This window comes from Myotis daubentonii, chromosome 12 (genome assembly GCF_963259705.1).
Source record: "Myotis daubentonii chromosome 12, mMyoDau2.1, whole genome shotgun sequence".
Taxonomy (NCBI): Eukaryota; Metazoa; Chordata; class Mammalia; order Chiroptera; family Vespertilionidae; genus Myotis; species Myotis daubentonii.
The window spans coordinates 39,761,214-39,833,302 of NC_081851.1; the positions used below are offsets into that span (position 1 = coordinate 39,761,214).

The 72,089-nt window shown below is 40.7% G+C and overlaps 2 protein-coding genes across 5 annotated transcripts; both read left to right on the forward strand.

The window, feature by feature from the left end:
- Positions 1 to 3,928: 3,928 nt before the first annotated feature.
- Positions 3,929 to 5,224, forward strand: LOC132213688 (ATP-dependent RNA helicase DDX39A-like). Its single transcript, XM_059660654.1, has one exon. The coding sequence runs from the start codon at positions 3,929 to 3,931 to the stop codon at positions 5,222 to 5,224; it is 1,296 nt and encodes a 431-aa protein (XP_059516637.1).
- An 873-nt stretch (positions 5,225 to 6,097) lies between these two features.
- Positions 6,098 to 24,692, forward strand: C1D (C1D nuclear receptor corepressor). 4 transcript variants are annotated; one of them, XM_059659602.1, is made up of 5 exons: positions 6,098 to 6,188; positions 19,621 to 19,767; positions 20,480 to 20,546; positions 20,850 to 20,905; positions 23,394 to 24,692. In XM_059659602.1, exons 2-5 carry the CDS (start codon positions 19,630 to 19,632, stop codon positions 23,556 to 23,558), a joined length of 426 nt encoding a protein of 141 aa, XP_059515585.1. In that variant the 5' UTR covers positions 6,098 to 6,188; positions 19,621 to 19,629; the 3' UTR covers positions 23,559 to 24,692. The 4 variants fall into 4 exon arrangements, with proteins under 4 accessions (XP_059515585.1, XP_059515587.1, XP_059515586.1 ...); XM_059659604.1 differs by having other exon boundaries at positions 6,129 to 6,188; positions 19,624 to 19,767; XM_059659603.1 differs by lacking the exon at positions 6,098 to 6,188 and adding an exon at positions 6,216 to 6,386.
- The last annotated feature ends 47,397 nt before the right edge of the window (positions 24,693 to 72,089 follow it).

Here is a 72,089-nt window from a genome sequence, read left to right on the forward strand (position 1 = left end):
ATAAAAAGGTGAGTAAGTTTGATGTCTGTATCATCACTGGAACTGTGTGTAATATACAGAGTGCTCCTTTGAGCTACGAGTTAAATACATGAATAAAGCAAGACTAGTTTTGATGCAGTGTGGAACCCACAGATGAAGCACCGCCAGATGCTAATTATTCTCTGCCTGCCTCTTGTTGCACAAATGTATACTTTCAAACAGATACGCAGCACTGTAGTGAAAACAGATTTTCATTCATTTCAGGCGTATTCCATTTCACCAATATCACTTTTATCATGTTAAGAGATGAGCACCGATGGATAGGTAAATTATATATTGGGGGTAAGGCACCTTTCCATTATTTATCGGTTCAATAAATAACTCTCTTAATATCTAGGAGCATTAACATTTTCCAAGAAGCCAAGTTCACTCTTTTCTTCAAAATTTTTTACTGAACTGTGGCAGTTGGCTAGTGTCACAAAATTGCTGTGTGGCACACAACACTGCACATTTAGTTCTCAGGTGCCTGAAGGCTTCGGCTAGGCTGGCCAACATGTGATCTTGCCTGGGCTTACTCACGTGCCTGGGGATTAGGCTTTGAGGCAGCTGGTTTAGGCTGGGCTGGCCGGGTGACTGGGCTTTGCTCTGGGTGACCCTCCTCCTCCTCCCGGGACAGTGGGCTAGCTGGACCCATCCTCACTGTGACGGCAGAAGCTCAACAGAGCAAGCCCAGACTGTCAAGCCTCCTCCTGCATCACATCCATTCTTATCCCATCGGCTAAAACAAATCAGATGGCCACACTCAGAATCATGGGCTTGGAAGGTGTACTCTGCTTCCTGTCGGGAGGAACAGCAGAGTCACACGGCAAAAGGCACAGGCACAGAGAGGCCTGGAGACTCGTGGATGTGTTTGTTGAAACTCTTTAGCCTCGCGGGCTGGGCTGGTGTGGCTGAGCGGTTGAGCATCAAGCCAGGAACCAAGAGGTTGCCGGTTCCATTGCCAGCCTGGTCAGGGCACGTGTCTGGGTTCTGAAGATCCCCAATAGGGGCCATGCGAGAGGCAGTGGGCCGAGAGAGGATGTTCCTCTCTGTCCCATGTTTCTATCCCTCTAGCCCTCTCCCTTCCTCTCTCTCTAAAAATCAATAAAAACATATTCAAAGAAAAAACAACCCCCAAACGATTTTTTTTTATTTATTTATTTTTTCTTTTCCTTCCTCTTTCTAGTTCTTTAAATATTTTTTTTAATTAAATCTTTATTGTTCAGATTATTACATTTGTTCCTCTTTTTTTTTCCCCCCCATAACTCCCCTCCTCCCAGTTCCCGCCCCACCCTCCGCCCTCACTCCCCACCCACTGTCCTCATCCATAGGTGCACGATTTTTGTCCAGTCTCTTCCCACATCTCCCACCCCCCTTTCCCCCCCAAGAATAGTCAGTCCATTCCCTTTCGATGTCCCTGATTCTATTATAATCACCAGTTCATTCTGTTCATCAGATTATTTGTTCAATTGATTCTTAGATTCACTTGTTGATAGATGCATGTTTGTTGTTCATAATTTGTATCTTTACCTTTTTCTTCTTCTTCCTCTTCTTAAAGGATACCTTTCAGCATTTCATGTAATACTGGTTTGGTGGTGATGAACTCCTTTAGCTTTTCCTTATCTGTGAAGCTCTTTATCTGACCTTCAGTTCTGAATGATAGCTTTGCTGGATAAAGTCATCTTGGTTGTAGGTTCTTGGTATTCATCACTTTGAATATTTCTTGCCATTCCCTTCTGGCCTGCAAAGTTTCTGTTGAGAAATCAGCTGACAGTCGTATGGGTATTCCCTTGTAGGTAACTGAGTTTCTTTCTCTTGCTGCTTTTAGGATTTTCTCTTTGTCTTTTGCTCTTGGCATTTTAATTATGATGTGTCTTGGTGTAGTCCTCTTTGGATTCCTTTTGTTTGGGATTCTCTGCGCTTCCTGGACCTGTGAGTCTATTTCTTTCACCAGGTGGGGAAGTTTTCTGTCATTATTTCTTCAGATAGGTTTTCAATATCTTGCTCTCTCTCATCTTCTGGCACCCCTATAATTCTGATGTTGGTACGCTTGAAGCTGCCTGTCCCAGAGGCTCCTTACACTATCTTGGCATTTTCGGATTCTTTTTTCATTTTGCTTTTCTGGTTGGGTGTTTTTTGCTTCTTCCCATTTCAAATCTTTGACTTGGTTCTTGCGCTCCTCTGATCTGCTGTTGGGAGTCTGTATAGTATTCTTTATTTCAGTCAGTGTATGCTTAATTTCTAGTTGGTTCTTTATCATAACATCGAGGGTCTCATTAGATTTCTTGTAGATCTCATTAAGTTTATCGGCAGCTTCTAGACAGTTCTTGAGAGACCTTAAAAGTGTGGTTCTGAACTCTATATCTTCCATTGACAGTTTTGTCCTGTTTCTTTGTCTCCGCATTTTTTTATGCTTTCTTGGTGCACCCCTAGTGGTCTTTGTGCACAGTCTTGTTGTAGTTAAGCCTTGATTGTTACCGGGGGTGATTTGACCTCAGGCTAACTGGCTATGAGAGTCAGCTGTGTCTGCAGTGGGAGAGCTTCTGTGCTGGATCTCTAGGGCGTTGCTAATCTAGCCTTTGCCTGAGGCTATCTGGCAAATGGCTCTGCCCAGGACTTGGGTGGGGCGGGTCCCCAGGGATCTACAGGGGGCCTGGCCTTTTAAGGATTACATATAGGAGCAGTCTCAAAGCCTTAAAATGCAAATTGTAACACCCAATTTCTATCGTTAGATTTAGAAAAATAATTAATAGTTTGGGAATCATAATTTTACAGATTCTACAGGAAAGATTCAGTGCACTGAACTGACTCATGTACGTCCATTCCTTTGATGAAGACTCATCTCTGAGTCTCAGACCAACGTCTCTTCCCTTTCCACCTTGAGCATTAGCCCAGAAAACTCAGGTGAATCTTGGGAATGGCGGGAAGCAGTTTTAAAGTCACAGCACAGAGCTACCTGCAGTTCATAGGAGGGGTTTATTCTGAGTAATAAATAAATGTATTTATTTTAATTACGCCTATAAACATTGATCTTTCGGGGGTGGGAGATTCTTATGTGGCAAGGTTTGAGGGGATATGACAGGATTTAATTTCTTAAGTAACCATTGCTTCATCACAATTATTTTTTTTCCAAATGGCTAATTCTAGGAAAGTTTTCAAATTCTATCTTTATTCAATTCTTTATTTTTTTTTTATTTTTATTTTTTTATTGCTCAACTTATTACAAAGGGTATGACATATGTGTCCTTTTCCATTTACTTTTGGCAAGAGTGGAAGAGAGAGGAAAATACAGAGAGAGACATCGATTTGTGAGAGACACATGGATTGGTTGCCTTCTGCAGGAGAGGTGGTGACCATGTCTGGGCCTGCAACCAAGGTACACGCCCTTGACCGGAATTAAACTCGGGACGCTTTGGTCTGAAGGCTGATCCTCTATCCACTGAGCCAAACTGGCTAGAGCCCATTTTTCGAACAGATGTAAATCATTTCGTACAATATAGCACAGTGAAGTGAAGATGAGTGCTATGGTCTGAATGCTTGTGACTCCTCCCCCCGCCCCACCCCCAAATTGATAAATTGAAATCCTATTGGCCCAGCTAATGGGATTAGGAGCTGGAGCTTTGGGATTGGCTTAGGTTTCGGGGGTGGAGCCCTCACGATGAGATTTGTGTCCTTATAAAGGAGGCCTGAGCGAGCTGCCTGCCACACTCCCCAAGTGAGAATACAAGAGGTCAGAAGTCTGCAATTGGAAGAGGGCAGTTGGCTGGTGTCACAAAATTGCTGCGTGGCACACGACACTGCACTGTTTGTTTCTCAGGTGCCTGAGGGCTTCGGCTAGGAGGCAGGAAGCGAGCGCTCTAGCCCGTGTGGACTCTCGGAGCGCGCGCGCGGAGGCGAACGGGGAGCCAGTATGATGGCGGAACAGGATGTGGAGAACGAGCTTCTGGATTACGAGGAAGATGAAGAGCCCCAGGCTCCTACAGAGAGCACCCCGGGACCCCGCAAGAAAGATGTCAAGGGGGCCTACGTTTCCATCCACAGCTCTGGCTTCCGGGACTTCCTGCTGAAGCCTGAGCTTCTGAGGGCCATCGGGGACTGTGGCTTTGAGCATCCATCTGAGGTTCAGCACCAGTGTATTCCCCAAGCCATCCTGGGCATGGATGTCCTGTGCCAGGCCCAGTCCGGAATGGGCAAGACTGCAGTCTTCGTGCTGGCCACCCTACAGCAGATCGAGCCCGTCAATGGACAGGTGGCCGTCCTGGTCATGTGCCACACGCGGGAGCTGGCCTTTCAGATCAGGAAGGAGTATGAGCGCTTCTCCAAGTACATGCCCGGTGTCAAGGTGTCCGTGTTCTTCGGGGGTCTCTCCATCAAGAAGGACCAGGAGGTGCTGAAGAAGAGCTGTCCCCACGTCGTGGTGGGCACTCCAGGCCGCCTCTTGGCACTCGTGCGCAACAGCAGCCTCAACCTGAGACACGTGAAGCACTTCGTGCTGGACGAGTGCGACAAGATGCTGGAGCAGCTGGACATGCGGCGGGATGTACAGGACATCTTTCGCCTGACGCCACGCGAGAAGCAGTGCATGATGTTCAGCGCCACGCTGAGCAAGGACATCCGGCCCGTCTGCCGGAAGTTCATGCACGATCCCCTGGAGCTGACGGTGGACGACGACACCAAGCTCACGCTGCATGGGCTGCAGCAGTACTACGTCAAGCTCAAAGAGAGAGAAAAGAACCGGAAACTCGTCGACCTCCTGGACGTGCTGGAATTTAACCAGGTGGTGATCTTCGTGAGGTCCGTGCAGCGCTGCATGGCCCTGGCCCAGCTACTCGTGCAGCAGAACTTCCCGGCCATCGCCATCCACAGGGCCATGGCGCAGGAGGAGCGCCTAGCACGCTATCAGCACTTCAAGGACTTTCGGCTGCGGATCCTGGTGGCCACCGATCTGTTTGGCCGAGGGATGGACATTGAGAGAGTCAACGTCGTCTTCAATTATGACACGCCTGGGGACTCGGACACCTACCTCCACCGGGTGGCCCGAGCCGGTCGCTTTGGCACCAAAGGCCTGGCTATCACTTTTCTCTCTCATCACAATGATGCCAAAATCCTCAATGAGGTTCAGGGTCGGTTTGAAGTCAATGTGGCGGAGCTTCCTGAAGAAATGGACATGTCCACATACATCCATGTCAGCTCACCGCACACCTGACATCCCGGACCCACCCTGCTTCCCACGTGCTGCTTCAACGCCTCTTTCTAGGCGATAGTGGGGCTTTTTTTTTTTTTCCTGTTCAAACAATGTACTTTTCTGTAACAATAAATTTGTATTTTGGAAAAAAAAATAAAAATATTGGCTTTATTTTGATTCTTCACCCCATTTTTCAAGTTAATCATATATTCATATATATATATTAGATTTTTATTGATTTCAGAGAAGGGAGAGAGAGAGAGTGATAGAGAGAGAGAGAGAGACATCAATTATGAGAGATTGTCATTTATGAGCTGCCTCCTGCATGCCCCGTATGCGGATTGAGTCTGTTACCCAAGCATGTGCCCTTTTCCGGAATGAACTTGGGACCCTTCTCTCCACAGGCTGATGCTCTATCCACTGAGCCAAAGCAGCTCATCCCATATATACATTTTTAATGACCACCAAGACAGGTCTTCAGATCCAATGGGAAAGAAAACAGGCTCATTTTTTCCTGTATTTTACAAAAGTACCTCCTAGCAATGTATTGGAAAAATAAAGAACTTGTCCTTCACTATGGATTATTTGGGAAGCTGCTTTTTCGAGACTCATTTTGTGGGATCAATGGGAGAGTCGTAGGAATCCGGGCCCTGGAATGAGGTCCAGTGAAAAGCAAAAAAAAAATGAACAAAGGTTTGGGAAGGGACATTTTTTTCTAGCTCAATACGCTCAATTTCTATTAGAGCTTTTAGCCGAAGACAAATCTAGAAAAAGGTGCCCAGCACCTCACCCCAGATTCCTTCCACAATGTTGGCCAGCAGCCCTGTTGCACCCAGCCTTAGGGTGCAGGAGGCAAGGAGCCGGGGGCGGAGCAAGCAGCGTGAGGTCATCGCCGAGCGACGCTGGCGCCGCAGGCAGCGCCGGCGCCGCGTGACGTCACCGCAGCCCGACCGCTTTCCGGAAGACGGCGTGGCCGGCCGGTGAGGTACTCTTGCAAGCTGGGGTCGCGTTTTTCTCGTGCTCGACTGCAGCCCAGCTCTCTTGTCCTGTGTTTCCCCCGCCGCTGGCAGCGAGGAACGAGGCCGGGCCGCGCAGCCCCCCGCGAGGGCGAGCTCGCCCCACTGAGCGTGGCGCACCTGTGGTTGCGGGACCCCCGCGTCGCCAGTCCCGGGGCTGCTGGCAGGTCCGGGCCTATCTGGCTCCCTTTCGCCTCTTTCGGTCCAGCCTTTCGCCTTTTATATGCTCCTTAGCTCCGCCTCCCACAGATTGGAAGGAGGAGAATGTAAGGACACAGGACTGGACCGTTAATTTTCGGCCGCCTTCAGCCCTAGTTGCAGGAAGGAAAGCTGAAGGGAGAGCTGGAGGGGAGGGAGTAGCTTTCCCCAGAGGATGGGCTCCTTTCCCCCTTCAGCTGAAATCGGCCCCGGGAGTGGATACTCTCAAGGAAATAGTTGTGCTTCGTGGCCCAGGAACGTGCAGTGTGATTGAGACTTCTCTTCGCTGTGCGAGAGACCCTCAGTGTCGCCCTGTTTGTTGGCTGATGGGCAGCTGGGTTTGACGAAGGTGCAGCTCCCAGTGAGGTGTCTGCTGCCCGCGGTTGAGGCTGGGTCTGAAAAATCATTAGCCCCTGTGGAAATTCAGAGAGCCGTCTGTGATCGTTTGTAACGATAGATCGCATTGTTTTGTTGAGAGATAAAATAATGGCAGTGCGGAAAATGGTTTTTCAAAATAAAACAATTCTCAGTCAAGCCCTAACCGGTTTGGCTCAGTGGATAGAGCATCGGCCTGCGGACTGAAGGGTCCCAGGTTCGATTCCGGTCAAGGGCATGTACCTTAGTTGCGGGCACATCCCCAGTGGAGGGTGTGCAGGAGGCAGCTGATCGATGTTTCTCTCTCATCGATGTTTCTAGCTCTCTACCCCTCTCCCTTCCTCTCTGTAAAAAAAACAAAAACAACAAAAAAAACCCCCACAAAAACAATTCTCAGTCAAAAGATGTTACGGCTGATTTTAAATAGCCGTGTTGTATTACAGTTGAGGAGTGATGGTTTCTCATGACCTTTTACATGGCTCCTTTAAAAAAAAATATATCTTTATTGATTTCAGAGAGGAAGGGAGAGGGAGAAAGAGAGAGAGAAGTATGAATGGGAGAGGGAAACATGGATGGGTTGCTTTCTGCTTGCAGCCGAACCAGGGATGGAGCCTGCACCGGGGCCTGCGCCCTGATCGGGAATCAGACAGGGGACCTGTCAGTGCAGCGGAGGAGGCTCACCCCACTGAGCCACACGGCCAGGGCATGATTACGTTAGAGATGAGGAAAATGTCATAAGCAAACTTCATGGTTTTAGAAGGCAATTTTGCAGCTTTATAATTTTGAAAACACTTCACATTAAACATTAGAATTAAACACTATAAGTAACTTCTTTGTAATCTGACATGATTATTCATATCCGTCTCCAGCAACCTCTTTCTACTGTACTTCTTACTCTGTTATCAGGCTTTGTGGTAAATTTTTTAGAGGTTAACATATTTAAAAAAGACGAAGCCTATTTTTTTCGCAGTAAAATCTTGTCAGGAGAATTACAGGTAACACTAACATGGACTGACTGCCAAAGATAGCAATGTTTATTGAGAGATTGTTTGTATATACATTGCACTATTATTTTCTAAGATAATTCAGTGCAACAAAGCCATTACGGTAATAGAATTCTGGTGCAAAGTCTGCAGAAATCTCTCTAGTTCCAAAAAATTTTAGATACTGGCTTTGGTCTCTCACTTAGTTCATAATTATGTGTACCTCTACTTGCCATAGGGATGGAAGCAGACCCAGAATGTACATTATATTTTTTTCCTTTTGATCCATGTGGTGACTTGCTAATATTTAGAAGTCCAAATTCAAATATGATATTAAGATTCTCCAAAATTTGCTTCCAGTTTACTTACATTGGTTTTAGTCAGTTAACAAAGTGTTACTAAATACCTAAGGTGTGGCAAGACATGTTAGTCCTGAGGGAGAGGCCAGCACTTTGCATTAAAAGCCTCTCCTCAGCCCAGTCAGCATGGCTCAGTTAGGCGAGACTACTTTGGGAGATATGGAAACCTTTATAGAGGAGCATGCATTTGATTGGGTTTCAAAGGATTAATAGGTTTTATTAAGCCCAGAAGATCGGGGAGGGGTTATTCCAAACAGAGGAAAAACCCTCACTTCTCCCCCTTCAAGACCTCCCAGTCAGCTGTTTGAAAGGTTCTTTTGTACTTCCTTAGCTTTCTTCTGTGCTAGATTCCAATTCCTCATTCTGGGCAACCAAACTTCTTGTAGGCCAATTGAATATTGCTAAAGAAATTCACAGAAGACAGAAGTTAATACTATTTAACCTTAACTGAGTCATCTCAGTTGCCTGACTTTACCTGGATCCTCTCAGTTTCCTGATAATTCCTTTATTTACCCCTGTTCTTTTCTATCTGTGAAGAAGACTGATAGCAAAAAATTGATTCATTTGAAATACGGTATTGGAAGAGAGGTCTACAAATACCGTGGATCATTAGACAAGCTGATTCTAGAGCAAATTAAGCCTGAAACATCGCTGGAGCCAAAAATGACAAAATTGAAACTGTCCTACTTTGGACACATCTTGAGAAGGCAAGATTCTTTGGAAAAGACAGTAATGTTGGAAAAATAGGAGGTAGCAGGAAAAGAGGAAGATCAAACATGAGATGGATTGGCTCCATAAAAGAAGCCATAGGCATGAGTCTATAGGAGCTGAGAAGGGCAGTTGAGGACAGGACATTGTGGACATCACCCATTCATAGGGTCCCCAGGAGTTGAGCATTGAGAAGACTTACATGCATATTCAAATATCTCAAAGATAAATATATATTATTCTTCAATTTTTGTTCACTTTAATATATCTCCGGACTCTGAGCTCTACTTCATACTTTTTCAATGCTGCAGAGTTTCTTATTGAATGAATAGATCATAATTTATTCAACTAGTTCTTGTTAATGGGTACATAGGTTGTTCCCTGCTTTGAAGTATTTTAAAAAGTGTTGCAGTGGATGTGCTTGTGTGAAAATATATATTTTGAGAAGTAAAATTGTTGGGGTCAAAGAATTTGTACATATATAGTTCTGAAGCATAGTGCCAAATTGCCTCAAAAAAACGCTCAGTGTACACTCCAATTAATAGTGAACGAGTGGCTGTTTCTCCTTACCGTTGCCCATACTAGGTATTATCAATCTTAAATTTTTGCTTGTTTGACATGAAAAATAGCATCTTGTTTTGTTGATTTATGCTTCTTTAATTAGGAGTAAGATTGAGTAACTTCATGCTCATTAGTCATCTGGATTCCTTTACTTGTGAACTGCAGGTTTTCTTTGTTCATTTTTCTTTTGGGTTGTAGGTGTATATATGTGTGTGTGTGTGTGTGTGTGTGTGTGTGTGTGTGTGTGTGTGTTAAATTGATTTGTAGAGGCTTCTTTTATCTCTCTATGCTGCAAATATTTTTCCCTAGTTTTTCATTTGACTAAACTTTTTTGGTCTGTTTATTTATTTTCTAATGCATATATTTTTTGTAAGATGTAAGATACTAGGATTTCTTTTAAGAGGAAATTTGTGACATTCATAAAATAATTATAGACACCCTGAAATGTCAGCTTTTGTTGGGAATGTTGGCAACACTAACCTCATTTGAAGCCACAGGCTCTGTCTTGTTTTAATGAGTTTTATTTAGCAACTGTCACAGATCTGGTAGCACTCAGTAACCCACCTTCAATTATATTTGGAATTGAGATGAGATGTGATAGAGCTGCTTAGTATTCTAGAGCAGCGGTTGCCAATCTTCCGAACCTCACGGACCACTGGTTGGCGACCTCTGTTCTAGATTATACTTCAGATTTAGGTTTCCCCCAATTTCTGAACTGAATTGTATTCTAAGTTAATTTATGAGTTAGCTATCTAATTTCGCTATAGATATAATGTACATAGGTTTGTTATTCTTGCTTTCAAAGTGTAATTACTCCATGAAGACTAGCTTTTTTTTTTTTTTTTAAAGCAAATTCAAGACGTTATGCTATTTTACCGAGGGATATATATATGTATATATGTGTGTGTGTATATATATATATATATATATATATATATATATATATATATGGAGAGGGAGAGAGAGAAACATCAATGATGAGACGGAATCATTGATTGGCTGCTTCCTGCATGCCCCACACTGGGGATCGAGCCCACAACCTGGGCATGTGCCCCGACTGGGAATTGAACCATGACCTCCTGGTTAATAGGTCGACGCTCAACCACTGAGCACCACCGGCTGGGCAGCCCAGGGACATTTTTCTGACATAACTATAATGCTATTTTCATAGATGACAAAATTATCAGTAATTTCTTGGTGTCATCTAATGCCCAATCTATGTTCATATTTCTTTCTCTCAAAAATATCTTTTTACACTTGGTTTATTTGAATCAAGATCCAAACAAGATCTATACATTCCATTTGGTTGTTATATCTCCTAAGTTTCTTTTATCTCTTCGTTATCTACCACTGTTCCCTTTTCTTTCTTTATTTTTTTCTTCTTCATGCCATTTATTTGTTATAGAAACCAGGTCAGTTATTCTAAAGTGCATTTCTCATTTCAGATTTGTCTTTTTGCTTTCTGGTGGTAACTTATTTTTCTGTCCTCCATATTTCCTGTAAATGGAAGTTAGCTCTAAAGGCTCAATTAAATTCAGATTCAACTCTTTTGGGGAGTTGGAAATGAAACATAGACGATGTCGTGTACATCATATTCACATCAGGAGGTTCATAATATGTTTGTCAAACTTTTAGTAAAGTGAGGACAGATCTCTGTGTTCAGGGAGTGTTAGTCTCACCCCTCCGTTGTAAATTTCCTCATCATCCTTTTATTTGTTGGTGATCATTGCCTGAATCTATCATTTCATTAGGGGTTGCAAAATGGTATTTTGAAAAAAAAGAGAAAAGTTGTCATTTCTTTCACATTTGTTAGCCGGAATTTGAAATCTAGTTTTATTACCCGGGAGCCTGACAATCAAGAATAACAAAGGTGCTGTGGGAAAATGCTGTCAGAATAGCACCTTGAGATGCCAGGAGTATACCTTTCTTTGCTGTAGTTCTGGTGGTTTAAGGAGTGTGGTGATCTTCTTGCTGTGTTAGCGTGGCTGGGCTGCTGTCCCCAGATATTCAGTAAAACACCAATCTAGGTATTTGTAGATGTGATTAAAATCCACAGTCAGTTGACTTTACATTAGGGAAGATTGTTCTAGATCAGCGGTTCTCAACCTGTGGTCGTGACCCTTTCACAGGGGCCGCCTAAGACCATCGGAAAGCACATATATAATTACATATTGTTTTTGTGATTAATCACTATGCTTTAATTATGTTCAATTTGTAACAATGAAAATACATCCTGCATATCAGATATTTACATTACGATTCATAACAGTAGCAAAATTACAGTTATGAAGTAGCAACGAAAATAATTTTATGGTTGGGGGTCAGACCACAACATGAGGAACTGTATTAAATGGTTGCGGCATTAGGAAGGTTGAGAACCACTGTTCTAGATCATTAAACTGAATCTCTGAAAGGCTTTCAAAGCAGAGCTGAGACTTCCCTGACAGAAGAGAAATTCCCACCTGTGGACAGCAGCTCCAGCTTGTGGCTGAGAGTTCCAGCATGCCCTTCCTTGGAGCCTGTCCTGCAGATTTTGACTTTCTTAGCCAGCCCCCACAGTTACATAAAACTGTTTCTTGTAATTGATCTTTTCATATACTCATGTCAGCTACTCTCCTGACACTTGTTCTCTGATAAAATGGGGTGGTAAGAGTCAGAGGATCTGCTTAGGGTTACCATATAATGAATTGCCCCGACTGGGACCTTTGAGAGAGAGATGAGCATGTGGCAGGCTGGACTGACCTCCCTGAAATAGAGAGTCAAGGGAAAGGGAGGTGGATGACTTCAGTTCTGTGTGTGATGCTGTGCGCCCCTCCTTTTCTCCTGTGGGTGCTATGGCTTCCATAACCAGTGACAGGAGGGAAGGAGCAGCAGCATTCCAGTACTCAGGAACTATCTATATAAGATGTTAGAAGAAATCATTTGAATTTGGGGGAAAATTATAATAGTAAAAGAATTTTTTTTTTTTAGACTGTCTTGCCCCCACTTTTTAAATTTTTTTGGTTAAGTAAAAGGTAAGTGGTTCCGTTCAGATTTAATGAGGGTAATTATTCTTACTTACTACCTTGCTTTCAGTGTTCACCCTAGCCCATTTTAACAATAAATAACTACTTGTTTATTGGGGCTTAGGGACAGGGAATAATTGCAGGAAAAAAAATCTCCATTATGATTCTAAAGAGGGAAAATATTTTCTAATAGAAAAATTGGGTGAAAAATGTACATTTAAATAAAGGCTTTTAAAAATATACTTGCAGTATTTGTTAAAAGCCAAAATACTTTATTAGAATATGCCTTTATTTAAATGTAATGATTATTTTTATTACAAATTTAACATGCTTTTTGAGGTAACAAAACTTAAACAATGAAGAATGAAAAGTTAAAAGAATGAGCTTTCCTTGATCCTACTCCCTAATCCCTGCCCTTTCTCTGAGAGAATTGTCTTTTTTTTTTATGTCTCCTTCAAATCTTTTCCTACATACTAGTAACTACAGATACAGGTTTTGAAAAACAAATGGCACATATATTATGTGTTATATACTATAGAGTGTTCTATGACATTTTTTTCACCATTTCTCATTATGTGTTACTACTTAGCGATTTACTTCTTCTTTTTTTTTTTTTTTTTTTTTTTTACTGTGAACAATAATATTTTTAGTCATTTTTGTTTACAACTGAAGCAATGAGAATTCAAAATTAACATCCTTGCCTGTGATATTCTTCAAGATATCAGAAAAAGTTTCAACCTTGTGCTTCACGTTGTTTTGCTGGGCTTTATCCAAATGAACTTGCTTAATTATAATATTCTCTTGGATGGATGTGCTACAATTTAGTTAGCTGTTTCTGTATTGGTGAATAGATTATTTCCAGGATTTTGTTATAGGTTATTTATTGAACACATGTTTATTGACTGTCAGGCTGTGCTAGTGAACAAAACCCCCAAAATTCTGTTCTCATGTAATTACCATTCTTTAAGATGGACAGACAATAAATGAATTAAATATGTCAGATGTTAATTGAGGAGATAGGAAGTGTAGGGCCCAAGGGGTGGGGTGTAGTGGGCGGGGCATGCATTTTAAAGAGGGTGTTCAAGAAAGGCTTACCAGTAGGTGACATTTGAGTAAAGATCTGGCAGGTAAAGTAATAAGCTCTGAAGCTGTTGGTAGGGGAGGAGAGGAGGAAGCGAACATTCTAGGAACGGGAGAGGAAGTACAAAGGCCCTGAGGTAGGGCCAGGCCTGCTGTGATGGGGAAGAGCAGTGATACTGTCCTGGCTGGAGTGGAATGAGCAAGGGCTAGAGTGGGAGAAGCTGAGGTCACAGAAGGCTGCAGAGAGGGTAGATTGTGTTGGGCTTTTTAGAGCCTTGTAAGGACTTTGTCTTTTACTCTGAGTAAGTTGGTAAGCCGTTGGAAGTTTCCAAGCAGAGGTATGACATAGATTTGGAATGACCACTCTGCTTTTTCTTGATAATAAACTACCGGGTTGCAAATAAGGAAGCCATTTAAGAGGTTATTGCAGCAATCTAGACAAGGCATAATGATAGCTTAGACTGGCTTGGACCAGGTTGGTAGCAGTAGAGGTGGGAGGATGAGGTTAGATTCTGAATATGCTTTAAAGGTAGGGTGAGAGAGGAAAGAGTCCACGACTTCTCTAAAATTTAGGGCTGGACAGTTGAAAAGGTGGAGTTACCCTGAAATGAGGCAGGGAAGACTATAGTAGGCAAGATTAGGAATTTGGCTTTGGGTGCATAATACTTAAGAATCTATTAAAATATCCAACCAGAGATATTGAGTAAGCAGTTGGAAATGTAGATTTAGAATTCAATAGGGAGATCAGGGCTGGAGATACAAACCTAGGAGTCATCAGTTTATTAATGCAATTTAATTAAGGACAGTCCTTGGGACACTTCAAGGTTAAGAGGCTGGTATGAGAAGGATACTGCAAAGGACACCAAAAAGGAGCCAGTGAGGGAGGAGGGAAACCAAGAAAATGGGATGCCCTTGGAAACCAAATGAAGGGAGTCAATGAAGTCAAATGATGAGCACTGAGACTTGACCATTGAACTTAACAGTGTGGCTGTGTGGGTGATCTTGATGAGCAATTTTGAGTGAGAAGTAAAGGGCCTGTTTGTAGTAGATTCAAGGAAGAATGGAAGGAGCGGAATTAGACTGTTAATATAAGCAGCTCTTTTGAGGAGCCCTGAAAGGGAGATAGAAAGTGGAGCCTTAGCTGGAGTAGGATATGAAGTCAAGATGTTTTGTTCCTTGTATGAGATGGAGAAATAAAATGTTTTAAGATTTATGGTTAATGATCCGGCAGAGGGAAAAACTCATGCAAAAGAAAGTGGGGAAATTCTGAGAAGAGTTTGAAGAGTCTATTTTGCTAAATTTGTATGCATGTATATAAGGATTTCTGTAGATTCTTAAAAGGATTTCCTGAATCAAAATTCAGTGTGCCAAAGTTGTGGGTTGGATCCCAGTCAGGGCACCCACAGGAGTCAACTAATGAATGCATCGATAGGTGGAGCAACATGTTTCTTTCTCTTTTCCTTTCTCTGAAATCAATACAAAAAGTGTTTTTAAAAAAGAGTATGTGCATTTAAAAAATCTGTGCCAATTTATATTTTACTTTCAGTATATACCCTTGTTAACATTGACCTTCGATAATCTTTAAAATTATTACCAATCTGATAGGTGATAAGATATCTTCATTATTTTAATTTGTTTTAATGCTTTGTAGGAACTCAATGTAATCTAATTAATTCTTTGTTATATTTTGACAGATATTTTCTCCCAGGTTGTTTCTTTTAATATTGCCTATGCTGTACTTTTACCATAAAGATTTTTTTTTTCTTTTTAGTGTTTATGTAGTTAAACCCATCATCCTTTTCCTTTTTTATTTTTTTTTAAATGCAAATCATTTACTCTTTTTAAAAAAATATATATTTTATTGATTTTTTACAGAGAGGAAGGGAGAGAGATAGAGAGTTAGAAACATTGATGAGAGAGAAACATCGATCAGCTGCCTCCTGCACATCTCCTACTGGGGATGTTCCCGCAACCCAGGTACATGCCCTTGACCGGAATTGAACCCAGGACCTTTCAGTCCACAGGCCAACGCTCTATCCACTGAGCCAAACCGGTTTTGGCCTTTTCCTTTTTTAAAACATATTTTTATTGATTTCAGAGAGGAAGAGAGAGGGAGAGAGATAGAAACATCAATGATGAGAGAGAATCATTGATTGGCTACCTCCTGCACACCCCACACTGGGGATTGAACCCCACAACCCAGGCATGTGCCCTTGATCGAAATCGAACCCGGGACCCTTCAGTCCATAGGCTGACGCTCTATCCACTGAGCAAAACCAGCCAGGGCATCCTTTTCCTTTTATAGCATTTGGGTTTCATTTGGATTACATATATATTTTATATAATCTTGTAATGTGTTTATTCATTTACCTTTTAGATTCATGTGGAATTTATTTTTGTGTATGTTATGAAAAAGGTGTGTAAGTTTTCCATCCTTTTTCTACATTCTAACCAGTTAAATACTAGAAGAATTAACTATTTCTTTCTTTTTTTTTTTTTTTATGAGCATTTTTTTTTTTTTATTGCTTAAAGTATTACAAAGGGTATTACATATGTATCCATTTTATCCCCCCGCCCTAGACAGTCCCCTAGCCTCCCCTATCACCCAGTGTCTTATGTCCATTGGTTATGCTTATATGCATGCATACAAGTCCTTTAGTTGATCTCTTACCCCCCTACCTCCTGCCCCCCAACCATCCCCGGCCTTCCCGCTGCAGTTTGACAATCTGTTTGAGGCAGCTCTGCCTCTGTATCTATTATTGTTAAAAAGTTTATAATGGTCTCTATTGTCCATGAATGAGTGAGATCATGTGGTATTTTTCCTTTATTGACTGGCTTATTTCACTTAGCATAATGCTCTCCAGTTCCATCCATGAAGTTGCAAATGGTAAGAGTTCCTTCCTTTTTACAGCAGCATAGTATTCCATCGTGTAGATGTACCACAGTTTTCTAATCCATTCATCTACTGATGGGCACTTAGGCTGTTTCCAGATCTTAGCTATGGTGAATTGTGCTGCTATGAACATAGGGGTGCATATATCCTTTCTGATTGGTGTTTCTGGTTTCTTGGGATATATTCCTAGAAGTGGGATCACAGGGTCAAATGGGAGTTCCATTTTCAGTTTTTTAAGGAAACTCCATACTGTCTTCCATAGTGGCTGCACCAGTCTGCATTCCCACCAGCAGTGCACAAGTGTTCCTTTTTCTCCACAACCTCTCCAGCACTTGTCGTTTGTTGATTTGTTGATGATAGCCAGTCTGACAGGTGTGAGATGGTACCTCATTGCTGTTTTGATTTGCATCTCTCGGATGATTAGTGACTTTGAGCATGTTTTCATATGTCTCTTGGCTTTCTGAATGTCCTCTTTTGAAAGGTGTCTATTTAGGTCCTTTGCCCATTTTTTGATTGGATTGTTTATCTTCCTTTTGTTAAGTTGTATGAGTTCCCTATAAATTTTGGAGATTAGGCCCTTATCAGATATGTCATTGGCAAATATGTTTTCCCACACAGTGGGTTTTCTCGTTGTTTTGTTGATGGTTTCTTTTGCTGTGCAGAAGCTTTTTATTTTGATGTAGTCCCATTTGTTCATTTTTTCTTTAGTTTCAAGTGCCCTAGGAGCTGTATCAGTGAAGAAATTGCTTCGGCATATGTCTGAAATTTTCTTGCCTTTGGATTCTTCTAGAATTTTTATGGTATCCTGTCGTACATTTAAGTCCTTTATCCATTTTGGTTTATTTTTGTATATGGTGTAAGTTGGTGGTCTAGTTTCATTTTCTTGCATATATCTGTCCAATTTTCCCAACACCATTTATTGAAGAGACTATCTTGGCTCCATTGTATGTTCTTGCCTCCTTTGTCAAATATTAATTGAGCATATTGGTTCGGGCCGATTTCTGGGCTCTCTAAGGAATTAACTATTTCTTGAAGGTTTGGTAGAACTTACCTGTAATATCTTGTAGGCTTGTATCCTTTTGGAGGGCAGATCTTTGACTTTCTATAAATTTTTCCTTTAAGGCTCATGATCTGTTTGTTTATATCCTTCTTTTAGGTTAGTTTTGGCAATTGATTTTTTCCCCTATTATCTCATTCTTTTTATTCATATTTTCAAATTTATTGGTTTAAGATTTTACATGAAGAGAAGAAACACTGAGTCTTCTCTCTATTTGCAGTGTATCCCTTGTACTTATATCTTTATTTGGACAGTAGGTGCTGGAGCCATACTTTGGCAGTGCTAGAGACTGGGGTAGCAGCTTTCAGCCCTTGTGGCCCAGCTCTTACTGCCCTTCGTCTTGGGGTTATTCCTAGATTCTCCCATTTGGTTTCTAAGGGATTGTAGGCTCCTTTTTTTCCGTTTCCTATCAGTCTGATCCCATTTGCTCTTTAGCTTCAAAAATTTATACTGTTGGATTTGCTGATGGGCATGTGCCTCTTGGTTTCCAGCATTACTGTCAACTTATTTTTGTTTCTTCTATCATTTTGGAGGGATTTTTTTGGAGGGATGAGAGGCAAGTATGTGTTTTCAGTTAGCCTTTTGAAATAGGAAGTCACAAGTTTTTCCCCAGTGGTTTTCTTTTATCATAGTTCTTTGTTTATTTTTATTTTATATATTTTATTTTGTTAATTCTCACCCGAGGATATTTTTCCATTGATTTTTAGGGAGAGTGGAGGAGACAGGGAAAGACAGAGAGCAACAGCAATGTGAGAGAAACACACCGAATGGTTGCCTCCTGCACAAACCAGGACCTAGGCTGGGGAGGAGCCTGCAGCCAAGGTACTTGGCCCTTGACCGGAATCAAACCCGGGACATTTTGGTCTGTAGGCTGATGCTCTACCCACTGAGCCAAACCGTCTAAGGCAGTTCTTTGTTGAATTGCTGGTTGCACAGTAGTTAGTAACTTTATAGCATAAGAAGTGATAGTCAGTTCGACTTTACTTTTTTTTAAATGAATGCAGATACCTCAGTAGAATATATACTTGTTGAATAGAAATGTTGATATATTATGACTAAATATTCAAATAGCACTTTTTAAACTTAAATGACATAGTCATAACATTTAGAGCTATAAGGATCTTTTACAGATCATTAGACCATTTTATGGATGAGGTATTTGAGGCCTAGAGAGATTCAGTAATTTATCTAAGGTGACAAAGTTAGTGATCAAGCAAGATGGAAAGCCCCAGTCTTTTTACTTCAGTTCTGCTCTGCTATGTGCTATTTTACCACATTCTTGCTGTTCTCTTTAGCTATGTAATGAATGAGGTATTTTCAGCTAATAAAAAATTGTTTTAAAACATAAGAGGTATATATGGCTTAGAACTGCTTCTGAAATTTGGTCTTAGATACTATATGAAATACATTGATGTGTATTTTTCATTTTCTCACAGATATTAAATATTATGATATAAATGTGAATTTTAAAAGAATGTGCTGTCAAGGCATGCTCTAGCCTAAATGAAAACCATACAGTTTATTTCTCCCAAGTTTCCTCTTTTCTGCTTTATGTGATTTATGGGCTCTTTGACTTTCTTCTTAATATTTTAAAGAAGCTTAAGGAATATATACATATATATATAGGCTTGAAACTGGTTTTAGTGATAAATAATCTAAGATATTTCAGACTTAGCATTTCTCACTTTTTAGTTTAATATACCATGCTGCTAGATCAAATCCTAGGTTTGGAAGGACTAAAATATATATTTTTGGAAAAGAAAAGATTATTTTTTTTCAGCAAGCATTAGGGGATATACTTATCACACTTTCATTGCTTTGCTTGGTCTTTAACTTCAATAGAAAGTTTTTTAAATGTAGGATTTTGATGATTGATATTCTATGTTTGGTAGTCATGTCTTTAGTTCTTGAAAAGCATTCAGAGTTTGATGTGTAGCATTAGTGACTTGGGTGGGTCCGTCTCCTCCTCTCCACTCCATCCCCCTTCCCAAGCAACTTAAGAAGAGGGGAAGTTCGTAGTTGCTCTATAATTATATTCTAAGATTTGTTTAATTATCTTCAGGTTTTAACTCCTAGCACTTTCACTTTTGAAGTACATGGTATGACCTATTGATTTTTTTTTAACCTAAAGAACAATCTTTGTCTCTATTGTGAATTCTAAGAATTTACTTTTTTTTTTCAGTAGGTCATAATGGCAGAAGAAGAAATTAATGAAGACTATCCAGCAGAAATCCATGAGTATTTATCAGCATTTGAGAATTCCATTGGTGCTGTAGATGACATGCTGAAGACCATGATGTCTGTTTCTAGAAATGAGTTGTTGCAGAAGGTACTTTAAAAATGTAATTCAGAAAACAGTGTTATGCTAAGAAATAGATTAATGATATATGCATGCTCCTCCCCCCCTTTATTTCAACTTTATAAGTGTTTGTATGTTTTTAGGGGATAAAAACAAAACTCCAACCTTAGGAAATACATCTTAACTATATTTTTATTTTGACTTGGTTTTGGAAACAAAAAGGAACACTCACAGCATTCTTTTCTATAGACTCTATCTTTGACCTTTTAAGTATTACAATGATGTTATCAGGGTTTCTGGAAACCCTATAGGACAAAAAGAGTAAATTGACTTTGACAGTCTAAAACAGATCTCATTATGTTTCTTCTGTCTTTGGTATTGCCTAAGCATTTTAGCCTGCTTCTTATACATAAATGCTTCATGTACTATGTTTATATTGATAAATTACTTTTGACATACAAAGCCCAGATCGTAACTCCTGAAATTAAAATAATTCAAAAGAATTTTTCTTGGATTATACACATTCCTTGTCTAACTAAAGATGATACTCTGAATTGAAAATTTGGGGGCAAAAATCACTGGTTAACAAACCTTTTTCTTTTTGCAAACTATTTCCAGATCATTTGGTTATTGGATTATAAAACGTGAAAAAAACATTTCTTTGAAACATTGTGCTCGGTTGAAATCTAAAATATATGATGGTTCTCAAAGTTTGAATTTATTTTCTCTCTCTTTCTAATAGTTGGACCCACTTGAACAAGCAAAAGTGGATTTAGTTTCTGCTTACACATTAAATTCAATGTTTTGGGGTATGTATATTTGGAGTTAATTACAAAACAAATTATTTATTGAGTCAAGGGTGATTTATTTTTTAAATGCTAGCACTTTATATGTAGTTATGCTTTATGACAATTTTAATAGTCAGATACAGTATTTATTTATTTTAAATAAAAATGCCATATGCTTGTGAGCCACACACATATTTATTATTACATAGAGGTTGAATAATTTAAGATTTAGTTAGTCATTTGTGTGACATTTCTTTATTTCTTTAATTAATGCTCTTCATTAATATATACACCATTTTATTTCATGAAATCTTTCTCTTGTAGTTTATTTGGCAACTCAGGGAGTTAATCCTAAGGAACACCCAGTAAAGCAGGAATTGGTAAGATTGCAGTGGATTTCTTTTTACTTTACATGGCTGTTCGTTGTAGTATTCCTGAAGTTAAACTCACAGTACCTTTATCCACTAATTGCAGAGAATAAAATTATTCAGAGTTGAAATTATGAAAGTTAGTCCAGATTTCAGCATGTCTTTAGTTTTTCCTTTTCTTACCTTTGTCAGAGAATTGGTGCTTCATATATATTATATAAATCTCTGGATGAGAAAAACATGTTATGATTCTAGTAATTATTTATAACTTCATATTATTTTTCCTATAAATTCTTGAAACCTTGTTCATCTCTACAACTGCCTTTTATTTTTTTAAACTCTTACACAATTCTTAAAAGTATATTCTAGTTGATTTACTAGCAAAGACGGGAAAGTTTCTCCCCCACCTTTTCAATTCTTCCATTAATTCATTTTCTCAGCAGTAAAGAATCCAGTTCAGCAACAAAGCTAAAAGCTTTTTTGGCACCAGTTGTATGTGTACTGTCCAGTAATTCTGCATTAGTGACATATTTACAACCTGTAATAAATCTTCTAGGTTTGTCGTTGTATTCCATTTAGATGTATAAGTACTGTATATAAGGTCTGGTATCGTAGAGGTTTTGCTGACTTCAAAAATTAAATCATTCAATTTAAAAGAGAAAAATCAGAAATCAAACTTATGGTTACCTTCTTAACTTCGTTTTATGAATAAGAATATTAATTTAATCTTTGTTTATAAAATATAAGGTAAATATAAATGTGAATACACTTGACACTATATGATTGTCCTAAAGTCTTATGGTAGTTGATATATATGTTACATACCACTTAATAAAGCATAGACAGCAGTAAAGTACATGGTCATTTACTTTTAAAAAATGAATGAACCAGATCTGTTGTCTTCATTTTGTTAATGTGTGGACTAAGATATTTTCTTCTTTTAAAGTTCTTGAGGGAAAATAAATATATTTTTAAATACAGAAATTGTGAAAAAAATACTTAAAGCAAAATATAAAGCAATATGATACACAGATCTTGATCTGAGCAGTGATACTGACTTTAAATCCTAAGAAGTATGCATTTTACCATCTGTTTTCAACCGTCTAATATGGACTGCACCTTTATAAAATTTCTCTTTTTCTTTTAACACAAAGTTATTTGGAGTATTTTAATACTTGGTTCTGTCATTGGAAAAAGATAAAATCATCTGTCTTCTTTCTCTCTCAGAACCCACTTTTTGGAGGAGTACATTCATATTCTGGACAGGGCTGACAAATAAAAAATATATAAACCTTTTTTCCTTCCGTGGCCTTGTGACAGACATCACTAATTGATCATAGAGTTAGTATATGGGAGTTATGTCATGAATGGAAAAGGCATTAAAACTGATGAATTTATTCATTCAACAAATATTTGAGTGCCTGGGAGGAGCCACGTATTATTTTCGAGTGAGGTGATTCCTCAGCGAATAAAGCTCATGAATATCCTTACCCTGTGGCAGATGTCAGCCTATGGAGTGGAAAGAGACAAACAACATAATAAATTAACAAACAAATATTAAATATATATTAATACATGGTGTGTTAGGGGAAATATAATATATATTATGGGAAGAAATTAAAATAGGACCAGGCTGGACTTTTGCTTTTATTCTGAGAGAAATAGGGGCCATGAGAGGGTTTTGAGCAGAGCTGTCAGTCTTTTTTAATAAAAAAAAATTCCATGGTTCTACATTTTTCTGTGTCAGAAAAACAAAACTCCAACCTTTATGTCACTGTTTTGATTATTTTCATGAAACTTGCTTTTAAGTAGTGATTAATCATTACCTCTATTTTATGACTCTCGTACCTTCATTTCTCCATTTGAACTATAGAGTAGTCCTTCATTCTGATTAATGATCTCAGAACATTTTAATGCTAACAACATATTGTGTTTCTCACCTTGTTAAGTCTGATTAGAACTATTCTAGTATATGTCATTAGAAAATATGTGCTTATCAATCAAAACTATGAAATTGAATAAAAGATTGTATATTTTCATTCTTCTTATTTTAATTGTGACACTCCAAGGTAACATTAAAAAAAAGAAATCAATCCTGCCATACCTATTTTCTGCTTGGAAAATTTTTAGGAGAGTTTAGTTTGTATGTTAGAAGTATATGAGGTTTCTATTTTAGATTATAGACTTCAGGTAAATAAGAGCTAATATTTGGATTTAGGTTAATGCTATCTAAGAATGTATAACTACATATAAACACTTAAGTATTTACCTCTGGAGTGATGTCAGTATAGTTTCTCCTCTTTTGAAATGACCTTGTGATGCCTATATTCCCCTAGACTATGAACTGCAGGAGAGCACGGGTATGTTTATCCTGTTCACGCGCACTTGCTAGCTCCACCTCATAGGCAGTAAATACATGTCTATTGAATTTAACTGAGGTATAGCATAAAAAAGTACTGGTGGTGAATCTTTCACCTTTCTCTCTCTCTTTATCTTTAAGGAAAGGATCAGAGTGTACATGAACAGAGTCAAGGAAATAACGGACAAGAAGGCGGCTGCCAGGCTGGACAAAGGGGCAGCTTCAAGATTCGTGAAAAATGCCCTCTGGGAACCAAAACCTAAAAATGCATCCAAAGTTGCCAGTAAAGGAAAAAGTAAAAAATAACCTTTTGGTTTTGATGTACACATGTTCAAAAAGTACATCATTTTTATTGTTTAACACAAAATAGATGGTGATTATGTGGCAATGCACGGTTTAAATGTATTCCTTATTGAATTCATATATAAAATTTACATTTGAATTTGTAATGCTAAATACATTTCCCCCCAGAAAGATGAAGTTATCTTTATTGATTTTCGTATAGTGTACTGTGAGGTTTTTAACATTGTGGTGTATTTTATATTTATAGTTTACCATCTCTCTTGACAGGACTCTTGTTTCCTTATATAGGTCAACCTTTCAAGTACTATTTTATAAGCAACTATGAAATTTAAGTTAAATGTTCTTTGTAAACATTTGTCTATTTTAAATGAATAATGACTTTATGAAGTATGCTTTCTGAAGTCTGAAGTTATAAATACATCTGTTTTCACTATATACAAGAAAAAGTGAAATGACTTAAATGTGTTTTTTTTATGTGTAGTTACTTCATCATGTTTTCATGATTTTGGGAATTGTTTCTTTTGATATTTGAAGTGTGAATTTAAGACTTTAAGGTTATACTTTAACTTTTGGCACTCTGCCTATATGTCCCATTTGAAGTAAAATATATTCTCATTAATTGTGGATAGGAAATGAAGTTGTAATTGATGGCTGAATTTGGGCATAATGGCTACATCCTATCAATAAAGGCTGTAAGTGTTGTATAGCTGACCTATTTATTCTTTTTTGCGTAAACTTGCCCTTGAAAGTGGGAAGTTAGATTTTAGAAATCATTAGGAATAGAAAGATTCATGAGTTTTTTCCCTGATGTGTAGTGCCCACAGTTCTATCAGTCTCACTTTTCATGTTTGATTACATGTTTTTGAGGTCATGTCAAATACATGCAAGCATTTTGGAACAACTTTCTATGTTAACTTCCACTTAAGCAGAGGAGAAAGCTAAAATGATATTTTATTGTGTTTATATTCTGATATATTTTCTTGAAATATTTGTTACAGATAATTCTAACATTAAAATTATTTTTATGGCTAAGCCTTATGAATTTTAATTATATTCCCTTAATGTTTTCAGTCTTTGAATTCACATCATGTGTAGGAATGCCAAGTACAATAAAGTACTTTAACTTTTGAAAAAGAAGTTAAAATTTTCTGTGTGATTAATTTTCCATAACTAACCTTGAATAAATGGATTTCTTGATTTATGGTAGCAGATATTGGAAATGGTCTTAAAAACTAATGGATTTTGTAAAGCATGTTGAACTCTTTCTGTGACATGAAGAGGAAGTCTCTGATAGATACTGAGAGTCTTCTGGCTCAGATGTCAGACAATTTTTGAAGTGGAAGAACATTTATAGTTATTTCATTTTTTTCTCCTTCATTCAAATTTTAGTTGTTTATTTTTAAACAACTTCTTTATGAAAGATATGTTATTAAAATTAAGTGCAATGTACATGTGTGGCCTTATTTATTGCAAAGAAACTTATAACTTGCATTTCTGTATGTTTCTAATTTCATAAGGAAAAAAATACACAATTGTAGGAATAATTAGCCAAATTATAGGTTTGTAAATGTCCAACTTTATATTCTGTCAAGTTGGAGATTCTTAAGTCAATAATTTTTTCAGTGTTTACTAGTAGAAATAAAAAACAGTTTGAGCTTTGCCCAATGTGGCTCAGTTGGTTGGAGCATTGTTCCTTACACAAAAGGTCATGGGTTTAATTTCTGGTCAGGGCGCATACCTAGGTATCAGGTTTGATCCTTGGTCAGGGTGCTTATGAGAGTGTGTATGGGAGGTAACTGATCCATGGCTTTTTCTTTTACATCAGTGTTTCTATCTCCTTCCTTCTCTCTCTAAAATCAATAAAAACATCCTCAGGTGAAGATTAAAGAAAACAGTTTGAGTGTATCTCGCTTTATTATATATAATTTTAAATACTTAGCACATAAAAAAGAGCTGAATGGTGGTAGTGCACTGGGTTGCGTATTTGTTTATTCATTTCTCATATACTTAGTGATATTTCCATTGCCAAACACTGCTGGGTTCTAAATAAGATGATTTCAGCCTTTATTTTTATAGAGTGTTTGAAAAAAATAGTCTTTTTGTTCAATTCAGATTTTCAGTTACTGGAAAATAATGACAAATTGTGGTCATTAACCTTAGAATCATAAAGGGTGAGGGGTTGATCTCTTTGACTCTGGTACCGTTATTGTTAACACAGTTTGTTCCAAATGGCAGTCTGCTCTAAGTTTAGATGTTAATTACACCTTTTATTAATCTCTGGGAATTAATAAGTTGGGGAGGTTATAGCTATAGATATTTTTAAGGCTAGAATTATAGACCATTAATTTAATACTAAATAATGAGATTTTGTCTTTTAATATTATTTTAAGTACAATTTTCTTGTTCATAGTTGCAGGATGAGAATTCATTTTAGTAAAGTAGAATATGTTAAGAGGAAAATCGAAGCTTGAATTATGGTTTACATTCCTGGAATTAGGAGGTTATGGCAAATTGATTGGTTTTTAAAATATCCTATAGATTGAAAAATTGCTCTACTTAGCTGTTAGGAGGGGGTTGGCATTATTTCTAAATAAAGCTTTGAAAATTAGCTACAAATGTAGCCAGGAAATGCTTCAAAACTGAACGATGCATTGAATACAGATACTGTTTTCTTTTTAAAAAATATGTATTTTTATTGATTTCAGAGAGGAAGGGAGAGGGGGAGAGATATAGAAACATCAATGATGAGAGAGAATCATTGATTGGTTGCCTCCTGCATGCCCCCCACGGGACTGAGCCCACAACTCGGACATGTATCCTGACCGGGAATCGAACTGTGACCTAGTTTGTGGGTCGATGCTCAACCACTGAGCCTTGTTAGCCAGGCCAGATACTGTTTTTTTAGGTCATTGGAATAAAAGATGTTTTAGGAATCACTCAGTTATGATACAGTTAAACTTCAATTTTATGCAAAAAATGATCAAATTTTGACTTGACGAAGTGATACTAACTGAGAAAGATTTGAACAGTGATTCTGATCCTTCTGTAATAGCTCAGTTTGATGTGTAAAGGGAAGAAAAAAAGCACCGTCATCTCCTTTTCTCCTTCCTTAGCATACTTACTAAACTTGCTCAGATAAATTCAGTGGCTCTTGGGCCAAATGAGCTTGGTAGCAACCTATTTTATATAAATGTGGTGTCCTTTCCTAATAAAACATTTCCTTTCCCCTATACCCTCATCTGAAAGTCTTTTGTTTTAGAAATACAAACCATATTTTGTTTATTTTATATATTAATATTCCATAGTTGTCCTTCACAATTATGGGGAAAGGTGTGCAGGTTTTATTACAGAATTCGGTAGACTTGCTCTTCATTAATTTGCTATATATTGCTTGTGAGCAGTAGTTTAAGGAAACGCTTAGAATGTATTCAGTTTGCAGATTTGTTCTCTTATCAGAGTGAGCTGTCATAGACCCGCCACTCCATGTGCCTTTTTAAAGTGTTTATTTTATTGCATAATTTGTAATATAACCTGGAAGATATGCAGCTATCCAGAAAAGGAGACAGTTATAGTGATATCTATTACCAGTGGAGGCTTGCTTTTAATTCCTCCCCACAAAGGCCCAAACCCAAACTATCCTGACTGTGTCACTCCTCTGTTCACAAAGGGTTGAAAAAGTGCTAGTTCCCGCCACCCGCCTCCCCCATCCTTGTAGCTGAGCAAATGTATCAGGGCAGAATAACTGCATGCAAGTTGTCTATTTTGCAAAGTGATATATTTCAGACAGTATACAAAATTTGATGGTGGGAAAAATAAGCTTTTATAAGTGAAACATTTAAGAGACTCTTTTTATTACTTGCTTTCAGTTTAGTGTTGCCTTTAAGGCATACCATTTCAGTTTGGCAGCTACAATAAATGACTGAGGGAAATTGAAGATGGTAATTCAACATTTCAAGATGCTTCTGCTGAAATGAATGTAGACCTACCTAGGGCTTGAATTTGAAGTTGATAGTAATACAGTATTTTAAAGCCAAGCACCCAGGAAATTCATGGTGATAAGATCTGAACGAGATGATTAGGAGAAATAGAGAAGAATACCTTCAGTTCCTTGTTATGTAGGTATGTATTGAGGCTATGTTGAAAAATGTCATGGGTTAAAAGAATAGAGGCTTGTTATAGTACACAATTTGCTATAGTATACAACTCATCTTGGACTTTGTCCTAGGGTTTAGTTATTAAAATGAGAGAATTATAACAAGGAATCATCTCTGATGTAGTGCTATAGTGTGGACTACCTATAGACCATGTTGTAATGTATCTGGCTAATACTGTCTCATTTAGTGATCTTTGCTCTCTCAATAATTCATTTCTTGACTTATTTAAACAAATCATTTGATACCCTCTTTCTGATACTGTATTATTTTTCCCTTAAGAAATAAATTATTATTAAAAGAATATGCCTGTATAATAGTTTCTGAGTTGACATTTGTGAGTTATCACATGGACCTTAGAGATTCATGGGGCATATAGTGTTTTGCAGTTTTGCCGTGGCACATGTTAAGTCCTGCTAAATTCAATGCTGGAAGGCATTACTCAGCTAATGAGTTAGCTGAGCTCAACTCTGAGCATCCACAGTTGTTTTATTTCTCACTTGCAGTCTCATTTATTCACTCGTTCATTCAAAAAGTGTTTATTGAGCTCCTCCTGTATTCCAGGTTCTGTTGCAGACATGGCAAATCCAGCAGTTATTCAAACAATATGCAATGATTGGAAAATGTCAAACTTTATCATGTGAAAACTGGCCACTATGGGTTGAGAGGTGTCTCCCTCTCCAAAAATACATATGTTGAAGTCCTAACACTCAATACCTTGTAATGTAACCCTATTTAGAAGTAGTGTCTTTGCAGATGTAGTTAGTGAAGGTGACATCATTAGGGTGGGCCCTAATCCAATATGACAGGTGTCCCTTATAAAAAGAGGGCATCTGAACATAGACAAGCACAGAGGGAGAACGTTACGTGAAGGTGAAGGCAGAGATTGGTGATGCTTCAAGCCAAGGGATGCCAGGGATTAAGTAAGCTAGGGGGAAAGGCATGGAACAGATTCTGTCTCACAGGCTTCAAGGAGGAACCAACCCTGCCAACACTTCGATGTTATAGACTTCTGCTCTCCAGAACTGTGAGACAATACATTTCCATTGTGTAAGCCACTCAGTTTGTGGTACTTCGTTTTGGCTGATACAATGGCCATTAATTGTTAAATGAGAGGAGCTAAAGAGAATAATAACCTGGGTGTGAAAACATGTATAAGAAACTATGACACAAGATAAAATGGGATTCTACAGAAAACCAGGGACTTGTGTCAGCTTATCCAGGAGTAGTTTTGAATTTGGGCAAAGATCTCAAGACTTAGACCTTGAGATGTCAAGGGTCTGTTCCTTTGAAGACAAAACATTCAAACCTTTCTAGCTGACATTGTCAGTGACAATGGAGGGTGCCAACTTTTAAGATTTGTTTTCTGGGTTTGAAGAAACTAATTTCCCCGAAAGAAAGAAAACCTTGTCAGGTTTCCATGAAGAGTAGCTTTTCCCCAAGGCTATATTATGTGCCATGTGGTTTTTCCCTAATAAAATGCAGCAGTCAAGTTTAAATAATGAAAATAAATACGTAAAATATTTGACATAAGTTGTATGTAATTTATGCTCTTGGATGAGGCCATTCCACTTAAAAAATCTCATATTGAATTCATCTGGATAGATTTTAAAAGTATCTTAATATTTTTTTTCAAATTCAGTTTTCTTCTTTTATTTATTTTTAAAATGTTTTTATTGACTTTAGAGAGGAAGGGAGAGATAGAAACATCAATGATGAGAGAGAATCATTGGCTGGCTGCCTCCTGCACGCCCCACAATGGGGATTGAGCCTACAACCTGGGCATGTGCCCTAACTGGGAATTGAACCGTGACCTGGTTCACAGGTCGATGCTCAACCACTGAGCCACGCCAGCTGAGCCAGTTTTCTTCTTTTAAAGTTACGTATCAGAGAACTCAGAAGTGGGTTTCTTACTGTTAATGATTTAGGCTCAGTGTAATTTTCTCTTCCAAATGTTGCTTATTGGATTTTGGCTATTAGAATCCACCAGTGGATTACATTGAATATGAGAATGTAAACAAAATTAACCTTGATAATGTAAAGAGCATCCTCAGAGGGCGAGAAATGCAGGCACCACACAACATTGGTGGATGGATATGGTCATAAGTTTAAGTTGTAAAGGTAATAGCTATATTATTCTTTTTAAATCTTCCATCAAAAGCTGGAAGGGGGATTAGTATAAATTAAACCCTCATTTTTAGGGTGAGGAGTAAGTGAAATATCAATGTCGGTATGTGTTATTGAAGTAACCATCAGAATTAAAGACAGAAATGATGTAAAAACAGTGGGATCACTGTTGTTGTTTTTTTTTGTCATCACGTAATTTCTTTAGTAAAAAACAAGAAATTTGTTCAAAGCAACAGTATGACACCCAGATAACCCAGTGAGTGCCAGTTATTTAGTTTTTGGAATGCTAGTGATGCTTCAGTGATGGGGACATAACATAAAAATGCTAAGTGTAGTAGCAATTATTTCATTGTCTAAAAAATACTGTGTAAAAATGTAGGCATTTAATCATTTTTCTAAATTTGGGCCCAGTTTACTTTTTCATTTTAATTTTAGACAAGTTACATTCCAGAGATCGCCAGAAAATAAGAATTCTTATTTGGAAGTGGCTCTCTTTCTAATCTGCTTTCCATTCTTTTTAGCTCTGGCTGGGTAGCTCATCAGTTGGCTAGAGAGTCATCCTGACACCAAGGTTCCATCTCCGGTCACGCATAAATAAGTGGAACAACAAATCTGTCCCCTTCCTCTCTCTCTCTAAATCAATATAATTTTTTTTTAACTTCCTAATGTTATTTAAGATAAGGTTAAACACTGCAATAGGATTATATGTCAGTGGTATTGTGTGTGATCTTTGCTTGAATGTCTTAATACTGAATTGGAGGAGGGATTTTACTGTACCTACTTTTCACAAAAAGAGACTAGTTCATAGCAAACATGCTTATATATTTTTTCAAGATCAGTTTTCTCACTGCTATCTGACTAGATCATAATGGAAATTGATTGTTCAGTATCAGAAGTTATATACTTCAGAAGTGTAGCAAAATGTAAAATCTTTAGAACTTGTCCTGAGAACAATTAAAGTTAGGGTTTAAGGAGTTGGAATTCCTAGGCTTTTATCTATCAGTTTTTTTTTTAATTTGTAGAGAACACTAGTAAAGACTAAACTAATAGCGTTTTCTTAATTATGGACACGAAAATTTTTATTTTAACACAAGTTGTTATTTGAAGTTACCCTGCTACACTATGTTGCCTAAATGCATATCATTGGAAATCAGTCGCCTTCGTATGTGCCCTGACTGGGAATGGAACCAGCGACCTTGTGGTGCACGGGATGACTTTCAATCAACTGAGCTACTCCAGGTGGGCCCCTTACACGTAATTTTAAATAAATTAATAGACAATTTTTAAGAGCAGTTTTAGATTCCCAGTAGAAAAGTATAGAGTTCCTGTATAGGCCCCTGGCCATCCCCACAGGCATAACCTCTGCCACCATCAACATCACTCTCCAGAGTAACATGCTCAGTTGATGAACCTGCATTGACACATCATTATCACCCAGACTCTATTGTTTACATTATGGTTTACTCTTTTTTTTTTTTTTAAGTTGAAGTATAATTGACATAGGGTTCACTCTTGGTGTTATATACTCTATGTGTTTGGACAAATTTCTCCATCATTATAGCATCATATAGAATACAGTAGTTTCACTAACCCCTAGATCCTCTTTATTATGCCTGTTCATCCCTCCTGTCTCCAACCCCTGGCCACCATTGTCTGCATAGTTTTGCCTTTTCCAGAATGTATCATATACTTGAAATCATATAAACATATAGCCTTTTCAGATTGGCGTTTGTTCACTTAGCAATATGCATTTAAGATTCCTTCATGACTTTCCACGGCTTTGCTAGCTCATTTCTTTTTAATGCTGAGTACTATTCCTATTCCATTGTCTGGATGTACCACAGTTTATTTATCCATTCACCTACTGAAGGGCATCTTGGTTACTTCCAAGTTTGAGCAGTTATGGATACATCTGCTATACACATCTGTGTGCAGGTTTTTGTGTGGGCATAAGTTTTCAATTCGTTTGGATAAATACCAAGGGGTGTGATTGCTGGATCATATGGCTAGAGAATACTTAGTTGTATAAGAAACCACCAAACGGTTTTCCAAAGCGGCTGTACCAGTTTGTATCTTCACCAGCAACTAACGAGAGTTCTTGTTTTACATTCTTGCCAGCTTTTTTTCGTAATATAATTTATTTTAAAAGCTTTTATTTGTAGTTCTGCCATATATTTTTTTGTAGAAGTTTTAAAGCAAAAATGATTTAAGTGACCAAAGGAGATATAGAAAAAATTTCTTAGTGATAAAATTGGCGTGGAACTAGGAACTGCACCTGAGAAACTAGCAACTAGAACACTTTATTCAGAATAAGACATGGGCTTTAATTTAAAATGCATCTTCAAATTCCTTAAATTTCCATGAACCTTGGAAGACATCTTCAATACATTCACATTTCTACAAGGCCAAGTATTGGAATCTTTTTTTCACAAATATATATATTTTTGTCAGATAAGTAAGAAATGTTTGTGCATATGTGAGTTGGGAAGCACAATTGAATGTATTAAGACATTGTTTTAATGCTTTTCTCACCAATTGTTTTAAATGTTTTTGCCTTGTATCAAGATAAAGTGACTAAAGTGGAATAAGTAATATCTTAATATTCCCACTGGATTGTCATTTTAATAGCTGGAACCTAGGCTGAATGTTACTCTTTTCCCCCCTTGTACTGGTATTTTCAAGCATAGATTATTCTATTTTAAATGTTATTTACTACTGAATTAAAAGGTTCTTCAGTCATCCCTCCCTCTCTGAATGGTAATTGCTCTTGTGTGTGTATTAATGTCAGGCATTGTCTCTGTGTGAGGATCTGTGCATTTATGGCCGCTGACACCAGTTCTAACTGGGAGTGATCCAGGCCTTGAGTAACCTCAGTTGTGATCTACATGAGCAGATGGAGGTGGGCACTTACTATTTTCATTTTACAAGGTTACCACGGGCGGCTCGGGAGGTTAGGCCTTGTGGGGATGACGCGGGGATCCCCGGCTTCGCCCTCGGCCTCTCTCCCGCCCAGGGATGGAGGAGCCTTCGCAGAAGGGAAGGATGGGTCAGCCCGGTGCTGTTTGCCATTGGCCAGCAAGCACTGAATTCTCACATCCTGTAGCTGGGTTCAGTTTTGGTTTATGTGGTGTCAGTGATAACTGTGCACACGACAGTAAAGCAGGATTTGGAGCCATATCCCGTTTCTGATGGGCTGCTCTATTGCTAGTGTTGGCCGTAGGCAAGCCATCCTGGCCATTCTGATCAGGTTTGACAAGTTACCCTGCAACTCGGACCATCTTTAAATTATTTAAGAAGTGCGCTGTTGATACACCTAGGTATATTCCTCAAAAAGAATTCTTTCCTCAAGTTACTTGATTTAATTTATTGATTACTCTTCCTCCTGGCCATGTAAAACATGCTCTTTATAGGAAATAAGGAGAAGAAACTCTCCCCACCTGGTGATAACTCATTAATATTTAAAATATGTTCTTTTAGCCTATGATTGATCCGTTTATATGCTCAAGAGCAAATACATTGTTTGTATTGCTTCTCTTGATTACAAGAGACATTTTAATGAAACAGTTTGAAGACATAGTTGGTTGAAATAAACAAGTGTTTATTGAGTGCCTACTATGTGCTGATCCCCAGCCAGCCTCTGAGACTATGAAAAGTGAAGTGCGGTGCTCCCATTCTTGCTTGAATTCTAATTTGTGGTGGGGGTGGGGGAATGGACATCTTTGTTCAGTATTTATCAAAACAAAGTAAACCTTTATAGTATAACTACTCGCTTAAAATTTATCACTTTTAATAATTTGAATTTTCATACATTGGATTTTCTTAAAGGTATGCTTATGTCTCTTCCATGTTAGATTTGTCGTTATTGCATTTACTAATTTGAACCACTGGGTGGCAGCAAGAGAACATAGAAGCTTTTCTAGTTTTGCTTTTGTGTATACAAAAAAGTGAAAGCTATTCCAGATTTAATGGGTGATGGGGAGAAAAAAAGATAGCGATTAAAGCTTGACATTTAACTAAAGCAGATGAGACCCCAACACAACTCATCCCTAAGTGTATGTTACCCTAGTGTCAAAATTAAATTTATGCTTTACTATTACCAAAACCATATTGTAAAGTTCTCTTTCAGTTTCTTTTAGTTCAGTTTCTTTAGTCAAGGTTCCTATCAATTACTTTCCTATTTATAAAGGTTAAAAAAAAAAAAAAAAGACCCAAGCCAGATACTAAGAAAACCTTGTTTAGTAAGAAACTTGTGAACGGAGATTTTAAATGTCATGGAACAATGGAAAGGAGCTGTCCTCTTGAGATAGCCTGTTTCAAAGGGCATTCTTAGGGAAAAATTGAGTTTGGAGATCTTGTTCATAGACAAGAGTTTGTTTTCCTTTTTCTTTTAAAAGATCACTTGCAAGCAGATTTTAAGTAATGTGAGTCTCTTTGAAGATTTCATCCCATTCCTATAAAGTTACAATGGCTTAGTTCCAAGCTGATACTTTATGTGATATACAGCTCCAACTAAAAATGTGAAATAATCATGAGGTAGTGATTTGGTAACAAAAATTTGTCATTTTATTATTTTGTATAGATATTTGAAATCTGTTTAGGAGAAAACACAGCTTCCCCTTTCTCTCAAATATGTTTCAACACAATACTTAAAAATATTTTCTTTTGATTTTTAGAAAAAATATATTTAGCCTATCTGGAAACTTCTAAAGGCTGCTGTTTTTTTTGTTTTGTTTTGTTTTTTTTAAAGATTTTTTATTGATTTTTTTTTTTTTTTTTTTTGGATTGAGGAAGGGAGAGGGAGAGAGAGAGAAACATCAATGACTGGCAATCTTTCAGTGTTCTGGACGACACCCAACCCATTGAGCCACACTGGCCAGGTCTGGCTGGGAAGGTTGCTTTTGCCCAGAGTGCTGAATGTTAGGCAAAGCCAGGATCTTGTTCTTATTCCTGGAGGGTTATTCTTATGGAAGAACTGCATTTGTGTTTCTTTCCCTGTTGAGCTGGGGACCTACCAGTTGTACTTGGAACCTTAGCCCTTCTTGTTTTTATTTCTTTTTTCAAAAAAAAAAAATTTTTATGGATTTCAGAGAGGAAGGGAGAGGGAAAGAGACGTAGAAACATCAATGATGAGAGAGAATCATTGATCAGCTGTCTCCTGCATGCTCCCTACCTGGGATCAACGAGAATTGGCCCGTGACCTCCTGGTTCATAGGTCGTCGCTCAACCACTGAGCCACAGCAGCCAGGTTTGATTTTATTTCTTGTTGGCAACATTATCATTGTTTTTAGATATATGTGCGAACCTTATGTTACTTGACTCTTAGTGGAAATGAATGTTTTGAAACTAGGGAAGTTATTTTGCTCATAATGAGGTGTATGGCCACTTTCCGTTAACAGTACTCAAGTAAGATGTCCCAGCAGTATTGATAGGAACTGAGACCTGGAACATAGCTGATAACCTTCCTGGCTTGGACTCTGGCTGCCAGTGTCTGCTGTAAATGAAGACAAGGGGAGAGAAATTATTTCCACCATTCCCTCCCTTTGAAACGTTTTTTTTGGGGGGGTGAGGGGAAGCGTTTTTGTTGTTCCCAATGCAAGGGAGATTTGTGTGAGATGTATTTAGTTTCTTCTTTAGAAACTATATAGCCTGGCCAGCATGGCTCAGTGGTTGAGCATCGACCTATGAACCTTAAACATTTCTTTTATTCTCACTCAACTTTAGTTTCCTCATTTATAAAAAGGGGTTGCATCTGTGACTTTATCTAATACTATGATGCTCATTCAGTATCATTCCTGCTGTAGAGATTTGAAGTTCCAATTAGTCCTAGACCTGCTTTAGAAACACTTTGGCCACAGGTGATAATTTTTACTGGGTGAGTAAAAATGAATGTTCATGTCATTTACTATCAATTGTATTTGTTCCTTTTTTATGAAGAAGATAATGCAGATATTGAAATTTCAAAGATGTCTTAGACAGATTACACAGAGAGCTGGGAAATAACCTTTTCACTGATTATGTTGTAGACACTAATGTTTAATATGACACATAAATCAGCAAACTACATGAACAAGAGTTTGACATATTTTTAAAAGGAACCTAGCAATATACTTATGGGTTTGACATATAGTTGGTGCTCAACAAAAGTTTGTTAAATGGTGAATAGATTTAAAAGGTTCAAAAGCAGTTTCTCAGTCTCAAATGCTAGTTTAAAGAGGTTCAAAAAATCAGTATTTTTCAGTCAAATATATACTTTTTCATTTAGATTGGATTTCTTTAAATGGTTAAAATTTGAATCCAGTAAAAATGGAAAAATTATCATGGGAGAAAAATGACAATTTTTATTTAGATAGCGCTTGGGCTAATAAACTTACATAATCATTTTGAAAAGTTTACAAAAGTTATAGCAAACTTTGAAATATTTTTAACCCATTTTAAAAACTCTTTAACCCATTTTTAAAAAATCATAATCTCAATTAAAAAACTACAAGGGTGTACATCTATAGTTATATCAACTATGATAACCTTTGTGGCTATGAAACGCAGTTTTAAGATTTTGAAGAATATGGAAGTTATAGTATGATATAACCATTCACCTAAATCAACATTTTTAAAAGACATTATTTTGGTCAAATGAGTATTTTGTTACTTTAGATTAGCTAATTATAAATCGAGAAACCACTTAGGAAAACTTCTTGTTTTCCTAATTCCTCTTATTTAAGATTTAAAAGAAAGGAGGAAATTATATTTGTCTTCTGCTTTTAATAATGGACTGTCCCTCTGGACTGTCCCTCTTGCTGAGTCCAATTTGAAGAGCTGAACCAAAACTAGCAAACGAATAGTCAAGAATAGTTTAAAGATCCTAGAAAGTGAACAACGTAGTAATGAATTCCAAGGCGAGGATTTATAGATAAAGCAAGACTCAGGTGATCCTGGATCTGAGGTTGCTTTTTCCTTTTCTTGGAGATAAAGTCTGGGGTGTCAAGTGATCATGCATTCATTGGTTGATTCTTGTAAGTGCCCTGACTGGGGATCGAACCCACAACATTGGTGTAACTGGATGATGCTCTAAACCACTGAGCTACCTGCCCAGGGCCTCATGCAATAGTTTTGATGTTCCATGAAACTAACACAACAGAGATTGTTGTCCAGGGCCCACCAAGGTGGAGAAGAGTTCTAGTCCTTCACTCCCCGACTTTGAGTTGGGACTCCAAAGGGTTGCAGTCTGGGCGCAGAGGAAGGTGGATGGGAAGTGGATCCAGAGTATTTCTAGGCACCCAGTGAAGAAAACATAAATCCCCTCTGCAGAAACATCATTATGCAAGGCCTCAAATGATCTCTACAAGGAATTTTACAAATATAATATTTAGGGTGTAATAAAAAATATCCAGACAGGAGACGTGAATGAAAGCCAACAGAAACAACACATTGGGAATAGATCTCAGGGCTCCAGATGTTAGAATTATCAGCTGTAGAATTCAAAGCAAACATATTTACTTTGGTAAAGGTGGTAAAGGGCAAGATAGAGAAATTTGGCCAAGTGGAAACTAAAACAAAAGACCAAATAGAAATCTAGAACAGGACATTTAATGATGACATTGGAAGATCTCAGTAGTTGGGTTTAACGGCAGATTGACTCAGCTGTTGTGAGAATTAGTAAACTGCCTTATGGGTTAAAGAAAATATCCAGAATGAAACATGGAGAAACAAAAGGGGTAATCAGAATAGAGGGTAAAAGACAGGAAAGGTGAAGTGAAAAGCTCTAACTTAATTGCAGTTCTATAAGGAGAGGAGAAAGAATGAAATTCATCAAGCCCCAAAGAATACCTACAAATCTGAAACAAGATAAATATAAATAAAATTAGATGCCCAGTGCATGAAACTCATGCCCTCGGGGGGTGGGTGTGCCTCAGCCTGGCATGTGCCCTCTTGCAGTCTGGGAGCTCTTGGGGGATGTCCAACTGAAGGCTTAGGCCTGCTCCCCAGGCCTAAGCCAGCAGTGAGACATCCTTAGTGCTGCCGTGGAGTGGGAGAGGCTCCCGCCACTGCTGCTGTGCTTGCCAACCATGAGCCCAGCTTCTGGCTGAGCGGCACTCCCCCTGTGTGAGTGCACTGACCATCAGGGGCAGCTCCTGCATTGAGTGTCTGCCCCCTGGTGGTCAGTGTGTGTCATAATGACTGGACATTCTGCCATTAGGTCAATTTGCATATTAGCCTTTTATGCTGCGGGATTGGGCTGAAACTGGCTCTTCGACATCCCCCAAGGGGGTCCTGGATTGCGAAAGGGCGCCGGCCAGGTTGAGGGACCCCACCGGAGCATGATTGGGGCTGGCTAGCTGGAGAGGGACTGCGGTAGGGCTCCAGGGCATGTCTGGCCCATCTCACTCAGTCCTGACTGGCTGGACCCCATCAGCAAGCTAACCTATTGGTTGATGCGTCTGCCCCCTGGTGGTCAGTGCACGGCATAGTGAGCAGTTGAGGGTCCTTAGCATATCATTAGCATATTATGCTTTGATTGGTTGAACGGATGACCGGACAGTTAGCATATCAGGCTTTTATTATATAGGATTATATTTAGGCACATTATGGTAATATTACTGAAATTAAGGTTAAAAAACAGGCTTAAAAAATAGATTGCCTTCAAAGAAGTAATAAACTGACAGAAATGATATACCTAGAAAGCAATTAAATCATATTTTAAAATCCTGAAAAAAAGATGATTACCAACCTAAAATTCTAAGCCTGTTGAAATACCCTTCAGGAATGAAGATAAAGACATTTTGGGCAAGCACTAAATTTAGAAAATTCGTCATTAGCAGACTCCCACAGAACGAAATTCTAAACGTTTTTCTTTACACAAAAGGAAAATGAATCCAGATGTAAGTCTGGAGATGAAGGGAAGAACGAAGACCTTCTCCCCATCCCCAAAGAAACGATATGAGTAAATGTAAGTTAATAGTCATTGTATAAAACAACAATAATAACAATAATGCATTGTGAGGTTTCTTAAAAATAGTTTTCATTTTTAGAGAGAAAGAAAGGGAGAGACAGAGAAACACTGACGTGAGAGCAAAACATTGATCAGTTGCCCCCAACCAGGGACTGAGCTCAAAACCTGGGCATATGCCCCCACCAGGAATTGAACTGTCACCCCTCAGTGCATGGGACAATACCCAACCAACTGAGCCATAATAGCCAGAGTTGTCTTGTGAGGTTTTAAGTGAATGAATAAATGAGGTGAATGAATGAATAAAATATGTAAAATACATGACAAAATGTCACATAAGTTGTTAGGGGCAGATACATGCAGTTAAACTGTTCTGCCTGGCTGGTAGTTGGTTGAGCATCATCCCATGTACCAAGAGGTCCCCAGTTTGATTCCTGGTCAGAGCACATGCCCGGGTTGCAGGCTTGATCCCTGGTAAAGGGCATGCAGGAGGCTGCTGATCATCAATGTTTCTATCTCTTCTTCTCCCCCACCCCTCTCTAAAACCAATAAAAAACATTTAAAAAAAAAGTATTCTAAGGCCTTTTGTTCATCAGAGAATAATTTTGATAGGTGTTGCTATCCAAAGTCACTGCTAAAAGAGTATATAACTTCTAATGGGAGAGAAACAAAATAATAAAGGTTGTTTCAATTAAATCAGAAAGGTAGGAAAGAAAAGAACCATAGCATAGGCAGGACAGGGAAAGAGTACTGAGTATGACAGTAGACTTTAAAAGAATCAGGCATTAGATAAACTATAAATGGACTAAAATTGTCAATTGTATGAAAATTTCATGAGATTCATCTAAAACAGAAGGATACAGAAAAGTTGACAGTAAAAGGATGATAAAGTGTTTGATACACAGGAAGATGTGACAATTCTACTTTTGTAGGTAATAACATAATCTCAAATGTATAAAGCAAAATTGACAGAAACTAATAGTAATAGAGAAATGGACACTCTTAGTTGCTGTTGACACATCTCTCTCAGGAAGTGATAGAACAAGCAGAAAGACAATTGCAAAGGTGTTGTGATTTTGAGTAACATAATTAATAAACTTGACCTAATTGACATAGAATTCTGCACCAAATATCTGTGGAATTCTTTTCAACCGCCTATGGGAAAGTATCTTTAAAATTAATAGTGGGCCATAAAAGCTAATTTCACGTACTTGAAATGAAACAGAAGATATTATATTCTCTTATCACAACTACAGAGATTACCAGATAATTAACTACAGAGATTACCAGAAAATTCCCATATATTTGGAAATTAAGAAATGTATTTCTAAATAATCCATGAGACAAAGAAGAAATAACAATAAAAATCGGAAAATATTTTCTTTTTTTATTTTTTATTTTTATTTTTTTTTATTGCTTAAAGTATTACAAAGAGTATTACATATGTATCCATTTCATCCCCCCGCCCTAGACAGTCCCCTAGCCTCCCCTATCACCCAGTGTCTTATGTCCATTGGTTATGCTTATATGCATGCATACAAGTCCTTTAGTTGATCTCTTACCCGCCTACCTCCTGCCCCCCAACCCTCCCCGGCCTTCCCGCTGCAGTTTGACAATCTGTTTGAGGCAGCTCTGCCTCTGTATCTATTATTGTTCAACTGAATGACAGCCTTTAGGGTAGACATAAATAAATGGAGTAGTACAACAGTTCATGGATTGGAGGATAATAATTTCCTTCAAAGTGACCTGCAAAAGTTCTTCTTAAACTTTACTTCGTACACAAATTACCAGAGTCTTGTTCAATGCAGTTTCTGATTGAGAAGGTTCAATGTGTGGCCTGAGATTCCACATTTGTAACAGGCAGGCAGGTGATCCTTGTACTTGAACTACACTGACTACCTAAGGTGGATAGATTCAATGAAATCCCCCTTGTGTCTGAGCAGTCTCTCCCTGCCCCCCAACTATCTCTCTCTATATCAACTAGTGATGTAACTTCCTCAATTCTCAGCATATGACTGTCTCAACCCCTCCCAATGGATTATTTTGAAGTAAAATTAGACATTGCATCATTTCATCTGTAAATACTTTAGTAGGAACCTTTTTCAAGCATAAGCACTACATCTCAAAACCATCAAATATATAAAAAGTTTTGACATTTTCCTTTCTTACAATTTGTTTATCAAGAAAACTGATGTACTGAAAAGTTTCTCTTTTCCTCCGTGATATGGTTTAATATGTTCTTTCACCTCCTTTATTACCTGTAAAATGGTCATAGATTTGACGAGATTCGGGTTTGACTTTTTGTTTTGGGCAAGAACACTTCATAGGTGGGAATTTTCCCTCTTCAATGATTGTTACCTTGAGGTACAGTTTGTATAGGAATAGCTGAATAAGTACTTGACTTTTTTCTTTTGTTTTCCAGCCTTCAGAATAATGGGTTGGGTTCTTTAGCATTCTCAAAAGGTGACTAAACTTTCTAAGTATTATTTTTTCAGTATTTTAAAATTACCTTTTCATTAATTTCACAATTTAAAAATGTTTTTATATTAACTCTGTGTTTCAAATTTTGTAGATGTTATGTTTTTGGATGTCCTAATTGTCCCTTCTTTGGCCAGTGGGGGCCTTTTCAAGTTGTCTGTGGCATTACTTCTGACACAACCCCAATGGGTCGGCAGCTTCAGTTCAGTTCACTGTTTCGCATTTATGTTCTTTTCTGGCCCACAGAGATTTTTATCTGGTTTTTGAGCTCAAGCTTTTATTTTTGTTTTTCTGTCTTTACGCTTTACCATTGCTTTCTTTCTTTTTTTAAAAAAAAATATATTTTGCCCTAACCTGTTTGGCTCAGTGGATGGAGCGTCGGCCTGTGGACCGAAGGGTCCCGGGTTAAATTCCGGTCAAGGGCATGTACCTTGGTTGCGGGCACATCCCCAGTGGGGAGTGCGCAGGAGGCGGCTGATCGATGTTTCTCTCTCATCGATGTTTCTGACTCTGTCCCTCTCCCTTCCTCTCTGTAAAAAATCAATAATATATATATTTTATATTTTTTACAGAGAGGAAGGGAGAGGGATAGAGAGTTAGAAACATCGATCAACTGCCTCCTGCACACCCCCTTACTGGGGATGTGCCCGCAACCAAGGTAGATGCCCTTGACCAGAATCGAACATGGGACCCTTCAGTCCACAGGCCAACGCTCTATCCACTGAGCCAAACCATAGGTTAGGGCTACCATTGCTTTCTTTATGGAGCAGGGTGTTGAGTCAAAGCGTTGCCTCACTGTACCATCTTGAATGAAAAGGCTAAAAGAATTTTTGAAATAATCACCTATTTGTAAGATGTTTTAAACAAACTGACATTTCAGTGATGATGATGAAGGTCAAATGTTTCATGATCATGAGACACACGTAAGGAGACTGAGTGCCCAGATAGGGTCGGGCTGTGACCTTGACCACAGCAGAGGAGGAGCTGGCTGTCAGAACGCCACGTTTGCTGTGTGCCTTTCGCCCCAGGTCAGCTGGAGAAGATGTGTACAGTTCTCATTCTACAACGTGAGTTAGCTCCTCTCACAGATATTTTGCTTTCATTATGTTTTGGCTCAAAAGACTCTCCCAGGTAATGCCCATAGATTCTTGGATGGGGTGACCTGTACATCTGGTGCTGGGAACAAGCAGAAGCAGGTACAGTGCTTCCAAATTGTCCTATGAGGCTAGATTTTGCTGAAATCGGCTTTACTTTGTAATGACATACCCAGAATTTTAAGTTCTCCAGTTGATGTAGAAATAATCTATGCGTGCTCCATTTTTTAGTAGAGCACATTTTATTATTTAGCTTCCATGAGTTATTGAATAGTTAATATTTCAAAAGGATGTGTGTTTCTAGTTAAAATGATACATATTTTATGCTGAGTGAAAGTGTCTGAAATGTGTTTATTAATTTAAAAAGATGGGTGGGTGTGTGTTTAAAGTATTATTTTGAATTTTAGGACTACCATCCTTATCTGGCATCACAAAAAATCTCCATACTTTCTCCTTCCCAGATCTTCATGATTCATCTTTTAAATTGAGGCTGAATAGCAAATAAACAAATGGATACATCAATAAATATTATTTTCTGAGGTACTTTTGAAATCTGAAAAATTTCTTTAAATTGACTTTAAGTTATTTTTATTAAGTTTAGAATAACTCAAAACTTCCTTTTGGTAAGAAAGATGCTAAAATTAATCCTAGGTGGATATTAAATTTTTCTGAATAGTGTTGTAATTTAAATTAATTAAATCAATTCAACTTGTGTTAGTTAATGCAATTGAAACAAGTTGTTAGTTAAAAAAATATATTTTTATTGATTTCAGAGAGGAAGGGAGAGATAAAAACATCAATGATGAGAGAGAATCATTGATCGGCTGCCTCCTGCACACCCCATACTAGTGATCAAGCCCACAACATGGGCATGTGCCCTGACTGGGAATCGAACTAGTGACCCCCTGGTGCATGGGTCGATGCTCAACCACTGAGCCACACTGGCTGGGCAGAATATTGATCTTTTATAAAATTATTGGACTGTCATGGAAATAAGCTACTGCAGCCTCCACTTCATGGTCTACACCAGTGATTCTCAGCATGTGGTTCCAAATCCAGCAGCAGCAGCAGCAGCAACAGCAGCTGGGAACTAGTTAGAAATGCAAATTCTTGGGCCCATCCCAGCCCGGCTGAACCCAAGACTTTGCAGGTGGACCCTGCAATCTGTGCTTTAACAAGCCCTCCAGGTGATTCTGGATTATACTCAAGTTCCCCATGTTACAGAAGAAAAGACAAGTGAGGATGTGACGTCTAGTCACAGGCTCCTGCCTGGATTCTTGCACCAGGGCGGGCCCTAATCTTTCCCTGCTTGCCAGAGCGGCCCTGACGCCAGGCCTGGAGGAAGAATGCCCCTCGCGGTACCCCAGGCCTCTGAGCGTGGGGCCCTGAGACCAGGGAGCAAGGCCCCAGCTACCTCCTGGTGAAAGCTAAAAACTCCCTTGTTGGAAACATTGCAACTGCCTGCCAAGCACAGCTCTGGTGGTTCTGGCCGGTGGAAAGGCTTCCTGTGCCCACTCCCTAAACAAGTGAGCGTAACGGCCCTCGCAGGTGAGCTCCCATGATGTGCCCAGCGCCTGCTAACCAAGCCCAGCAGGGAGCCATTCCATTTGCTCATCACAGCTTGTTATGTGCAAGTACTTGTTATGGTCTGAATGCCTGTGCCCCCCTCGAATTCGTACACCGAAGCCCTAAGCCCAGTGTGATGGCGTTGGAAGGGGGGCGTTGGGAGGTGAGTGGGTTTAAATAAGGCTGGTCACCAGCGGGGAGCCCCCGGATGGGATTATTGTTCTCCAAGAAGAGGAAGAGACTGGATGGAGCTCCCTCTCCACTATGTGAGGACAAAGCCAAGAGGCTACGCGCCAGGAAGAGGTCCTGGACCAGAACCAGAGGTGCCGGCAACCTGATCTCACTCCAGCCTCCAAGATGGTGAGAAGTCACTTTCTGTTGCTTAAGCCACTGGTCAGTGGTATTTTGTGACGGCAGCCAGAGCTAAGAAGTACGATGATTATCCCATTTTATAAATCAGTCAGCAGGCTCAACAAGGCCAGAGAGCCTGTCCTGGTGCACCCAACTAGTGCTCTGCAGAGTCCGTAAGGCCTGTAGTTATGGCCCGTGTGATTCTATCCTTGTCTACCTGAGGGCCTTAGATTTCCTGGGGGCTGAGGGTTTAAATCCCAGCTGTGGGCTGGAACCTTCGTGGAACGATCCAGGGCTCCGTGTCCCTGGATGCTGCCTCCAGAAAGTTGTCAATCTAGGGAGGAGCTATGTTACCCTGCTCAGCTTGCACGGGCCTCCACTCCCTCCTTCTTTCTTGCTGCAGCTCCTTGAACCACTCTCTCCTCAGGACTCGCTCAGGTGCCACATCGCAAACGCTGCTCTCAGAAGGCCGTTCTCTCTACCTTTCAAGACTATGCACTCTCTTGCCTTGAGGCTGCCCTTACTCAGTCTAAGCAGACGGAGGCCACCTGTATGTCCTTTAAAAGGTGGACCGCCACTTCTTAGCATGTGCGTAGCCTGTGTTCGTCCTGCTTCTCTGGTGTGCTTGTCCCCTTTAAGAGCAAGGACAGCACTAGAACTCCTGGGTATTGCCATTCAGTGGGGCTGCAGCGGAATTCTGGGGAGAAGGACAGCGTTGTGAGTGAGGATAGGCTGGAAGTGTGCGTGGAGGGTGATGGCTGCTGTGGGCAGAGGGAATGCTGCTTTTCGGGACGTTATCTGTGTTTGTGTTGACAGCTCCTATTTGCAAAACTCACAGGTTGATGTGCTGATCTAATAAAATCATCAAGGGAATGAAAGAAAAATACCCAGGTCTGTGTACAGGAGAGCCGGCTGTGTGAGAGGCACCAGAAAACTCTGCCTGTCATGTTAGCATTGCTACAAGAGAAAAAAACACACCAAAAACAGTCAAGGGAAAAGGCCCAGCGGGCAGTAGGGTGACGGCAGCCGCTCTGAGTTTGCCTCGAGCCTCTAATGATGGGCTTTTACCCTATTAAAGCTGATTGACACAGAACTTATTAACAAATTAAGAAGTGTTTATTTCTTGAAATATTTTCGACATTATACCAACTTTCTCCAGCGGTTGTTGAAAGATCTCAATTATGTCAGGTTGGCTCAGAACCCAGGAAGTGAGCTGGCACTCTTCGAAGTTAATAACACATCATTTGTCATAGGATTTGCAGGTATGACTCAGTTCCTGCTCTAAGGTGTACAGTAGGAGCCCAGGGCTGAGGAGTCAGCCCTCTGCCAAGCCCAGTGAGCCTTCTGCACCTGACATGCTCCGAGCCCACCTAGCCCACCACTGTGTTTCATAAATAAAGTTTTTTGGAACACAGCAGAGCCTGATTCTTTAGGTCAGCGGTTCTCAACCTGTGGGTTGCGACCCCTTTGGAGGTCGAACAATCCTTTCACAGGGGTCGCCTAAGACCATCCTGCATATCAGATATTTATATTATGATTCATAACAGTAGCAACATTACAGTTATGAAGTTGCAACGAAAATAATTTTATGGTTGGGTCACAACATGAGGAACTGTATTTAAAGGGCCAGAAGGTTGAGAACCGTTGCTTTAGGTACTGTCTGTGGCTGCTTGAATCTCCTGTGTGCTGCCGAGGCCTGAGTGTGTTGTTTTGTCTGTGAGGACCAGACCGCTCACCCTCACGTCTCCTTGAGCCCAGTGCAGGGAACCTCCTGCGGTTTCCTGGTGCCAGTTGGAGGTCATTCTACAGGTGAGCTTCGGCACAGTGTGACTTCTGTCTCTATGAAGAGGGGAATTTTGTTGATTTCATTTGTTCATCCATCTGGTTGGGCTCATGGCTGTGGGAGTGGCCTTGGCGGCCAAACCTTGAGTCTTTTTCTAGATGAAGTGGATTCCGCAGGTGCCTGGGGCTGTCCATGTGGAGTGCTGTTGTGTTCACCTTCCCAAACCATCAGCCAACTATGGGATCTGTCCTACAGGGAGCCAGAGCAGGCTTATGGCCCCAGGGTGAAGGGTCCCCACCCCGACTAGCTCCCCTGGCCTTTCCAGAGGTCTGAAGTTCCTTGTGAAGATGATGAAGTGTTCATACTGCAGGGAGAACAGGGGTTTTCAGTCTTCGTTGGTTGCAGGTCCCATTTACAGTTATAAATTAATGAGGAATCCGAAGAGCTATTGTTTCAGTTGGTTATATCAATATTTATTGTATAAGGTAGAAGTGGGCAAACAATTGCCCGTGGGCCAAACCTAGCCCACCACCATGTTTCGTAAATAAAGTGTTTTGGAACACTGCAGAGACCATTTGTTTAGGTGCTGGCTATGGCTACTTGAACGCTACAATGGCAGAACTAGTTAGGAGAGACCATATGACCCGTGAAGCCCAAAATATTTATTATCTGCACCTTTATAGAAAAGTTTGCCAACCCCAGCTATAAAAGTGAAAATAAAAAATGTTTAAAATATCTATGGATTTATTAAAAATATCAATAATAAAGCCAATACAAGAAAACACATTACATTCTTTAATTGCAAAAAAAATTTTTTTTTCTATGCTTTCCCAAACAACAACAAAAATATTAGTGAGACTCAGAGTGTCATTGTTTTACACTTTTGCAAATTTCTTTGATCTCTGGCTTACTAGGAGCAGCTGGAGTCTCTTCTGCTTCTGCATTTAATCGGGGGTGGTATGTTGCTTTGTTTGAAGTAGGTGGAGAAAAATGCAGCCCCATGGAGGTATGTAGTTAGAAAAGGGAGGAGAATTTTAATAGTCATCTCAGATATTTATGGATATTCTTCTTTGGCACTCCAACAAATCTTGACAAGTGGTAATTTCTAGGAGGTCGCATGTAGAATCTGAAACCATAGCAATGAAAATTTCATACTCTGTTACATTAAACTCCACTGGTCTAAATTGTACTTTGAATGGATCTTATCCCCATGGAAGATTTCGTAACATCATGCATTAATTATTTGGAAAATATTAGTTCACTGAGTTATTCAGCTCTCCTAAGTGTTGACATATTTCATTTTGTATCATATCAAAATATCACATTTGTTAATATCACCATTGAGCTCATTAAGAGTCTTTAAGCTGTCAAACGCATGGCGGTGCGTCCACAAGTTTTCCCAAATTCTAAGTCTTGCTTGAAAGCTCAAATTTTATAATTGACATCAAACTCTGTCAGTTGTTTTCCTTGTCAAGATCCGCTCATTTCATTCATTTTCAAGAAAAGGCCTGCCAAGCACCCAAATCTGTACAACCAGACTCTGTCTGTCAGTCAAGTAAAATGGCGCCCCATTGAGAAAAGGGCCAGTCTAGCTGCAACTCCAACAACTGCGCAGGAGCATGTCCCAGCGACAGCCATGGTGCCTCAGTGTGCAGTCGAAGTGCTTTCACATAGTTCTCACTTATTTACACAGCATATTTAAAACATTCCTAGTCAAAAGTTGTGATGTAATCAAGTTAATGCTCTTTCACCTTCATCAAGGACATTAAGTAAAACCGATTTTTCTTTTTTGAAAGTGTATGACAGTAAAGGGTACAACGACCATTAGCATAATTTTTGTTGCTGTTGTTGTTAATCCTCACCTGAGGATATTTTTTCCCATTGATTTTTAGAGAGAGTGGAAGGGAAGGGGAGAGATAGATAGAGAAATGTCGACATGAGAGAGGCACATGACTGGGTTGCCACCTGCACGCGCCCCACCCAGGGCTGGGGATTGAGCCTGTAACTAAGGTATGTGCCCTTGACCTGAATCGAACTTGGGACCCTTCAGTACATGGGCCTATGCTCTAACCACGGAGGCAAACCGACTAGGGTACAGTTAGCACAGTGCGAGGCCACTGCCTTGACATAGGCTGAGGCACCAGCAGATTGCCTCTCCCCCTCCATGTGATGGTATCATTAGTGTGAATGTCAACACAGTGGAGAAGGCTAGTAATGGCTTACTATTATTCTGGACACAGTTTTGACCTTGTGGATGCTTGAAAGTGGGTCCATGGACTTGGAGAGTGCCTGGAGGTAGAGAGGGAACAGACTGAATTAAATCCCCCTGTTTCTAGGACATGCCACTCGGATAAAGGGAACCGTGATTAAGTCATGCTGGGAAAGACAATACACTGTATCATGTTGTTGGAATTTTCCAGTACTCATCAGACTCAAAAGGCTCTGAGAAGTCCTCAAGAAAATGTCTTTTAAGTTTGGAGTTCCCAAACCCATTTGGGCCAAACATCCTTTTCCTTTTTCGATATATCTTTTGGGAAACCGTGGACCTTTGGGTATAAATATGGCTCTTGGGATCCTCCTGAAAGCAGACTTTGATGGGCTGGGAGGTGGTGTGTCAAAGGGGGTAGCCTGGGGCCCTCAGAGACTGACCCCTGGCCTGAGGTCACTTCCTGTGGCCTCGTTGCCCTTCTCCTTCCTTTCTGGGCTGGAAACAAAGCCAGTAACTGAGCCATGGGAGAGAATGAGACAGCCTTAATCCTTCTGTCTAGCGTGGGGGCCCTGCTGCCCTCCCTGTAGAGAATGCCAGCAGACCTGCATTTTTCGCTTTGCTGGGTGGGGTTTGAAGAGCTGAGCTAGGCAGAAAAGGCACAGACATCTGCCCCGAGAGGGGGCGGTGTGCGGGGAGGGATCCACGGGGAGCACTTGGCACAAGGGGTTAGCTTCTGGCTTCCAGGCCCTGTTTGTGTTTGTGGGTCTAGACCAGGGGTGGGCAAACTTTTTGACTCGAGGGCCACAATGGGTTCTTAAACTGGACCGGAGGGCCGGAACAAAATCATGCATGGAGTGTTTGTGTGAACTAATATAAATTCAAAGTAAACATCATTACATAAAAGGGTACGGTCTTTTTTTTTTTTTAGTTTTATTCATTTCAAACTGGCTGGATCTGGCCCGCGGGCCGTAGTTTGCCCACGGCTGCTCTAGAACCTTACCAGCCTGGCCCTGGGGTACTTGTGCTAATTGTGTGCACCCTCCCCTCCCCCGACCCCCCATCAGTTATGACAGGCTGGTCCTGGGAATCTCTGAGGCAGGCAGGCCCTCCCAGGGACTATTCGTCAAGGATCTAATCTGACTTGCTCATCTTCAGAGAAGAAAATTTTCCTTCTGGAAGAAAAATACTGAGTGAGATGGTTTTGTTCTCAGTGAAGTTGAAATTTCAAAGCATGTTCCTCAGCCCCCCTGCACCCTCTCCTGCTAATTTATATACACACCCGCTTGGATGTGGCTTCCCCAGTGTCCCAAGGCTCTAGGCCTGCATGGTGTAAGTGGGCTCATGTCCTGGTTTTTCCTGCAGACAATGACAAATCTCAGAAAGGAAGTGTGTGGGCTGTTTACGAAGTCTTTCCAAATGCTTCCACCCAGACCCAGGTATTCCATCCCCTCTGGTGATGATGCCACAAAGCCGGGGTGCGAGATGGCCAGACACTTCCAGAGCCTTTTGATGAGCATTGGCTGTGGGCAAGGTGCTGCCCTAAGGAGTGAGTGTGGGCAAAACAAAGCCAATCAAACCACCCAGCATGGGCCGGTGAGGTGTTCCCAGGTATCCCCAGTGCAGGGCAGAGAGAAGCAGGGGCCAGAGGAGCCTTGGCAGAGGGCTGTGGCTGGAAAGACAGGGCAGGAGCACTTTGACTCGAAGACCCCAGGAGGCTGCCTGGAGAAGGTGGTGTTTCTGTTGGGCCTTGGACCTTGATGGTTGGGTAGCAAGCTGACCGGACTGGGCAGAGTTGTGTGAATGTGGGAGGTGCAGAGAGAGAAGGACCCTGCAGACAGAGCACTGTGTGTGTCAGCTCAGGGGAGGGAAGGGGGTGTGGACAGGCAGTGGGAGGAGATGGGTCCCTGTGAGGGAGTGCTGTTATCCAGAAAATGAGAATCTCTGCAAGGGAGCGGGTGGGGACTGCCAGGGAAGGGGAGGGCGACCTTCGTCTTCTCCTTGTAAGTGAATGGGTGTCAGACTGGATCAATGGGGATGAAGGGGGGAGGGGGAGGAGGCCACAGCCCCCTGGTTTTCACTCCCCTTCAGTTTGAGCACCCCTGCATTTGCATTTTCTATAATCTGAACTTTGGTGTATGACTTCATTTGAATGAAAGATTCTACTGCTTAAAAAAATACTGAAAGTCACCAGGTGACAGGTCTGCTAAGGTTCCTCCCATCTCTCATTTTATTTCACACTTCCAGGTAATCTCAACTTCCTGTTGCTTTCTGGATATTTTCTTATGTTTCTCATGCATTTTGCACACAGCTATCATGTGTGCAATCAAGGGAATTCTGGGAGTGAGTGGACAAGATATTGGAGGGCCTGTGCAGTGGTCTAACTTTTGATGACATCATAATCTCTTGCCAGTGTTGTGCTCTGATTTCAAAGCAATTTCAAGGGCAATTTGGATTTCAGTTATTTTCTGTCTTAACAATTATTCTGACTTGAGCAATTTTAATCAAAATCAAAAGATCTGACTGTAGTCTGTTAATAGCTAAGAAAACAATGGTCAAAGGTAAAAGATTTTTAAAGAACTACAAGGCACTTCTGTTGGCAGAATAATTGAGAAACAGCTATTTGGGTGGAAAACAATGTAATTTGGATTTATAATTCAGCAAAATTACTTAATTGGCAACACATGCTTTCTAATCACCATAGAAGGCGGGAGGGTGATGTTTTAGGCTGGTGCATATGGGAGTGGTGCAAGATGGCAAAGGGAAAGGTTTCCTTCTACTCAGTGTTAAATTCTTGTCATTAATTCTTTTAGTCCCTCTGTCATCCTGTGATCCTGAGGCTAGTGACACATACCTCCCATCAAGGGCTGCTTTAGAATTGCACGGGCTACCAAGCTCTACAGCTGTGCCCTGTCCAATACAGCAGATGACTGCGGGCACTGGAAGGGCCTTGGCCTACACACACAGTGGTTCTCAGTCAGGGACAGTGTCCTTCCCTTCCCCAAAGGTTTTTAGAAATATGGGGCTGGGGAGGGAGCTCTTGTCACAATGAATAGGCTGTCACAAGGTGGTCTTCAAGTATGGGGGCTACTGGAATTTAGTTCCCAGGGGACCAGGAATGCTAAGTATCCTGTAATACACAGGACACTCCCACTTGAGGAAGAAGTCTCACTCTGAATGACAATGAACATTTAGAGTGAGACTCCTCACCAACACTGGGAAACTGGGAGGAGAAGTGACTTGAGAAAGATAATCAGCTTCAAGTAGGAGACACAACGGCCTCTGAAAGGACTTAGACCTATTTCAGGTACCCCTGGAAAACCAGATGCGAAATCAGAAGGAGGCAGAGCATCTCAGCAGTTAAGGCTGCTCAGAATGGAGTTGCCATGTTTTTGGTACTGAGTTCCCCATCAGTGGAGGTATTAAAGAAGAGGTAAGGATCCCAGGTGAGACTTGGGAAGAAAGGACTTAAAACTGAGCTCTTGCCCAGCTGGTATGGCTCAGTGGTTGAATGTCGACCTTTATACCAGGAGGTCACAGTTTGATTCCAGGTCGGGGCACATGCTGGGGTTGTGGGCTCGATCCCCAGTAGGGGGCGTGCAGGAGGCAGCCAATCAATGATTCTCATCATTGATGTTTCTCTTTCTTTCTTTCTCTCTGAAATATATATCACCCAAAAGAAAAAACCCCAAACAAACAAACAAACAATAAAAAAACCAAAAAAACAAAAATTGAGCTCTCACCAGAACCCAATCATGCTGGCATCCTGTTCTCAAACTTCCAGCTTCCGGGACTGTGAGGAAGTAAACTTCTGTTGGTTAAGCCACCCAGGCTATGGTATTCTGTCATGGCAGCCTGAGCACTCTGATACATCCTTGAGAAAGTAAACTGCCCTGTGGTTGTGGTCAGAGGGCCACGTGGCAGGAATAGCAGGTCTCTAGGAGCAGAGGGCCTCAGTTCCACAGCTGGGAGGATCTGAATTCTGCCAACAGTGAGTTTGCAAGAGAACCCTAAGCTCCAGGTGAACATGAAGCCTTATGAGGCCCTTGTGAGACTCAGCCGACTGATGCTCAGGGTCCTGACCCATGGGAACTGTCAGATAATATATAAGTGGCTGTTGTTTTAAGCCACCAAGTTTATGGTAATTCATTACACAGCATAGAGCACAAACTCGTCGTGCTTGCTGGAGGGCTGCCTTTGTCAGGCACAAGATAAGATGGGGAGAGGGGGCTAACCCCTTTCCCTTACTTTCCTTCTTAGTGCCATTTTTTTGCACATATGCTGTGCCAGCACGGCCAAGGGTGAACCTTTACAGGGGCGGTGAAGGATTAAAGAAGACAGACAAGAGAATACAGCCGGGGCTCGGTGGATCTCCCATGCCTGGATGAGGACACAGAAAGACCCAGCCTGCAAGCCGAAGCTTTATTTTATAGTCAGAGCACACAAAGCAAAGCAAGGGGAGTGGTCAACATGTTTACGATGTTCTTGTGAGTTTCACCTTATTTTGGCAGCACTTCTTGCACCTCCCACAGCCCATTAGCTACCTAGGAAGGAGCAAGGGAGGACTATAAGATCAAGTTTAATTATGCTAAGAGGGCTCTTCCCTCCAAGCTGGGGCTTATTTGTGGCCCTGCCACAGGGCAGTCTGAGGCTTAACCCTATAGCTGCTCCCTACATGCGCCTATCTGGTTCACATTCTATTGATGTCAAGCAAAGCCAGGAGACCCTCTGCACTGGCTTCATCATTAAAAGTCCAGCCAAGTTGTGTACGCCCTGTGTGAAAACACTTTTCATGTTTTCCTAGGAAGATAGCCTGGGATGGGTTTAATTAGGACTCACAAAGCAAAGAGGATGAGAAGCTTTTATTAGCCACGGCTTAAAGTTAAAGGAGCAGTGCCATAAGAGACCAACAATTCCTTTCCGGATAATATTTCCACATCTTCTCTCCCGTGGTGACAGTTGCTCTTTATTTGTTTTCAAGCAAATTTAACCAGTTGGCCTGGAGCTGGAAGTGTGCTTGGCCACCAGGAGGTCAGCTGCCCTGCTCTCCTCTGGGGAGTTGAAAAAGCTAGGGACTCACCCTGCTAGCCTCAAGTTTCCGGATGCAGCATTAGCCTGAAAGAAAGTTGAGGTTTGTTATTAAAAAAAAAAAAAAAAAATCTCTGACTCTCCCTCCTTTCGGATTAGAAAAAGAAAATGCTTTCACAAACTGGGGCCATGGTGGGTGTGAATTCTTCAGTTTCCAGGAAACTTGACCTTGTGTCTCCCACATTGTGCTGCATTTGATTAAGGATTGTTTCATCCTGCGGAAGGAGTCTTGTTCCCTCATCACTCAGGTCCACTTCACAATCCTCTGAAAGCCTTTTCATTCGGTGGTCATCATTATTTCTCTGTTGAGTGCATAACCTAACACCTCTCCACACACAGTGCCAAGGTTCGAAACCATCATAAGCTGAATGCTCACCTTCAAGGCCATTATCTCAATCATCAGAACACAGTCTATTCCTGGAGAGGACATTAACATTTGAAAACGTGTCAACCAGAGTAAGACATTCATCATGATCATGGACCACCTGCCAGCTGATTAAAATGCGATGTTCTGATTCTCCCAGATTTCAGATGCACCTAACATCTGACATCAGTTTATGTTTTTAAGTTGTCTTAGTTCAGTTCCTGGTAAATTGCTACGAAGGGGAGAGGAGTTTAATTTTTAAACAAGAAGCTAGAAAACAAATGCAGCCAGAAGAGGGCGAAGGAATCCACTGAGAGCATCAGGGCTGATGGGAGAGGTTGCCCCTCCTCCCCCCAATGAAGCTATTTCCATCCTAGCGGGGCTCTAAGCTGGCAATGGTTTCTGCATTTGGGTACCTATAATTCTGAGCTAAAATGAGTCTGGTTGCTGTGCTGAATTTCTTGGAAGACTTTAATGAGATCATCTCTGCAGTTCGATTGGTAAAGAGTCAAGGACAAATGTTCCACTTGTGTCTAACAAAAAGCCACATTTCATCATTAATACCATTGAAGCCATTAGTTGAAACCATCTAGAAAAAAAATGTGGGTTGGAAAGTAAAATATAAATTCCCAGAAGCTGGAATGTGGGGTTTAATATTATGTCAACTCAGAGAGTTTCTGGATGTGATGTTTTTTCATGAAGGTAACACTACTTCTTTCTAAAGCTCAGGGAGGGAACCGGGAAAGTATGATGGTGCAATTATCCACATCTCTTCCAGTTATCTAATGCTGCCTACCAAACAACCCAAAGCTTAGTGGCTTGAAACAGTAACGTGGATTTGCTTATGCATGTGCAATTCAGGCAGGACTCAGTGGGAGTAGTTGGGAAATCAGCTGGAGTGGCTTGAAGGCTGGAGTTGAAATCACCTGAAGGCTCATTCACGTACATATCTGGGGGTTAACCCTGGAGAGACTAAAACACTGGGACTAGCACAATCGGGGTTCCCTGGGCATCTTTCTATTTTTATATGGTCCTGTGGTCTTTTTAGGGTAGACAGACTTCTTAGCTGTCAGCTCAGGTCTCCCACGATGTACATTCCAAGAAAGAACTAAGCCTATAGTGAAAAGTACTATATTATATTCTTATTTCTCTCAGAGGGGAAGTGTTCTTACCACAATAAAGTAAAGTAAAATAAAACAGTACAAGGCAGAAGCTATATCACCATTTAAGACTCGGTCTTGGAAGATAGGCTGTATCAGCTCCATTGCATTTTATTTGTTAGATATGAGTCACTCAGCTGGCCCACATCCAAGGGCAATGGAATTTGATGCCAGTTTTGATAGTGTCAAAGAATGTGTAGACATTTTTAAAAGCACTAAAATGCAAGGCACCCATGCAGGTGCTGTTGGGGTTAAAGAGACATGAGCTGTGGCTCCCCGCTGTCATCTAAGAGCCTGTAGTCTAGACATGCGAAACATATAAAACGACAAGAGTGAACTAACAATGAAATACATATAGGATCATTACCTCTAAAAGTGATTAATTATTGAACAAAATCAAAGACAGAACTGGGAAATCTGAGGAACTTGAAATGACTCCTCACTGGCTAAGGAAGTGAATGCACTTTGGACAAAAGCTTGAAAGCTGCAAACAATGTGTTTACAAAGCACTTTCACGTGGCGGGGAGTCACATGATTAGTGCATTTAATTTATATGCCAGCTGTAAACCCAACCCCCTCATAGGGTGAAGCCCCTGGCCCAGGGCATGAGCAGCAGCTTTGTGATGCCTGCCAGGAAAGGGGGCTTGGAAAGACAGGAAGTGGGTGGACATATTCTTCTCTTTTGCTTTTCAAAAAAACAATGTGCCCACAGGTCTGACCGAGCCAAGTACAGATTCAAAGCCAGCCAATATATACATTTTTAAAATATACTTTTATTGATTTCAGAGAGGAAGGGAGAAGGAGAGAGGGATAAAAACATCAATGATGAGAGAGAATCATTGATGGGCTGCCTCCTGCACGCCCCACACCGGGAATGGAGCCCCCAACCCAGGCATGTGCCCTGACCTGGAATTGAACCATAACCTCCTGGTTCATAGGTTGATGCTCAACCAACTGAGCCATACTGGCCAGGCTAAAGTCAGCAAATATTTATCAAAGTTCCTTGCCCTGTGCTAGATGTTTTTGCATATATTATATCCTTTAATCCTCAGACTCAAAAAATGATGTTTTAACAGCTAATACAGTTTCAGAGACTTAATATTAAAGAAGAATGAAGTAAATACTGTAGGTGAACAGGAAAAATTTCAAAAACCTGGTTTCTACTTACTCTAGAGCAGAGGTTCTCAATTCTCAATTGAGATGATTTTGTACTCGCCCCAGGGGACATTTGGCAATGTCTGGAGACATTTTTGGTTTTCATACCTGTGGGAGGTAGGGCAGGGGGACTAATGGAGAGGTTTCTAGGGGTGTCTGGTGAGTAGAGGCTGTGGATGCTGCTAAACATTCCACAGTGCACAGGACAATACCCTGCAACAAAGAATTATCTGGTCCCCAATGCCAATAGAATGAGAGAGCCTGCCCTAGAGATTTGATAGTGTCTGAAAACAGAATACCATAAATGCTCATGAAGACTCCTACATCCACATCTAGACTTTGCATTTATTTCTTTAGATGTAGCTCATGTTTTTCAAATGTTATGGTGCAAAGAATAACTATTCAAAGCTATATACACGAGATCATGTGTAATATGCTCAATGAATGTTTTAAAGTTTTTCTTGAGGGTGATTTTTCTCTGTGGGGTTTTTGCCTTATGTGTTGATCTGAGAACCTCACTTGATATTTACAACAGCCCTGGGTAGTAGCCAGGGCAGAGTGCAGTATTTCCATTTCATTGATAAAGAAATTGGGACTCAGAGGAAAAAATGACTTGTTTAAGATTATGACAGCTAGGAAATAGCTCAGCCTGTGCCTCCAACCCCAATCTGCCTTTTATTTCAGCATTCTTTCAACTCATCTTTATATAAGCGATTCAATTATTTAACTGACATTTGTTCAGGCATGGTGCTAGGTATTGTATACACAAAAATGAATGAGATAATGACAACACAGTAAGGTTATTCCAGAATGGCCATTCAACATTTTTTTATGCAACCATAAAATGAGAACAGGACACTATAAAGAGGAACATCTAGAAAACAAGAAAGTGCTTTTAAAAGTAGAAACGTGAGAGTAGAAACTTTATTAGAAAATAAAGTTGAGGAAATCCCCCATAAGACAGAATAAAAAGACAAGAGAATAGGAAAGAGAAAAACAAAAGCAAGAAAAGCAGAGAAACATTCAGCTTGTCTAACATCCAACTAATGGAAGTCACGAAAAATGAGAATAGAGAAAATAAAAGGGAGAAACTTATCCAAGAAGTAATATGAGAATTTTTCCGTTAGTACATTTGAAGCCATCAGCAAAAAGCTTGTACAGTCAATAGCATTCAATGAATATTGGTTGATTGGTTGTCTATTTTCACACTTTGTATGTAGCTAATGAAAATTTCATCTTTTTTGCTCATCTGAATTCTGCTTACCTTTCAAGGCCAAGCTCATATTTTCATCCATTCACTGATTTGTTCATTTTAATACTGAACACCTACTGTGTGCAAGGCATTGGAGATACAACAGTGAACAAAACATTCAGTTGTTGTTCCTCATAGAACTTACTTTCTATTTGGGAAACCCGACTTTAAACAACTAAGAACACAACTAGTTATATTTGTGGTGTGTTTTTCAATAATAAGTATGGTGTGTCAGGAGATCATATATCAATGTAACTTGACCTTATGTGTGGTGCATGGGGAAAAGAAGGTTAGGGAAAGCATCTCTGAGGATAAGATGTTCAGGCTGAGAGCTAAGGATGAGCTGGAATGAGCTAAATCAGGGTTGAAAGGAGCATGCAACTTTGAGGAACAGAAAAAGTCACAGTGGCTGGTGTACAGGACTGCACACACAGAGGGGGGCACAGGATCTGAGTAGATACATGAGCAGGCCCGGGTCATACAATGCTCCGTTGTCTATAATAAGAATTTCTGATTTTATTCTAACAACAAGTATATGCCATTGAAGAGATTTAGGAACTGACAAAGGAATGACATGATATTTACGTTTTAAAACGCACCCTGTGCTATTTCAGTGGTCTGCGTGGGCGCTGAGGCTGTGCAGACCTGGGGGAGGCAGAGGGAAGAGCGTGCACAGAGGTACTGAGGAAGACTCACTAGGACTGGCTCATTTAGGGGATTTGGGTCATGATTTATGTGATCCCCAACCGCCTGGTGTTGTGATTTTTCTCAGGATATACTGCTTCCAGGGTGCGGATGGTTGGGGATGGCAGGTGATTTTATTCTTTTAGGGCTGGGGTTTTGTCAGTTGGTGTAGAATGGAATGTAGGTGGCAAAGGACTGGGAATATTTACTAATAAAGAAATAAAACAGAGAGAATTGATAGAAAGTGGAAAGATGATAGATCCCCAAATCTTGCATGGGGAAGGACTATTATTGTGGGAATAATTGAACAAGTGACTGAAAAGACTGGGATGTTTAAGTCATGTTGGAGTGACACAGAGTGGTTGAAGGAGGTGGTGATTTGCTAGAGAGAAGAGAAGGCGACTGGAGATGATTCAGCCCAGCCCAGGGATGCCATCCATATAGGCTACACTGTTCATTTGTTGTTGTTTTGTTGTTTTTGTTAATCCTCACCTGAGGATATTTTTTCCCATTGATTTTTAGGGAAAATGGAAGAGAGAAGGAAAGACACAGAGAAATATCGATGTGTGGGAAACATTGGTTGCCTCCTGCAGGAGCTCTGACTAGGGCCCGTGTTGGGGAGGAGTCTGCAACCAAGGTACATGCCCTTGACCAGAATTGAACTCGGGACCCTTTGGTCCACAAGCCGACACTCTATCCACTGAGCAAATCTGGATAGGGATACACTATTCATTTTAAGAAATATATATTTTTATTGATTTCAGAGAAGATGGGAGAGAGAGAGTGCCGGAAGCCAGTCCATCCTTGCTGCTTGACATAGTCACTGCAGGGAAGAAACATCTGCACAACATATGTTTCAAGGGACCTGGCGTATATGGCATACTGTTCTTAATATGTTTGCTCCCCTTCTTAGGGCTATGTATTTTAACCAAGGTCACCCCTCTGGGAAAGGTTGTTTCCCCAGGTGGGGAGTTTTCCCTGGAGTTAGGGATTAACAGGACTAAGGAAGGGAATAAAACCCCTTAACTAAGTGCCAGGCGGGTAGTTAATCATTTTAACTATGAACAATCACGCTTAAGCTACATAATCTTAGGATAATCTCCTTCAGTTACTTCCTTGTAGCTTAACAGAACAGTAGAGCAGTGACCTTGGAATGGAGATAACAAATGCCCTACCTTTGGAATAGAATGGATAGGATTAAAATCAACAGAACTAGATGGAGATGGGATTTTTGGCAAAGGTTAGATAAGAAACTATGGAAATGAAACAAGGAGCTGTAGAAGATTACCCAAAACATACCATGATGTGATTATAGAGGCATGCTTATAGGCTCAAATGGTATAAATACAGATGTAACAGGACAATAAAGACAGAACCTGGCTGGAGAACCTGGCTAGAACCTGGCCAGGCTGCTGATCAACTGAACGCTTTCTCCATGTCATTCCTTCTTCGCCGACTCCATCCACACCTTTGGGAAACCCTGGACCTGCTGGGGTTGGACCCCAACAGGAGAGAGAGATAGAATCATTAATGATGAGAATCATTGATTGGCTGCCTCCTGCATGCCCTCTATTGGGGATCAAGCTTGCAACCTGGGCATGTGCCCTTGGCTGGAATTGAACCTGGGACCCTTCAGTCCACAGGCCGCCACTCTATCCACTGAGCCAAACCAGCTAGGGCCAGTTTTGTTTTTTGTTTTTTAACTTACAGTAGTAAAGGTAAATATGGACAATTCTAGACTTACTTTGTTACATTTCCTGATCAATCCCAGAGAATCTTTATTTAATGAAAGCTCTAGCTACAGTTCTTCTGGTGGCCGTGATTGGTCCAAATTGATCTGTGGTCCCTCCCCTGAACTCTCTCTGTGGCCAGGGCTTGGGCTACTCTGGATCTTGTCTTCACATCTATGATGGCAGAATCAAGGCCTCACCGGACCAAAGGGTCATTGCCCATAAAGGAAACACAGCAGGAATTTACTCCAATAGCTGACTCAGTAGCGAGGAACAGGAGCCAAGACTCCAGGCTCTCAAAGGAGGCTGTGTGAGGTGAGGAATGAAGGGGAGAGAACCTATTCACTTACTGAGTACTTAGTGCAGGGGTCCTCAAACTACGGCCCACGGGCCACATGCAAATACAAATATTGTATTTGTTCCCGTTTTGTTTTTTTACTTCAAAATAAGATATGTGCAGTGTGCATAGGAATTTGTTCATAGTTTTTTTTTAAACTATAGTCCGGCCCTCCAACAGTCTGAGGGACAATGAACTGGCCCCCTGTTTAAAAAGTTTGAGGACCCCTGACTTAGTGTATGCTCAGCAGTAGGCTCTTTGCAGGTTCTGATCTCATTTGATCTTTCCAACAATTCAGTATGGCAGGTGGAAAGACTTTAAGTTTGTAGAAGAGAAATCAAAGCTTGGATAGGTGAGGTAGAGGATGAAGGGAGAACTCAACTCTAAGCTATCTGTCCTCAAAGGCCCTGTGTTTTCCTTTAACTGGGGTTTCTCCACCTCAGCCCCATTGACATTTAGGATCAGGTCATACTTCACTGGGGGGCTGTCCTGTGCATGGCAAGACGGTTAGCAGCTTCCCTAGCCCCATGAGATGCCAGTAGCACCCCACTCAGCTGTGACAACCGGAAATGTCTCCAGACATTGCTAAAGGTGCCCTGGGGAACAACACCGTCCCATTGAGAACCAGTGCTCCGAACCTCGGAGCTGAGCTCACTCAGAGTGGTGATGCCTGAAAATCCGCGCACCTGCAGTGGGGAAACGCCCTCGGGGATCAGACCCTTTCATTTTCACGTGCTTCTGTGAGTTTTTTTGAAAGCTTTCCCCCTGACACATGTGATCTCTCTAATCCAGTAAATGGTTTGTCATAGCAAGTAATGTTTTGGTGTCATTGGTATTCAGAAGTGCTTCTTCATGTGGAATGCCCTTCCAGGGACCGGTCTCCGAATCAGATGGGGCTTCTCATAGTAACTAAAGGGCAAAGGTGGTCAATTGCAGCGTGTTCAGCTCTGTCTGCCACGGTCTAGGTAAATGACAGTGGGGAGGGTCTCTACTGTAACTGCCCCCAAATTGCCATTCGAGGTGTGCACATAGTTCTGCTTCCGAGAGCTGTTGAGATTCCTTTTCTGTGTGGAGAGGAGGGTTAGGAAGGCCTGGCTGTGCAGAGCCTGGGGAGGAACTTGGCACAGCCCCTGCTGACTTCATCCCTCCTGCCAGGCTGAGCTGATTTGTGGGGCTGGGTTTGGTGCCAGGGACAGGGTGGGAAAGGGGAAGTAAACGCAGACAAAAGAATGCCCCTGAAGTGTCTGAAAAGAGGTTTTTAGCGCCATTCTTTCAGTGCTCTCAACCAGACGGAAGGTGCAAACATTTCAAAAGCAGCCACAACCACTTCGGAGAAGGGGCTAGTGTATCCAGCACAGTGATACGATCACATCGATTTGTTGGACAAAGGCCTTCATTGTATCACGGAATAAAACATGTTTCTCCTTCCATTTCCTGCTTTGTGACGGATCTTCGCAGCCTGGAAACTTGGCAAGGGTTGTTTGTAGACAAGCGCCTTCCAAAATATCTGATTGAAAGGGGTTTCAGATTGTTTTCCTGGCCTGCTGTGCAATTTGCAAACAATCTCATTTTTTTGGTCAGTTGTGGGAGCGAGGGATTGACAAAAGTATTTGAAACTCATTTCTAACATTTATAGAGAAACCTCTTCCAAGCCTGTAATTTCCAGCACCAGTAGCAACAGAAGTTCTTGTCATTAAATACAGAGCTCACATCTGGACCCCTAGATATCTGAGAGGTCTGAGTCCAGGGTTACCACCTGCTCCTCCGCCCTCCCTGCCACACAGGGTGCCCCATGCACACACCTTCTAATGTCCTGATGAAGTCCAATGCTTAGATCCTTTATCTTCAGAGGCTCACCAGATCCTTGGGTTTCCTCAGGAATGAAACACTGCATGATCTGAACATGGAATTAATTCCCTTCAGTAAAAACTAGTCAAGAAATTCTCCCCAGTCAAGAACTCCAAGGTCAGCATGGAGAGCCGATTTCTCATGAGTCTAGAAGGGCAGAGCTTATCGCAATGGGTTACATATTGCATGATTCGATTTCCATAATAGTCTCAAAATGACAAAATTATAGAGATGAGGAGCAGATTAGTGGTTGCCAGGGATTGGGTAAGGGAGGAAGGGTGTGACAATTGAGCACAGGGAATTCCTTTTCGGTGACAGAGTTCTATATATCTTGATAATGGTGGTGGTTACACAAGTCTACCCATGGGATAAAATGTCACAGGATACGTACCAAAAAAGAGAGTCTATGCAAAAATTGATGAAATCCGAGGCAGGTCTGTTTTCTGGTTAATTGCATGGTGCCAATGTGGATTTCCTGGTGTTGATCATGCCCTATAGATATGGAAGATGTTGGGAGAAGCTGAGTGGTGGGTACACAGAACCTCCTTGTACTATTTTTACAACTCCCATGAGTCTGTAATTATTTAAAAACACAAAGTTAAAAAGATTAAAAAAAAAAATACCACCAGACTGTATGGCTTTATAGCATCTAGCATGGCAGAGATGAGATGATCATAGTAGGTGATTAGGAAATGAATGAATTGAATTGCTGAATGAACAAAAGTTCTTTTGCATTATATTAATGGAAGTTAAAGAATAATGACAATATATGACAATTTTGAATATTTCATGTGTCAGTCATTGTACTAAACATTTTATGCATCATCTTATTTAATCTCATAAGAACTTTATGGAAAAAATTATTTCTCACTCCGGGCAAGCCCCCACTGCCAGTGTCTGTGTCCATTGGTTATGCTAATATGCATGCATACAAGTCCTTTAGTTGATGGCTGGGGGCGGGGGGGAGGGTCAGTTGGGAAAAAAGGAGACATATGTAAAACTTTGACGATAAAAAAAGAAATTAAAAAAATCATTCCTTTAAAGGGTAATTCTACATATTTGGTAAAAGTGTAAAGAAGAAAAAGAGTTATTAAATATGAAAAATAATCAGGATGATAGTTAACCCTGGATGGTAGGGAGAGCAATGCTGTCTGGGTGTGGGCATGGGGGTGTGGAGACACAACAGAGGGTATAGATGGGCGTTTGTCATTTTAAAATTGTATATAAGCATTAGGTACATGCTTGCATGTGAGCCATCATTTATACTAGCATATGGTAAATCAGGTGGGGAAACTCCATAAATATGAAAACAAAACAAACACATCCGAGGGTGGTTGGCGGAGTCGCAGGAGTTGTTTCAGTGCCAAGGGCAGACCAGCGGGGGCAGTCGCTCCCAGAGGGGACGCCTGGTTCACATCCCTGGGTCACCGCGCCTGCGCCTGCCAGTGGGAAACCACGCCAGACCCCACACAGAGGCCCCCAGCACAAACTATTGATCTCTCTTCCAAATGAGTAGTGCCGTGGGGGAAACGAAAGTGATTTTCTGTGTGAATCCTGACAGCCGGCGAGTGATTCTTTAATTCCTCACCAGCCCCGGGCCCCACATGGACATATAGTCAAATCTCAGAGATCTGTGCTGACGAAGGAGCCGTGCATTCACACTTGTGTTGCAGCGCCTTTAGGAGGTAGAGAGAAGAGGGAGCCTGCAACGTGCCCCCTTAGGGCCAAGACCCGGAAAGGCACTTTGGGAGCCATGCGTTTGACAGGTGGAGAACACAGGCACGGCCAAGCCAGGACTTATCCCAGGTTTCACAGCTACTGAGCGCCCCGCGTGGACTGGATCCCAGAACCCTCGACCTTTCACGGTGCTGACTGAGATTCTCCATAAGGGTTTAAGGGCACTCGCAGAGATGTACACAAAACAGTCAACAGAAACACACACCCGGGCGAAGGGAACATGAGCCAGGAAAGAAAATCAGGTTTGGAGGGAGGTTTTGGTTCACAGAGTGGATTTCAAGTTCTTTTCACGATGCCATGTGACTTTAGCTGCCTTATCTGAGTGGATGCGAGCTTTGAGGAGGGGACTCAGTGGCCAGGAATAAAACAGGGGCATCTGGCGATATTTGATCTTAACTTCTCTTTTTAATTATAGGAAGAAGTAATATGTGAATAGTTGCTCCCTCTAAAAATTCCAACAGTACAGCTGGATACAGAATAAGGAGTCAGAGCATCTATTCCCTTCCCGATGCTGCCCTCCTCCTGCAGGGGACAATAGCTAACTGTTTGGTTTGCATCCTTTAGGCCTTTTTCTGTTCACTTATATGTAGATCTAAAACATACATGTAGTTTAAAAAAAAGAAAGGAATCCAGCTATCCATCCATATTATTCTGTGATTTGTTTTTTCCTCTTAACAAATTGTTTAAGAAATCTTTCCTCTGGGCACATGTGGCTCCACCTCTGTTGTCTCAGTGACTACAGTGCAGCACCGTCGGCATAACCATTCTAAGTGATGGACACGAGCCTGAATCCAAATGACCAAGGACCAGTGAGCATCCCCACACACGTGCCTGGCTTGGGGCATCTGTGTGAGCATTTGGTAGGATCTCGTCTCAGAAGTGGAAGAGCCCAGGGTTTGCACATCTGACTACATCCCTGTAAGGTGGCCACCAAAAAGCTTGTCCACGAGTCCCGCTACATTTGCAGTTTTGCTTTCTGCAGTTTCAGCTACCTGTGGTCAACTGCAGCCTGAAAAGATTAAATGGAAAATTCCAGGAATAAACAACTCAGAAGTTTAAATTGTGTGCTGCTAGAGTAGTGGGATGGAAGCTCATGCTGTGGCTACCTGCCCTCTAGTCACTTAGCAGAGTCTCAGTTATCAGGTAAACGTTGCGGCATCACAGTGCTTGCGTTCAAGTAACCCTTGTTTGACTTAATAATGGCCCCAAAGCACTAGAGCAGTGAGGCTGGCAATTTGGAAATGCCAAAGAGAAGCCATAAGTCAAGTGCTTCCCGTTAGCAAGAAGGTAAAAGTTCTCGACCTAATAAGAACAGAAAGTGCTGAGGTGGCAAAGATCTATGGTAAGAATTACTTTTCTATCCATGGAATTGTGAAGAAGAAAAAAGAAATTCATACCAGTTTTGCTGAGAGAAAGGGACCACATTCACAACTTTTATTACAGTATATTGTTATCATGGTTCTATTTTATTATTTTTTGTTGTTAACCTCTTTCTGTGCCTAAATTACAAAGTAAACTTTATCGTAAGTATGTATAGCAAACAACATAGTATATGTAGGGGTCAGTACTACCGGTGGTCTCAGGCATCTGTTGGGGTCTTGGAACGTATCCCTGGAAGACAGGAGGGAACTGCTGAGTCCTGGCCGGTTTGGTTCAGTGTTTACAGCGTTGGCCTGTAGACCAAAGGGTCTCCGGTTCGATTCCCAGTCCAGGGCACGTACTGGGGTTGCAGGTTTCCTAGACTCCGGTTGGGGTGGGTGTGGGAAGCAGCCAATCACATTGATGTTTCTCTCTCTCTCCCCCTCACTTCCTCCCTTTCACTCTCTCTATAAACCAATGAAATAAATATCCTCAGGTGAGTTTTTTTTTTTTAAAGAGGGAACTGCTGTGTTGAGTTGCATTCCCACCCCAATGTGTATACTTATCCATTTCACCACATTCTTCCCATAAATAAAAAGTATCAGTTTTTAAAATTTTTGCCAGTCTGAGAGGTAAAAATATCATTGTATTGCTTTAATATTAATTTATGTGATTCCTAATGAAGTTGAATATGCTTTCTCATGTTATTTGCCATTTATGTTTCTTCCTTTGATGGCCGAATCATATATAGTTTCCTTAAAAATTTTTTTTTTAAATTGTTCTTTCTGGTGGGTGTGGTTGGGTGTTGCCCTGTGCACCAGGAGGTTGCCAGTTTGATTCCTGGTCAAGGGCACATGCCTGGGTTGTGGGCTCAATCTCCAGTGGTGGGCATGCAGGAGGCAGTCGATTGATATATTGCGTTCACATTGATGTTTCTCTCTTTCTCTCCCTCTCCATCTAAAAATCAATGAACTATTTTTTTTTGTTGTTGTTGTTGTTAATCCTTACCTGAGCATATTTCCTCCCCCCCCCCCCCCATTGATTTTTAGAGAAAGTGGAAGCAGGTGGGTGCGGGGGGCGGGGGGAGACGGGGGGGGGGCGGGGAGAAACGTTGATGTGAGAGAGACACATCAATTGTCTCCCACACGTGCCCGGACTGGGGCCGGGTTTGAACCTGCAGCCCAGATATGTGGCCTTGACCAGGAATCAAATACGTGACTCTCCGGTGCACAAGCCGATGCTCTCACCACTGAGCACATTTACCAGGGCTCAATAAATGATTCTTAAAAACGTGTCGGCACTGCTATCAATGAGTAGTAACTTTGTTATGGTGCAAATGCTGCTTCTGGGTTCACTACTTTATGGTGCTGTTTGCCTTGGAAGGTCCGAGAAGCAATCTCCGAGGAACTGACGCAGCAGAGGGCCGCTTCACTCTTGCTTGCTGGGCCTGCCGCCGCCTGTGCACCTCTATGGCTCAGTCTGTAGAATCCATCCTAGAAGCCCGTGAGAACTGTATTAGCCCAACAACATTCTTACTAAGAATCCCTGGGATTAAGATCTCCTTGCGGTGCACAAATCACCTGAATGAGTTAAACATGTAATTGAAGGGCTCATCATGTGCTCTGCAAACACATTGCTGTATCAGAACTAAAAGGAAAATGAAATCATTTCTCTTTCAAATAAATATCATATACTGCGGGCTTCACCGGCTCCATTAGCACTGTCCAATTGCACAGAGGCGATTATACTGTCGATAACATGTACAGATGTTCAGACTCCTTCAACTTAGGCAGGCAAGCACTTAGGATCATTTCCCACCCAGCATTTCTTGCTGCACGCCCCCCACCCCCTCCTTCTAAAACCTACAGGCCAGTGTTTTATAAAAGACTCCAGAGCAGGCAGCTGTTTTCAAAGGGTGTTTCTTTCCTCCATATTTTGAGCAAGTCAAAGCTAGCTTCATCATGAGACTGGTATGAGAATTTCTTGCTATACTTGGGTGGGTCATGATTTGTTTGCAGGTTACCTTCCCTGTGTCAACCACTCAGGGTGTGATGTCAGTAAACAAAAGGCCTGGCAGAGCAGTCACTGACCCTGGAATAAGTTCTATAAAACGACAGGGGGACTCCAGTTAAGGAAGCCCCCATCATCTTCCTCCACAATATGATAAAATGGAAATATTAGTGACCGTTCACCGAGCACTAGTGATGGATCAGGGGTTTCACACACATTTCTAATCTGACGAGGAAACTGGAAATCAACAACGCTCAAGAATTTGCTCCATGCCACTCTGTAGAAGGTAGAGCTAGGATTTGAATTCCAATCTTTCTGGCATCCAAGAATAAGCTTTTCCCACCTCTGGTGGTTTTAAAAGAAATGGCTTCCCCCACCTGGTGAAAGAAATGGACTTACAGGTCCAAGAAGCACGGAGAACCCCAAACAAAAGGAATCCAAAGAGAACCACACCAAGACACATCATAATTAAAATGCCAAGAGCAAAAGATAAAGAGAGAATCTTAAAAACAGCAAGAGAAAGAAACTCAGTTACCTACAAGGGAATACCCATACGACTGTCAGCTGATTTCTCAACAGAAACTTTGCAGGCCAGAAGGGAGTGGCAAGAAATATTCAAAGTGATGAATACCAAGAACCTACAACCAAGATTACTTTATCCAGCAAAGCTATCATTCAGAATTGAAGGTCAGATAAAGAGCTTCACAGATAAGGAAAAGCTAAAGGAGTTCATCACCACCAAACCAGGATTATATGAAATGCTGAAAGGTATCCTTTAAGAAGAGGAAGAGGAAGAAAAAGGTAAAGATACAAATTATGAACAACAAATATGTATCTATCAACAAGTGAATCTAAGAATCAAGTGAATAAATAATCTGATGAACAGAATGAACTGTTGATTATAATAGAATCAGGGACATAGAAAGGGAATGGACTGACTATTCTTGTGGGGGAAAGGGGTGTGGGAGATGTGGGAAGAGACTGGACAAAAATCGTGCACCTATGGATGAGGACAGTGGGTGGGGAATGAGGGCGGAGGGTGGGGCGGGAACTGGGAGGAGGGGAGTTATGGGGGGAAAAAAAAAGAGGAACAAATGTAATAATCTGAACAATAAAGATTTAATTAAAAAACAAACAAACAAACAAAAAAACAAAACAAAAAAAAGAAATGGCTGCAAATTCGTTCCCTTTTCATATTGGGAGGTAGGGTCCATGTCCTTTCCCCTTAAATCTAACTGGACTTGTGACTGCTTCAACCAATATATGACTTTTGAAGCGGAGTCAGAGAAAGCCATGAGCCTCTGCCTTGTTTGTTGGACCATTTGCTCTTAGAACCCTGAACAACTAGTAAGAAGCCTACTATCCAGATGCCACTGGGGTAAGTGGAAGACCAAAACGCATGGAGCGGGCATGTGTTTAAGCATTGCAGCTGCAGAGGACAGTTCCAGCTAAGCCCTAACTCTGAGACATCCCCGTCCAGGTGCTAGACACGCAATTGAAGAAGCTCTAGTCTAGATGGTTCCATCCCCCAAGATCCAATTACCCCAGACCTTTGAATCTCCCTAGCTAAAGCCCAGGTGCTGTGGCACTCAGGCAGACTGTCCCGGTTGTGTCCCCTCCAAATTCCTGACCACAGAACCCCGAGAGCAGTAAAATTCTTGCTGTTTTATACCACTAGATTTGGGGTGATTTGTTTTGCAGAGTTGGATGGGATTTGGGGCGTTGAGTAAGCTACCTTCTCCCAAACCAGAATCTCCTCTGTTTCTAAGGAGAGGTCACACTTGGTGGTGGATGAGTTAACTCTGGCATTCAGAAGAATTTTGTTTGACGTCCAGAATTTTTTAATTTGAACACTAATTAAATTTTACATGAAACCCAAAATTCCAATTTCTCTGAGAATATCAGAAGACCTGGAAATACTGGGTAAGAAAAGAGTGCTATATTTCTGCATAGAAGCTGCCCCCTTCTCATGGGCCTCTTTAGCTTTAGGATGCTTAGCATTCAGATTGCATTACTGCCCTTCCTTCCTGCCTGTTTACTGTGGGTATTAGTATTTGTAGGCCTGAAAGATGAATGATCCTATAGCCTGTCTGTGAGTATGAAAAGGTGATTAAGAATTTTTGTTTCTTCCAGTTTTATCTTCCAAAATTCAAGTACAAGCTGCATTATGTTAATCTACTTTGCATGTATAGTAATTATAGTGATGATTAGAATACTTTTTAATGCTATAAAATAGTACAGCTTCAGATGTGCATTAATTAAATCCTAAATCTTACATTTAAGCGTCCATCTGTCATGATAAAGAAAGATGGAAGAGAAGTTGATTAACTGTTTAATTAGGGGGAAAAATAACTATCTTACACTCAGTTTGATAAACAAAACTATACTTCAATGTACCCTTAATGCTCACTCTATTCAGGACTTATGAATGGATTTGTTCTTGGGGAAGACCTTTCTTTACCAGAGCCCTTTCTGGAAAAGAAGTTGGATTTTGGCGTGGATCCATTCCTTTGTGGTTCCTGAGTTGAAACACAGCTCTTTTGTGTAGCCATGATAAATCATTTGATTTAGGAGAGTCATCAGTGAAAGTAGTGGCTATTTACTTTGCTGGGGTTAGTAGAATATTAATGTGACTGCTTGCCAAGTGACTGAAGGGGTAAGAGGAAGAGAAGAAAACATTTCATATTTACTGAACACTTAAAATTCAGGCCAGAGCAGAATAACTCAAATCTATTTTCATTGGCAGTCTGGCAGAAGGGAATGTCTTATAATTAAAAAAAAAAAATCAAATTTCAAGGTTAAAGAACATAGGAAATGATTACAAGGAAACTTTTGAAAACTCTTCCTCTAGAGATGTTTTATAAAATAACAACAACAAGGCTTTTTAGATAAGAGAAAGCTATTCCAACTTTGGAGGGAGGCAGAGGTAGGAGATAGGAAAGGCCAATTAAAATGTTATGGTCTTTTGAAATCTCCACAGGAGTTTTCATAGCTGTTGCTTCCTTTGATCAGTGGCTATACACCCACAGCAGAGGTCTTAACAAAATGGGCTTGAATCTGGTTGTGTATTGGATGGTCATTACTTACTACAGCTGATAGGTGTTTTCTGTTAGAATTGTGCTCTTATGAGGTTAATGCAATCTTGACACCCATCCAAGCTCTCGGATTATTCTTTGGGCCTGTCCGGCATGATGTAAATCACAAAGAGGCCTGTCTACCCCGTAGACAAAGCGCCACCTAGCAATTATTTGGCTTCTGATTTTTATGTATAGGTCTCACATTTTGGGAAAATTATTAAAGTCAGTGTATGGATGTTGCTGAGAGGAGTTCCAGAAAGGGGCTATGGATGCTAATTATACTAATGCTTTTGGCCATTGTTATTAGAAGCCAGCATTGAACTACTAACTCCACTAGGTGAGCTGTTGAGAACAGTCATAGAAAATCATGGATGGACATACAACAACACAGATTTTTTCCCATGAAACAAGCATGCCATTTTCTATGATTCAAAAAAAAATATGAGAGAGTTATATAACTTTTTCCACATTTCCCAAGGCACCCTTCCCCTTTAGTAGCCATGTGAATCTTTTTATTCTCATCTAAAGAAATATAATCCAGTCCTTTATATCTGATGACTAAAGTCTGTCCCTCTGTGGTAGATGCTGTGATGTGTTTGCCATAACCTTCTTCAGAAATGAAGAGCTTCATTCTTCAATTTGTGAGCATGTGAACAGAAACCCCCCAGCCACCAGGCCCCTGTTGGGTTTGCCTTGGCCAAAGGAAACCTCACCCGAAGTTTCCATTCTTCTAGGGGCAACACATATCATATCCAATGACCAATCAAAGTAGGGATATGCAAACTTCCACAAGACCGCCCCCACTTCCCATGCCAACTGCAGAGTTCTAAGGTCTTCAGACTGCCCTCAGTTTCAGTAATTTACTAGAAAGACGCACACAACTCACTGAAAGCTGTTATGCTCATGTTTATAGTTGGTTACAGTGAAGGGTGCAAATAAAAAACATTCAAGGACAGGAGGCAGGAAAAGTCCTCATAAGGAGCTTCCAGCTGTCCCTTCCCAGTGGAATTGTGAACAGCACTATTTCCCCAGCAACAATGTGTGATGAAACACTTGAAGTATTGCTAACCAGGTAAGCTCACCTGAGCCTTAGTGTTCAGAGTTTTTATTTAGGGCTCCATCACATGGACATGATTAACTTCCCACATGGCTGACTTCAGTTTCAGCTCCTCTAGCAGTCACATTGATGCCTCATGACCCAGCATACCTACCACAAAACATATTGTTAGACTATTCGCAGTGGACCAGGGCCCCTCGGTAAACAGAGACACTTTTAACAGGCAGGACATTCCAAGGACTTAGAGATGACCTCCCAGGAGCTGAGGACAAAGGCAAGATTTCTTTTTGGACAATGCTAAGTTCTTTACTACACAGGCATAAAGACCCTGCTCCCCCAACTCTAAAAGGTCAGACTGGTTTCATAGCTCACTGTAGGATGAGCTGAATCCTCCATTGAAAATGCAATGCAGCACTTGTCCCTCTACCTAGTCCCTTTTTCCTTCCTCTTCTTCATCAGGTGGCAATTCTAAGATCACTTCCTAATAATTCACCTGCATGCTAGTTTCCATCTCAGGATTGACTTACAGCAATTGGTGCCACAAATGGTCAAGAAATCAGATGCTGGAGTGGGATTTTAGAGCTGGATTACTTGCTCCCCAGTTGCCAATGAAGAGCCAGTCCCTGTGGAAGCTAGAGCACAGATAACCCCTGGCACAAACAACCACATAATAATGCCAGAGTTAAAATTTTCACTGTCCTGGTGGAAGAGAATGCATTTAGCACATGTGATCAATCAGGTAATGAGAAATAAGAAGGTTAAATTGTGTGGCTATTGCTAAACATAATTGATGCTCTGGAAAAAGATAAAAATCAAGGGATTATTCATAAATTAAAAAGCTAAGTATAAAATCCAGAGGGCCTTCTTGGTAGCATATAAATAGACTTTCATCTCCTTCAGGGATGGTGGAAGGAGGCAGCTCTAGGGTGACCAACAATCCTAGTTTGCTAGGGGCTGAAGGTGTATCCAATGTGTG

What these genes read in the sequence shown, in the direction of transcription:
- LOC132213688 (XM_059660654.1), top strand. Translation starts at nt 3,929, where the DNA reads ATGATGGCGGAACAGGATGTGGAGAACGAGCTTCTGGATTACGAGGAA.
- C1D (XM_059659602.1), top strand. Translation starts at nt 19,630, where the DNA reads ATGGCAGAAGAAGAAATTAATGAAGACTATCCAGCAGAAATCCATGAG. An exon ending in GAAATGAGTTGTTGCAGAAG is followed by an intron (nt 19,768 to 20,479) that starts GTACTTTAAAAA and finishes TCTTTCTAATAG; the next exon opens with TTGGACCCACTTGAACAAGC. An exon ending in ATTAAATTCAATGTTTTGGG is followed by an intron (nt 20,547 to 20,849) that starts GTATGTATATTT and finishes TTTCTCTTGTAG; the next exon opens with TTTATTTGGCAACTCAGGGA.